Consider the following 70,092-nt stretch of genomic DNA (forward strand, 5'->3'; position numbering starts at 1 on the left):
CGTGTGTACGATCACAGGTCTTTTTTTCTGTGCAAGCTGACTGTTCTGGCTCTATAGGAAACACATTAGAGTAGAAGAGTGCTGCTTTCTCAAAAGCAGAGTGTTTTTCTTGTAAGGCGAGCTAAAGTTGAATTCTGTTTCATACACGGAGTTGAATCACATGCAGATTCTTGTCCTAGCAGCAAGAATTGGTTTCTGGTAAGGAGAGTCACTATTGCGCTTCCTTTGCCATACAAGGTGCAAATAGCACTCACGTCTGTTCCCAGCAAGGACAGTGTATTGAAGGGAAGAGAAGCTACTTTTCATGTCAGTTTCCTATGCAGAGTTGAAGTAGATATGGCCCGTGTGTAGGAAGTACAGTCTTTTTTTCTGAGCCAGCTGACTCATCTGGCTCTATAGGAAACACATTAGAGAAGAAGAGTGCTGCTTTCTCAAAAGCAGAGTGTGTTTCTTGTAAGGCGAGCTAGAGTTGAATTCCCTTTCATAAACGGAGTTGAATCACATGAATTTTCTGGTCCTAGCAGCAAGAGTTGTTTTCAGGTAAGGAGAGTCACAATTGTGCGCAATTGGCCATACACAGTGCAGATAGCACTCGCGTCTATTCCCAGCAAGTGCAGTGTATTGGACGCAAGAGAAGCTACTGTTCTTGTCAGTTTCCGAATCAGAGTTGAACTAGACATGTCTCTTTTGTGTAGGAAGCACAGTTCTTTTGTTCTGAGCAAGCTGACTGCTCTGGCTCTATAGGAAACACAGTAGAGTAGAAGAGTGCTGTTTTCTCAAAAGCAGAGTGTGTTTCTTGTAATGCGAACTAGAGTTTAATTCCCTTTCATAAACGGAGTTGAATCACATGCAGTTTCTGGTCCTAGCAGCAAGAGTTGTTTTCTGGTAAGGAGAGTCACTATTGTGCTTATCCAGTGCAAATAGAGCTAGAGTTGAATTCCCTTTCATAAACGGAGTTGAATCACATGCAGTTTCTGGTCCTAGCAGCAAGAGTTTTTTTCTGGTAAGGGGAGTCACTATTGTGCTCAGTTGGCCATACACAGTGCAAATAGCACTCGTGTCTGTTCCCAGCAAGTGCAGTGTATTGGACCCTAAGAAGCGACTGTTCTTATCATTTTCCTAATCAGAGTTGAACTAGATATGGCCCTTGTGTGTAGGAAGCACAGTTCTTTAGTTCTGAGCAAGCTGACTGTTCTGGATCTATAGGAAACACTGTAGAGTAGAAGAATTCTGCTTTCTCAAAAGCAGAGTGTGTTTCCTGTCAGGCAAGCTAGAGTTGAATTCTGTTTCATAAACGAAGTTGAATCACATGCAGATTCTGTTCCTAGCAGCAAGAGTTGTTTTTTGGTAAGGAGAGTCACTATTGTGCTCAAAAGGCCATACACAGTACAGATAGAACTCGCAACTGTTCCCAGCAAGTGCAGTGTATTGGACGCAAGGGAAGCTACTGTTCCTGTCAGTTTCCTAAGCAGAGTTGAACTACATATGGCCCGTGTGTGTAGGTTAGCACAGTTCGTTGGTTCTGAGCAAGCTGACTGTTCTGGCTCTATAGAAAACATAGTAGAGTAGAAGAGTGCTGCTTATTCAAAAGCAGAATGTGTTTCTTGTAAGGCGAGTTAGAGTTGAATTCCCTTTCATAAACGGAGTTGAATCATATGCAGTTTCTGGTCCTAGCAGCAAGTGTTGTTTTCTGGTAGGGAGAGTCACTATTGTGCTCAATTGACCATACACAGTGCATAGAGCACTCGCGTCTGTTCCCAGCAAGTGCAGTGTATTGGACGCAAGAGAAGCTACTGCTCTTGTAAGTTTTCTAAGCAGAGTTGAATGAGATATGGCCCATGTGTGTAGGAAGCACAGTTCTTTTGTTCTGAGCAAGCTGACTGTTCTGGCTCTATAAGAAACACAGTAGAGTAGAAGAGTGCTACTTTCTCAAAAGAAGAGTGTGTTTCTTTTATGGAGAGCTAGAGTTGAATTCCCTTTCATAAACGTAGTTGAATCTCATGGAGTTTCTGGTCTAACCAGCAAGAGTTGTTTTCTGGTAAGGAGAGTCACTATTGTGCTCAATTGGCCATACACAGTGCAAATAGCACTCACGTCTGTTTCCAGCAAGTGCAAGTATTGGACGCAATAGAAGCTACTGCTCTTGTCAGTTTCCTAAGTAGAGTTGAACTAGATATGGCCCTTGTGTGTAGAAAGTACAGTCTTTTGTTCTGAGCCAGCTGACTGTTCTGGTTGTATTGGAAATATATTAGAGTAGAAGACTGCTGCTTTCTCAAAAGCAGAGTGTGTTTCTTGTAAGGCGAGCTAGAGTTGAATTCTGTTTCATAAACGAAGTTGAATCACATGCAGATTCTGTTCCTAGCAGCAAGAGTTGTTTTTTGGTAAGGAGAGACACTATTGTGCTCAATTGGCCATACACATTGCAAATAGCCCTCGCGTCTTTTCCCAGCAAGTGCAGTGTATTGGACGCAAGAGAAGCTACTGTTCTTTTCAGTTTCCTAAGCACAGTTGAACTAGATATGGCCCGTGTGTGTAGGAAGCACAGTTCTTTGGTTCTGAGCAAGCTGACTGTTCTGGCTCTATAGAAAACACAGTAGAGTAGAAGAGTGCTGCTTTCTCAAAAGCAGAATGTGTTTCTTGTAAGGCGAGTTAGAGTTGAATTCCCTTTCATAAACGGAGTTGAATCATATGCAGTTTCTGGTCCTAGCAGCAAGTGTTGTTTTCTGGTAAGAGGACTCACTATTGTGCTCAATTGGCCATACACAGTGCAAAAAGGACTCGCGTCTGTTCCCAGCAAGTGCAGTGTATGGGACCCATAAGAAGCTACTGTTCTTGTCAGTTTCCTAATCATAGTTGAAATAGATAATGGCCCGTGTGTGTAGGAAGCACAGTTCTTTTGTTCTGAGCAAGCTGACTGTTCTGGCTCTATAGGAAACAGAGTAGAGTAGTTGTGTGCTGCTTTCTCAAAAGCAGAGTGTGTTTCTTGTAAGGCGAGCTAGAGTTGAATTCCCTTTCATAAACATAGTTGAATCGCATGCAGATTCTGGTCCTAGCAGCAAGAGTTGTTTTCTGGTAGGGAAAGTCACTATTGCGCTTCCTTTGCCATACACAGTGCAAATAGCACTCACGTCTGTTCCCAGCAAGGACAGTGTATTGGAGGGAAGAGAAGCTACTATTCTTGTCAGTTTCCTAAGCAGAGTTGAACTAGATGTTGTCCGGGTGTAGGAAGCACAGTTCTTTTGTTCTGAGCAAGCTCACTGCTCTGGCCCTTTAGGAAACCCAGTAGAGTAGAAGAGTGCTCCTTTCTCTAAAGCAGAGTGTGTTTCTTGTAAGGCAAGCTAGTGTTACATTCCCCTTCATAAGCGTAGTTGATTCACATGCAGTTTCTGATCCTAGTAGCAAGAGTTGTTTTCTGTTAAGGAGAGTCCCTACTGTGCTCCCATTGCCATACACAGTGAAAATAGCACTTGCATCTGTTCCCAGCAAGGACAGTGTTTTGGAGAGAAGAGTAGCTACTGTTCTTGTCAGTTTCCAAGCAGAGTTGAACTACAAATGTCCCATGTGTGTAGGAAGCACAGTTTTTTTGTTCTGAGCAAGCTCACTGTTCTGGCCATATAGGAAACCCAGTAGAGTATTAGAGTGCTCCTTTCTCAAAAGCAGAGTGTGTTTCTTGTAAGGTGAGCTAGTGTTGCTTTCCCCTTCATAAAAGCAGTTGAATCACATGCAGTTTCTGGTCCTAGCAGCAAGAGATGTTTTCTTTTAAGGAGATTAACTAGTGAGCTCCCATTGCCATACACAGTGCAAATAGCACTCGTGTCTGTTCACAGCAAGTTCACTGTATTGGACAGAAGAAAATCTACTGTTCTTGTCAGTTTCCTAAGCAGAGTTGAAATATATATGCCCATGTGCTGTGGGATGTTCTGTATGGCAAATGTGTTGGTAATTAGTCAATAAATAAATCTCTCTTTGGCCATTGGCTAGGCAGGAAGTGTATGCGGGAAAAGGAGGAGAATAAAGCTGGCAAGTGTAATCCTGAGTCACAGAGAGACTGCCCGCCGCCATGATGACAAACTGCATGTGACGATGCCGGTAAGACATGAGCCATGTGGCAAGGTATAGAATAATGGAAATGGATTAATTTAAGCTGTAAGAACAGTTAGCAAGAAGCCTGACACGGCCATACAGTTTGTAACCAATATAAGTCTCTGTGTTTACTTGGTCGGGTTTGAGCGGCTGTGGGACTGGCAGGTGAAAGAGATTTGTCCTGACTGTGGGACAGGAAAAAATTCTAGCTACACCTGTGTGTAGGAAGCACAGTTCTTTTGTTCTGAGCAAGCTCACTCTTCTGTACCTCTAGGAAACACAGTAGAGTAGAAGAGTACTTCTTTTTCAAAAACAGAGTGTGTTTCTGTAAGGTGAGCTAGTGTTGCTTTCCCATTCATAAACGGAGTTGAATCACATGCAGTTTTCGGACCTAGAAGCAAGAATTTTTTTCTGGTAAGGGGAGTCACTGGTGCGCTCGCATTGACATACACACTGCAAATAGCACTCACGTCTGTTCCCAGGAAGGACAGTGTATTGGAGGGAAGAGAAGCTACTTTTCATGTCAGTTTCCTATGCAGAGTTGAAGTAGATATGGCCCGTGTGTAGGAAGTACAGTCTTTTTTTCTGAGCCAGCTGACTCATCTGGCTCTATAGGAAACACATTAGAGAAGAAGAGTGCTGCTTTCTCAAAAGCAGAGTGTGTTTCTTGTAAGGCGAGCTAGAGTTGAATTCCCTTTCATAAACGGAGTTGAATCACATGAATTTTCTGGTCCTAGCAGCAAGAGTTGTTTTCAGGTAAGGAGAGTCACAATTGTGCGCAATTGGCCATACACAGTGCAGATAGCACTCGCGTCTATTCCCAGCAAGTGCAGTGTATTGGACGCAAGAGAAGCTACTGTTCTTGTCAGTTTCCGAATCAGAGTTGAACTAGATATGTCTCTTTTGTGTAGGAAGCACAGTTCTTTTGTTCTGAGCAAGCTGACTGCTCTGGCTCTATAGGAAACACAGTAGAGTAGAAGAGTGCTGTTTTCTCAAAAGCAGAGTGTGTTTCTTGTAATGCGAACTAGAGTTTAATTCCCTTTCATAAACGGAGTTGAATCACATGCAGTTTCTGGTCCTAGCAGCAAGAGTTGTTTTCTGGTAAGGAGAGTCACTATTGTGCTTATCCAGTGCAAATAGAGCTAGAGTTGAATTCCCTTTCATAAACGGAGTTGAATCACATGCAGTTTCTGGTCCTAGCATCAAGAGTTTTTTTCTGGTAAGGGGAGTCACTATTGTGCTCAGTTGGCCATACACAGTGCAAATAGCACTCGTGTCTGTTCCCAGCAAGTGCAGTGTATTGGACCCTAAGAAGCGACTGTTCTTTTCAGTTTCCTAATCAGAGTTGAACTAGATATGGCCCTTGTGTGTAGGAAGCACAGTTCTTTAGTTCTGAGCAAGCTGACTGTTCTGGATCTATAGGAAACACTGTAGAGTAGAAGACTTCTGCTTTCTCAAAAGCAGAGTGTGTTTCCTGTCAGGCGAGCTAGAGTTGAATTCTGTTTCATAAACGAAGTTGAATCACATGCAGATTCTGTTCCTAGCAGCAAGAGTTGTTTTTTGGTAAGGAGAGACACTATTGTGCTCAATTGGCCATACACATTGCAAATAGCCCTCGCGTCTTTTCCCAGCAAGTGCAGTGTATTGGACGCAAGAGAAGCTACTGTTCTTTTCAGTTTCCTAAGCACAGTTGAACTCGATATGGCCCGTGTGTGTAGGAAGCACAGTTCTTTGGTTCTGAGCAAGCTGACTGTTCAGGCTCTATAGGAAACACAGTAGAGTAGAAGAGTGCTGCTTTCTCAAAAGCAGAGTGTGTTTCCTGTAAGGCGAGTTAGAGTTGAATTCCCTTTCATAAAGGGTGTTGAATCTCATGCAGTTTCTGGTCCTAGCAGCAAGAGTTGTTTTTTGGTAAGGAGAGTCACTATTGGGCTCAAAAGGCCATACACAGTACAGATAGAACTCGCAACTGTTCCCAGCAAGTGCAGTGTATTGGACGCAAGGGAAGCTACTGTTCCTGTCAGTTTCCTAAGCAGAGTTGAACTACATATGGCCCGTGTGTGTAGGAAGCACAGTTCGTTGGTTCTGAGCAAGCTGACTGTTCTGGCTCTATAGAAAACATAGTAGAGTAGAAGAGTGCTGCTTATTCAAAAGGAGAATGTGTTTCTTGTAAGGCGAGTTAGAGTTGAATTTCCTTTCATAAACGGAGTTGAATCATATGCAGTTTCTGGTCCTAGCAGCAAGTGTTGTTTTCTGGTAGGGAGAGTCACTATTGTGCTCAATTGACCATACACAGTGCATAGAGCACTCGCGTCTGTTCCCAGCAAGTGCAGTGTATTGGACGCAAGAGAAGCTACTGCTCTTGTAAGTTTTCTAAGCAGAGTTGAATGAGATATGGCCCATGTGTGTAGGAAGCACAGTTCTTATGTTCTGAGCAAGCTGACTGTTCTGGCTCTATAAGAAACACAGTAGAGTAGAAGAGTGCTACTTTCTCAAAAGAAGAGTGTGTTTCTTTTATGGAGAGCTAGAGTTGAATTCCCTTTCATAAACGTAGTTGAATCACATGGAGTTTCTCGTCTAACCAGCAAGAGTTGTTTTCTGGTAAGGAGAGTCACTATTGTGCTCAATTGGCCATACACAGTGCAAATAGCACTCACGTCTGTTTCCAGCAAGTGCAAGTATTGGACGCAATAGAAGCTACTGCTCTTGTCAGTTTCCTAAGTAGAGTTGAACTAGATATGGCCCTTGTGTGTAGGAAGTACAGTCTTTTGTTCTGAGCCAGCTGACTGTTCTGGTTGTATTGGAAATATATTAGAGTAGAAGACTGCTGCTTTCTCAAAAGCAGAGTGTGTTTCTTGTAAGGCGAGCTAGAGTTGAATTCTGTTTCATAAACGAAGTTGAATCACATGCAGATTCTGTTCCTAGCAGCAAGAGTTGTTTTTTGGTAAGGAGAGACACGATTGTGCTCAATTGGCCATACACATTGCAAATAGCCCTCGCGTCTTTTCCCAGCAAGTGCAGTGTATTGGACGCAAGAGAAGCTACTATTCTTTTCAGTTTCCTAAGCACAGTTGAACTAGATATGGCCCGTGTGTGTAGGAAGCACAGTTTTTGGTTCTGAGCAAGCTGACTGTTCTGGCTCTATAGAAAACACAGTAGAGTAGAAGAGTGCTGCTTTCTCAAAAGCAGAATGTGTTTCTTGTAAGGCGAGTTAGAGTTGAATTCCCTTTCATAAACGGAGTTGAATCATATGCAGTTTCTGTTCCTAGCAGCAAGTGTTGTTTTCTGGTAAGAGGACTCACTATTGTGCTCAATTGGCCATACACAGTGCAAAAAGGACTCGCGTCTGTTCCCAGCAAGTGCAGTGTATGGGACCCATAAGAAGCTACTGTTCTTGTCAGTTTCCTAATCATAGTTGAAATAGATAATGGCCCGTGTGTGTAGGAAGCACAGTTCTTTGGTTCTGAGCAAGCTGACTGTTCAGGCTCTATAGGAAACACAGTAGAGTAGAAGAGTGCTGCTTTCTCAAAAGCAGAGTGTGTTTCTTTTATGGAGAGCTAGAGTTGAATTCCCTTTCATAAAGGGTGTTGAATCTCATGCAGTTTCTGGTCCTAGCAGCAAGAGTTGTTTTTTGGTAAGGAGAGTCACTATTGGGCTCAAAAGGCCATACACAGTACAGATAGAACTCGCAACTGTTCCCAGCAAGTGCAGTGTATTGGACGCAAGGGAAGCTACTGTTCCTGTCAGTTTCCTAAGCAGAGTTGAACTACATATGGCCCGTGTGTGTAGGAAGCACAGTTCTTTGGTTCTGAGCAAGCTGACTGTTCTGGCTCTATAGAAAACATAGTAGAGTAGAAGAGTGCTGCTTATTCAAAAGCAGAATGTGTTTCTTGTAAGGCGAGTTAGAGTTAAATTCCCTTTCATAAACGGAGTTGAATCATATGCAGTTTCTGGTCCTAGCAGCAAGTGTTGTTTTCTGGTAGGGAGAGTCACTATTGTGCTCAATTGACCATACACAGTGCATAGAGCACTCGCGTCTGTTCCCAGCAAGTGCAGTGTATTGGACGCAAGAGAAGCTACTGCTCTTGTAAGTTTTCTAAGCAGAGTTGAAAGAGATATGGCCCATGTGTGTAGGAAGCACAGTTCTTTTGTTCTGAGCAAGCTGACTGTTCTGGCTCTATAAGAAACACAGTAGAGTAGAAGAGTGCTACTTTCTCAAAAGAAGAGTGTGTTTCTTTTATGGAGAGCTAGAGTTGAATTCCCTTTCATAAACGTAGTTGAATCACATGGAGTTTCTGGTCTAAACAGCAAGAGTTGTTTTCTGGTAAGGAGAGTCACTATTGTGCTCATTGGCCATACACAGTGCAAATAGCACTCACGTCTGTTTCCAGCAAGTGCAAGTATTGGACGCAATAGAAGCTACTGCTCTTGTCAGTTTCCTAAGCAGAGTTGAACTAGATATGGCCCTTGTGTGTAGGAAGTACAGTCTTTTGTTCTGAGCCAGCTGACTGTTCTGGCTCTATAGGAAATATATTAGAGTAGAAGACTGCTGCTTTCTCAAAAGCAGAGTGTGTTTCTTGTAAGGCGAGCTAGAGGTGAATTCTGTTTCATAAACGAAGTTGAATCACATGCAGATTCTGTTCCTAGCAGCAAGAGTTGTTTTTTGGTAAGGAGAGACACTATTGTGCTCAATTGGCCATACACAGTGCAAAAAGGACTCGCGTCTGTTCCCAGCAAGTGCAGTGTATTGGACCCAGAAGAAGCTACTGTTCTTTTCAGTTTCCTAAGCACAGTTGAACTAGATATGGCCCGTGTGTGTAGGAAGCACAGTTCTTTATTTCTGAGCAAGCTGACTGTTCAGGCTCTATAGGAAACACAGTAGAGTAGAAGGGTGCTGCTTTCTCAAAAGCAGAGTGTGTTTCCTGTAAGGCGAGTTAGAGTTGAATTCCCTTTCATAAACGGAGTTGAATCATATGCAGTTTCTGGTCCTAGCAGCAAGTGTTGTTTTCTGGTAAGAGGACTCACTATTGTGCTCAATTGGCCATACCCAGTGCAAAAAGGACTCGCGTCTGTTCCCAGCAAGTGCAGTGTATGGGACCCATAAGAAGCTACTGTTCTTGTCAGTTTCCTAATCATAGTTGAAATAGATAATGGCCAGTGTGTGTAGGAAGCACAGTTCTTTTGTTCTGAGCAAGCTGACTGTTCTGGCTCTATAGGAAACAGAGTAGAGTAGTTGTGTGCTGCTTTCTCAAAAGCAGAGTGTGTTTCTTGTAAGGCGAGCTAGAGTTGAATTCCCTTTCATAAACATAGTTGAATCGCATGCAGATTCTGGTCCTAGCAGCAAGAGTTGTTTTCTGGTAGGGAAAGTCACTATTGTGCTCAATTGGCCATACACAGTGCAAAAAGGACTCGCGTCTGTTCCCAGCAAGTGCAGTGTATTGGATCCATAAGAAGCTACTGTTCTTTTCAGTTTCCTAAGCACAGTTGAACTAGATATGGCCCGTGTGTGTAGGAAGCACAGTTCTTTAGTTCTGAGCAAGCTGACTGTTCAGGCTCTATAGGAAACACAGTAGAGTAGAAGGGTGCTGCTTTCTCAAAAGCAGAGTGTGTTTCCTGTAAGGCGAGTTAGAGTTGAATTCCCTTTCATAAACGGAGTTGAATCATATGCAGTTTCTGGTCCTAGCAGCAAGTGTTGTTTTCTGGTAAGAGGACTCACTATTGTGCTCAATTGGCCATACCCAGTGCAAAAAGGACTCGCATCTGTTCCCAGCAAGTGCAGTGTATGGGACCCATAAGAAGCTACTGTTCTTGTCAGTTTCCTAATCATAGTTGAAATAGATAATGGCCAGTGTGTGTAGGAAGCACAGTTCTTTTGTTCTGAGCAAGCTGACTGTTCTGGCTCTATAGGAAACAGAGTAGAGTAGTTGTGTGCTGCTTTCTCAAAAGCAGAGTGTGTTTCTTGTAAGGCAAGCTAGAGTTGAATTCCCTTTCATAAACATAGTTGAATCGCATGCAGATTCTGGTCCTAGCAGCAAGAGTTGTTTTCTGGTAGGGAAAGTCACTATTGTGCTCAATTGGCCATACACAGTGCAAAAAGGACTCGCGTCTGTTCCCAGCAAGTGCAGTGTATTGGACCCATAAGAAGCTACTGTTCTTTTCAGTTATCCTAATCAGAGTTGAACTAGATATGGCCCGTGTGTTTAGGAAGCACAGTTCTTTATTTCTGAGCAAGCTGACTGTTCTGGATCTATAGGAAACACTGTAGAGTAGAAGACTTCTGCTTTCTCAAAAGCAGAGTGTGTTTCCTGTCAGGCGAGCTAGAGTTGAATTCTGTTTCATAACCGAAGTTGAATCACATGCAGATTCTGTTCCTAGCAGCAAGAGTTGTTTTTTGGTAAGGAGAGACACTATTGTGCTCAATTGGCCATACACATTGCAAATAGCCCTCGCGTCTTTGCCCAGCAAGTGCAGTGTATTGGACGCAAGAGAAGCTACTGTTCTTTTCAGTTTCCTAAGCACAGTTGAACTCGATATGGCCCGTGTGTGTAGGAAGCACAGTTCTTTGGTTCTGAGCAAGCTGACTGTTCAGGCTCTATAGGAAACACAGTAGAGTAGAAGAGTGCTGCTTTCTCAAAAGCAGAGTGTGTTTCCTGTAAGGCGAGTTAGAGTTGAATTCCCTTTCATAAAGGGTGTTGAATCTCATGCAGTTTCTGGTCCTAGCAGCAAGAGTTGTTTTTTGGTAAGGAGAGTCACTATTGGGCTCAAAAGGCCATACACAGTACAGATAGAACTCGCAACTGTTCCCAGCAAGTGCAGTGTATTGGACGCAAGGGAAGCTACTGTTCCTGTCAGTTTCCTAAGCAGAGTTGAACTACATATGGCCCGTGTGTGTAGGAAGCACAGTTCGTTGGTTCTGAGCAAGCTGACTGTTCTGGCTCTATAGAAAACATAGTAGAGTAGAAGAGTGCTGCTTATTCAAAAGGAGAATGTGTTTCTTGTAAGGCGAGTTAGAGTTGAATTTCCTTTCATAAACGGAGTTGAATCATATGCAGTTTCTGGTCCTAGCAGCAAGTGTTGTTTTCTGGTAGGGAGAGTCACTATTGTGCTCAATTGACCATACACAGTGCATAGAGCACTCGCGTCTGTTCCCAGCAAGTGCAGTGTATTGGCCGCAAGAGAAGCTACTGCTCTTGTAAGTTTTCTAAGCAGAGTTGAATGAGATATGGCCCATGTGTGTAGGAAGCACAGTTCTTATGTTCTGAGCAAGCTGACTGTTCTGGCTCTATAAGAAACACAGTAGAGTAGAAGAGTGCTACTTTCTCAAAAGAAGAGTGTGTTTCTTTTATGGGGAGCTAGAGTTGAATTCCCTTTCATAAACGTAGTTGAATCACATGGAGTTTCTCGTCTAACCAGCAAGAGTTGTTTTCTGGTAAGGAGAGTCACTATTGTGCTCAATTGGCCATACACAGTGCAAATAGCACTCACGTCTGTTTCCAGCAAGTGCAAGTATTGGACGCAATAGAAGCTACTGCTCTTGTCAGTTTCCTAAGTAGAGTTGAACTAGATATGGCCCTTGTGTGTAGGAAGTACAGTCTTTTGTTCTGAGCCAGCTGACTGTTCTGGTTGTATTGGAAATATATTAGAGTAGAAGACTGCTGCTTTCTCAAAAGCAGAGTGTGTTTCTTGTAAGGCGAGTTAGAGTTGAATTCCCTTTCATAAACGGAGTTGAATCATATGCAGTTTCTGGTCCTAGCAGCAAGTGTTGTTTTCTGGTAAGAGGACTCACTATTGTGCTCAATTGGCCATACACAGTGCAAAAAGGACTCGCGTCTGTTCCCAGCAAGTGCAGTGTATGGGACCCATAAGAAGCTACTGTTCTTGTCAGTTTCCTAATCATAGTTGAAATAGATAATGGCCCGTGTGTGTAGGAAGCACAGTTCTTTTGTTCTGAGCAAGCTGACTGTTCAGGCTCTATAGGAAACACAGTAGAGTAGAAGAGTGCTGCTTTCTCAAAAGCAGAGTGTGTTTCTTTTATCGAGAGCTAGAGTTGAATTCCCTTTCATAAAGGGTGTTGAATCTCATGCAGTTTCTGGTCCTAGCAGCAAGAGTTGTTTTTTGGTAAGGAGAGTCACTATTGGGCTCAAAAGGCCATACACAGTACAGATAGAACTCGCAACTGTTCCCAGCAAGTGCAGTGTATTGGACGCAAGGGAAGCTACTGTTCCTGTCAGTTTCCTAAGCAGAGTTGAACTACATATGGCCCGTGTGTGTAGGAAGCACAGTTCTTTGGTTCTGAGCAAGCTGACTGTTCTGGCTCTATAGAAAACATAGTAGAGTAGAAGAGTGCTGCTTATTCAAAAGCAGAATGTGTTTCTTGTAAGGCGAGTTAGAGTTAAATTCCCTTTCATAAACGGAGTTGAATCATATGCAGTTTCTGGTCCTAGCAGCAAGTGTTGTTTTCTGGTAGGGAGAGTCACTATTGTGCTCAATTGACCATACACAGTGCATAGAGCACTCGCGTCTGTTCCCAGCAAGTGCAGTGTATTGGACGCAAGAGAAGCTACTGCTCTTGTAAGTTTTCTAAGCAGAGTTGAAAGAGATATGGCCCATGTGTGTAGGAAGCACAGTTCTTTTGTTCTGAGCAAGCTGACTGTTCTGGCTCTATAAGAAACACAGTAGAGTAGAAGAGTGCTACTTTCTCAAAAGAAGAGTGTGTTTCTTTTATGGAGAGCTAGAGTTGAATTCCCTTTCATAAACGTAGTTGAATCACATGGAGTTTCTGGTCTAAACAGCAAGAGTTGTTTTCTGGTAAGGAGAGTCACTATTGTGCTCATTGGCCATACACAGTGCAAATAGCACTCACGTCTGTTTCCAGCAAGTGCAAGTATTGGACGCAATAGAAGCTACTGCTCTTGTCAGTTTCCTAAGCAGAGTTGAACTAGATATGGCCCTTGTGTGTAGGAAGTACAGTCTTTTGTTCTGAGCCAGCTGACTGTTCTGGCTCTATAGGAAATATATTAGAGTAGAAGACTGCTGCTTTCTCAAAAGCAGAGTGTGTTTCTTGTAAGGCGAGCTAGAGGTGAATTCTGTTTCATAAACGAAGTTGAATCACATGCAGATTCTGTTCCTAGCAGCAAGAGTTGTTTTTTGGTAAGGAGAGACACTATTGTGCTCAATTGGCCATACACAGTGCAAAAAGGACTCGCGTCTGTTCCCAGCAAGTGCAGTGTATTGGACCCATAAGAAGCTACTGTTCTTTTCAGTTTCCTAAGCACAGTTGAACTAGATATGGCCCGTGTGTGTAGGAAGCACAGTTCTTTATTTCTGAGCAAGCTGACTGTTCAGGCTCTATAGGAAACACAGTAGAGTAGAAGGGTGCTGCTTTCTCAAAAGCAGAGTGTGTTTCCTGTAAGGCGAGTTAGAGTTGAATTCCCTTTCATAAACGGAGTTGAATCATATGCAGTTTCTGGTCCTAGCAGCAAGTGTTGTTTTCTGGTAAGAGGACTCACTATTGTGCTCAATTGGCCATACCCAGTGCAAAAAGGACTCGCGTCTGTTCCCAGCAAGTGCAGTGTATGGGACCCATAAGAAGCTACTGTTCTTGTCAGTTTCCTAATCATAGTTGAAATAGATAATGGCCAGTGTGTGTAGGAAGCACAGTTCTTTTGTTCTGAGCAAGCTGACTGTTCTGGCTCTATAGGAAACAGAGTAGAGTAGTTGTGTGCTGCTTTCTCAAAAGCAGAGTGTGTTTCTTGTAAGGCGAGCTAGAGTTGAATTCCCTTTCATAAACATAGTTGAATCGCATGCAGATTCTGGTCCTAGCAGCAAGAGTTGTTTTCTGGTAGGGAAAGTCACTATTGTGCTCAATTGGCCATACACAGTGCAAAAAGGACTCGCGTCTGTTCCCAGCAAGTGCAGTGTATTGGATCCATAAGAAGCTACTGTTCTTTTCAGTTTCCTAAGCACAGTTGAACTAGATATGGCCCGTGTGTGTAGGAAGCACAGTTCTTTATTTCTGAGCAAGCTGACTGTTCAGGCTCTATAGGAAACACAGTAGAGTAGAAGGGTGCTGCTTTCTCAAAAGCAGAGTGTGTTTCCTGTAAGGCGAGTTAGAGTTGAATTCCCTTTCATAAACGGAGTTGAATCATATGCAGTTTCTGGTCCTAGCAGCAAGTGTTGTTTTCTGGTAAGAGGACTCACTATTGTGCTCAATTGGCCATACCCAGTGCAAAAAGGACTCGCATCTGTTCCCAGCAAGTGCAGTGTATGGGACCCATAAGAAGCTACTGTTCTTGTCAGTTTCCTAATCATAGTCGAAATAGATAATGGCCAGTGTGTGTAGGAAGCACAGTTCTTTTGTTCTGAGCAAGCTGACTGTTCTGGCTCTATAGGAAACAGAGTAGAGTAGTTGTGTGCTGCTTTCTCAAAAGCAGAGTGTGTTTCTTGTAAGGCAAGCTAGAGTTGAATTCCCTTTCATAAACATAGTTGAATCGCATGCAGATTCTGGTCCTAGCAGCAAGAGTTGTTTTCTGGTAGGGAAAGTCACTATTGTGCTCAATTGGCCATACACAGTGCAAAAAGGACTCGCGTCTGTTCCCAGCAAGTGCAGTGTATTGGACCCATAAGAAGCTACTGTTCTTTTCAGTTATCCTAATCAGAGTTGAACTAGATATGGCCCGTGTGTTTAGGAAGCACAGTTCTTTATTTCTGAGCAAGCTGACTGTTCTGGATCTATAGGAAACACTGTAGAGTAGAAGACTTCTGCTTTCTCAAAAGCAGAGTGTGTTTCCTGTCAGGCGAGCTAGAGTTGAATTCTGTTTCATAAACGAAGTTGAATCACATGCAGATTCTGTTCCTAGCAGCAAGAGTTGTTTTTTGGTAAGGAGAGACACTATTGTGCTCAATTGGCCATACACATTGCAAATAGCCCTCGCGTCTTTGCCCAGCAAGTGCAGTGTATTGGACGCAAGAGAAGCTACTGTTCTTTTCAGTTTCCTAAGCACAGTTGAACTCGATATGGCCCGTGTGTGTAGGAAGCACAGTTCTTTGGTTCTGAGCAAGCTGACTGTTCAGGCTCTATAGGAAACACAGTAGAGTAGAAGAGTGCTGCTTTCTCAAAAGCAGAGTGTGTTTCCTGTAAGGCGAGTTAGAGTTGAATTCCCTTTCATAAAGGGTGTTGAATCTCATGCAGTTTCTGGTCCTAGCAGCAAGAGTTGTTTTTTGGTAAGGAGAGTCACTATTGGGCTCAAAAGGCCATACACAGTACAGATAGAACTCGCAACTGTTCCCAGCAAGTGCAGTGTATTGGACGCAAGGGAAGCTACTGTTCCTGTCAGTTTCCTAAGCAGAGTTGAACTACATATGGCCCGTGTGTGTAGGAAGCACAGTTCGTTGGTTCTGAGCAAGCTGACTGTTCTGGCTCTATAGAAAACATAGTAGAGTAGAAGAGTGCTGCTTATTCAAAAGGAGAATGTGTTTCTTGTAAGGCGAGTTAGAGTTGAATTTCCTTTCATAAACGGAGTTGAATCATATGCAGTTTCTGGTCCTAGCAGCAAGTGTTGTTTTCTGGTAGGGAGAGTCACTATTGTGCTCAATTGACCATACACAGTGCATAGAGCACTCGCGTCTGTTCCCAGCAAGTGCAGTGTATTGGCCGCAAGAGAAGCTACTGCTCTTCTAAGTTTTCTAAGCAGAGTTGAATGAGATATGGCCCATGTGTGTAGGAAGCACAGTTCTTATGTTCTGAGCAAGCTGACTGTTCTGGCTCTATAAGAAACACAGTAGAGTAGAAGAGTGCTACTTTCTCAAAAGAAGAGTGTGTTTCTTTTATGGGGAGCTAGAGTTGAATTCCCTTTCATAAACGTAGTTGAATCACATGGAGTTTCTCGTCTAACCAGCAAGAGTTGTTTTCTGGTAAGGAGAGTCACTATTGTGCTCAATTGGCCATACACAGTGCAAATAGCACTCACGTCTGTTTCCAGCAAGTGCAAGTATTGGACGCAATAGAAGCTACTGCTCTTGTCAGTTTCCTAAGTAGAGTTGAACTAGATATGGCCCTTGTGTGTAGGAAGTACAGTCTTTTGTTCTGAGCCAGCTGACTGTTCTGGTTGTATTGGAAATATATTAGAGTAGAAGACTGCTGCTTTCTCAAAAGCAGAGTGTGTTTCTTGTAAGGCGAGTTAGAGTTGAATTCCCTTTCATAAACGGAGTTGAATCATATGCAGTTTCTGGTCCTAGCAGCAAGTGTTGTTTTCTGGTAAGAGGACTCACTATTGTGCTCAATTGGCCATACACAGTGCAAAAAGGACTCGCGTCTGTTCCCAGCAAGTGCAGTGTATGGGACCCATAAGAAGCTACTGTTCTTGTCAGTTTCCTAATCATAGTTGAAATAGATAATGGCCCGTGTGTGTAGGAAGCACAGTTCTTTTGTTCTGAGCAAGCTGACTGTTCAGGCTCTATAGGAAACACAGTAGAGTAGAAGAGTGCTGCTTTCTCAAAAGCAGAGTGTGTTTCTTTTATGGAGAGCTAGAGTTGAATTCCCTTTCATAAAGGGTGTTGAATCTCATGCAGTTTCTGGTCCTAGCAGCAAGAGTTGTTTTTTGGTAAGGAGAGTCACTATTGGGCTCAAAAGGCCATACACAGTACAGATAGAACTCGCAACTGTTCCCAGCAAGTGCAGTGTATTGGACGCAAGGGAAGCTACTGTTCCTGTCAGTTTCCTAAGCAGAGTTGAACTACATATGGCCCGTGTGTGTAGGAAGCACAGTTCTTTGGTTCTGAGCAAGCTGACTGTTCTGGCTCTATAGAAAACATAGTAGAGTAGAAGAGTGCTGCTTATTCAAAAGCAGAATGTGTTTCTTGTAAGGCGAGTTAGAGTTAAATTCCCTTTCATAAACGGAGTTGAATCATATGCAGTTTCTGGTCCTAGCAGCAAGTGTTGTTTTCTGGTAGGGAGAGTCACTATTGTGCTCAATTGACCATACACAGTGCATAGAGCACTCGCGTCTGTTCCCAGCAAGTGCAGTGTATTGGACGCAAGAGAAGCTACTGCTCTTGTAAGTTTTCTAAGCAGAGTTGAAAGAGATATGGCCCATGTGTGTAGGAAGCACAGTTCTTTTGTTCTGAGCAAGCTGACTGTTCTGGCTCTATAAGAAACACAGTAGAGTAGAAGAGTGCTACTTTCTCAAAAGAAGAGTGTGTTTCTTTTATGGAGAGCTAGAGTTGAATTCCCTTTCATAAACGTAGTTGAATCACATGGAGTTTCTGGTCTAAACAGCAAGAGTTGTTTTCTGGTAAGGAGAGTCACTATTGTGCTCATTGGCCATACACAGTGCAAATAGCACTCACGTCTGTTTCCAGCAAGTGCAAGTATTGGACGCAATAGAAGCTACTGCTCTTGTCAGTTTCCTAAGCAGAGTTGAACTAGATATGGCCCTTGTGTGTAGGAAGTACAGTCTTTTGTTCTGAGCCAGCTGACTGTTCTGGCTCTATAGGAAATATATTAGAGTAGAAGACTGCTGCTTTCTCAAAAGCAGAGTGTGTTTCTTGTAAGGCGAGCTAGAGGTGAATTCTGTTTCATAAACGAAGTTGAATCACATGCAGATTCTGTTCCTAGCAGCAAGAGTTGTTTTTTGGTAAGGAGAGACACTATTGTGCTCAATTGGCCATACACAGTGCAAAAAGGACTCGCGTCTGTTCCCAGCAAGTGCAGTGTATTGGACCCAGAAGAAGCTACTGTTCTTTTCAGTTTCCTAAGCACAGTTGAACTAGATATGGCCCGTGTGTGTAGGAAGCACAGTTCTTTATTTCTGAGCAAGCTGACTGTTCAGGCTCTATAGGAAACACAGTAGAGTAGAAGGGTGCTGCTTTCTCAAAAGCAGAGTGTGTTTCCTGTAAGGCGAGTTAGAGTTGAATTCCCTTTCATAAACGGAGTTGAATCATATGCAGTTTCTGGTCCTAGCAGCAAGTGTTGTTTTCTGGTAAGAGGACTCACTATTGTGCTCAATTGGCCATACCCAGTGCAAAAAGGACTCGCGTCTGTTCCCAGCAAGTGCAGTGTATGGGACCCATAAGAAGCTACTGTTCTTGTCAGTTTCCTAATCATAGTTGAAATAGATAATGGCCAGTGTGTGTAGGAAGCACAGTTCTTTTGTTCTGAGCAAGCTGACTGTTCTGGCTCTATAGGAAACAGAGTAGAGTAGTTGTGTGCTGCTTTCTCAAAAGCAGAGTGTGTTTCTTGTAAGGCGAGCTAGAGTTGAATTCCCTTTCATAAACATAGTTGAATCGCATGCAGATTCTGGTCCTAGCAGCAAGAGTTGTTTTCTGGTAGGGAAAGTCACTATTGTGCTCAATTGGCCATACACAGTGCAAAAAGGACTCGCGTCTGTTCCCAGCAAGTGCAGTGTATTGGATCCATAAGAAGCTACTGTTCTTTTCAGTTTCCTAAGCACAGTTGAACTAGATATGGCCCGTGTGTGTAGGAAGCACAGTTCTTTATTTCTGAGCAAGCTGACTGTTCAGGCTCTATAGGAAACACAGTAGAGTAGAAGGGTGCTGCTTTCTCAAAAGCAGAGTGTGTTTCCTGTAAGGCGAGTTAGAGTTGAATTCCCTTTCATAAACGGAGTTGAATCATATGCAGTTTCTGGTCCTAGCAGCAAGTGTTGTTTTCTGGTAAGAGGACTCACTATTGTGCTCAATTGGCCATACCCAGTGCAAAAAGGACTCGCGTCTGTTCCCAGCAAGTGCAGTGTATGGGACCCATAAGAAGCTACTGTTCTTGTCAGTTTCCTAATCATAGTTGAAATAGATAATGGCCAGTGTGTGTAGGAAGCACAGTTCTTTTGTTCTGAGCAAGCTGACTGTTCTGGCTCTATAGGAAACAGAGTAGAGTAGTTGTGTGCTGCTTTCTCAAAAGCAGAGTGTGTTTCTTGTAAGGCAAGCTAGAGTTGAATTCCCTTTCATAAACATAGTTGAATCGCATGCAGATTCTGGTCCTAGCAGCAAGAGTTGTTTTCTGGTAGGGAAAGTCACTATTGTGCTCAATTGGCCATACACAGTGCAAAAAGGACTCGCGTCTGTTCCCAGCAAGTGCAGTGTATTGGACCCATAAGAAGCTACTGTTCTTTTCAGTTATCCTAATCAGAGTTGAACTAGATATGGCCCGTGTGTTTAGGAAGCACAGTTCTTTATTTCTGAGCAAGCTGACTGTTCTGGATCTATAGGAAACACTGTAGAGTAGAAGACTTCTGCTTTCTCAAAAGCAGAGTGTGTTTCCTGTCAGGCGAGCTAGAGTTGAATTCTGTTTCATAAACGAAGTTGAATCACATGCAGATTCTGTTCCTAGCAGCAAGAGTTGTTTTTTGGTAAGGAGAGACACTATTGTGCTCAATTGGCCATACACATTGCAAATAGCCCTCGCGTCTTTGCCCAGCAAGTGCAGTGTATTGGACGCAAGAGAAGCTACTGTTCTTTTCAGTTTCCTAAGCACAGTTGAACTCGATATGGCCCGTGTGTGTAGGAAGCACAGTTCTTTGGTTCTGAGCAAGCTGACTGTTCAGGCTCTATAGGAAACACAGTAGAGTAGAAGAGTGCTGCTTTCTCAAAAGCAGAGTGTGTTTCCTGTAAGGCGAGTTAGAGTTGAATTCCCTTTCATAAAGGGTGTTGAATCTCATGCAGTTTCTGGTCCTAGCAGCAAGAGTTGTTTTTTGGTAAGGAGAGTCACTATTGGGCTCAAAAGGCCATACACAGTACAGATAGAACTCGCAACTGTTCCCAGCAAGTGCAGTGTATTGGACGCAAGGGAAGCTACTGTTCCTGTCAGTTTCCTAAGCAGAGTTGAACTACATATGGCCCGTGTGTGTAGGAAGCACAGTTCGTTGGTTCTGAGCAAGCTGACTGTTCTGGCTCTATAGAAAACATAGTAGAGTAGAAGAGTGCTGCTTATTCAAAAGGAGAATGTGTTTCTTGTAAGGCGAGTTAGAGTTGAATTTCCTTTCATAAACGGAGTTGAATCATATGCAGTTTCTGGTCCTAGCAGCAAGTGTTGTTTTCTGGTAGGGAGAGTCACTATTGTGCTCAATTGACCATACACAGTGCATAGAGCACTCGCGTCTGTTCCCAGCAAGTGCAGTGTATTGGCCGCAAGAGAAGCTACTGCTCTTGTAAGTTTTCTAAGCAGAGTTGAATGAGATATGGCCCATGTGTGTAGGAAGCACAGTTCTTATGTTCTGAGCAAGCTGACTGTTCTGGCTCTATAAGAAACACAGTAGAGTAGAAGAGTGCTACTTTCTCAAAAGAAGAGTGTGTTTCTTTTATGGAGAGCTAGAGTTGAATTCCCTTTCATAAACGTAGTTGAATCACATGGAGTTTCTCGTCTAACCAGCAAGAGTTGTTTTCTGGTAAGGAGAGTCACTATTGTGCTCAATTGGCCATACACAGTGCAAATAGCACTCACGTCTGTTTCCAGCAAGTGCAAGTATTGGACGCAATAGAAGCTACTGCTCTTGTCAGTTTCCTAAGTAGAGTTGAACTAGATATGGCCCTTGTGTGTAGGAAGTACAGTCTTTTGTTCTGAGCCAGCTGACTGTTCTGGTTGTATTGGAAATATATTAGAGTAGAAGACTGCTGCTTTCTCAAAAGCAGAGTGTGTTTCTTGTAAGGCGAGCTAGAGTTGAATTCTGTTTCATAAACGAAGTTGAATCACATGCAGATTCTGTTCCTAGCAGCAAGAGTTGTTTTTTGGTAAGGAGAGACACTATTGTGCTCAATTGGCCATACACATTGCAAATAGCCCTCGCGTCTTTTCCCAGCAAGTGCAGTGTATTGGACGCAAGAGAAGCTACTATTCTTTTCAGTTTCCTAAGCACAGTTGAACTAGATATGGCCCGTGTGTGTAGGAAGCACAGTTTTTGGTTCTGAGCAAGCTGACTGTTCTGGCTCTATAGAAAACACAGTAGAGTAGAAGAGTGCTGCTTTCTCAAAAGCAGAATGTGTTTCTTGTAAGGCGAGTTAGAGTTGAATTCCCTTTCATAAACGGAGTTGAATCATATGCAGTTTCTGGTCCTAGCAGCAAGTGTTGTTTTCTGGTAAGAGGACTCACTATTGTGCTCAATTGGCCATACACAGTGCAAAAAGGACTCGCGTCTGTTCCCAGCAAGTGCAGTGTATGGGACCCATAAGAAGCTACTGTTCTTGTCAGTTTCCTAATCATAGTTGAAATAGATAATGGCCCGTGTGTGTAGGAAGCACAGTTCTTTTGTTCTGAGCAAGCTGACTGTTCAGGCTCTATAGGAAACACAGTAGAGTAGAAGAGTGCTGCTTTCTCAAAAGCAGAGTGTGTTTCTTTTATGGAGAGCTAGAGTTGAATTCCCTTTCATAAAGGGTGTTGAATCTCATGCAGTTTCTGGTCCTAGCAGCAAGAGTTGTTTTTTGGTAAGGAGAGTCACTATTGGGCTCAAAAGGCCATACACAGTACAGATAGAACTCGCAACTGTTCCCAGCAAGTGCAGTGTATTGGACGCAAGGGAAGCTACTGTTCCTGTCAGTTTCCTAAGCAGAGTTGAACTACATATGGCCCGTGTGTGTAGGAAGCACAGTTCTTTGGTTCTGAGCAAGCTGACTGTTCTGGCTCTATAGAAAACATAGTAGAGTAGAAGAGTGCTGCTTATTCAAAAGCAGAATGTGTTTCTTGTAAGGCGAGTTAGAGTTAAATTCCCTTTCATAAACGGAGTTGAATCATATGCAGTTTCTGGTCCTAGCAGCAAGTGTTGTTTTCTGGTAGGGAGAGTCACTATTGTGCTCAATTGACCATACACAGTGCATAGAGCACTCGCGTCTGTTCCCAGCAAGTGCAGTGTATTGGACGCAAGAGAAGCTACTGCTCTTGTAAGTTTTCTAAGCAGAGTTGAAAGAGATATGGCCCATGTGTGTAGGAAGCACAGTTCTTTTGTTCTGAGCAAGCTGACTGTTCTGGCTCTATAAGAAACACAGTAGAGTAGAAGAGTGCTACTTTCTCAAAAGAAGAGTGTGTTTCTTTTATGGAGAGCTAGAGTTGAATTCCCTTTCATAAACGTAGTTGAATCACATGGAGTTTCTGGTCTAAACAGCAAGAGTTGTTTTCTGGTAAGGAGAGTCACTATTGTGCTCATTGGCCATACACAGTGCAAATAGCACTCACGTCTGTTTCCAGCAAGTGCAAGTATTGGACGCAATAGAAGCTACTGCTCTTGTCAGTTTCCTAAGCAGAGTTGAACTAGATATGGCCCTTGTGTGTAGGAAGTACAGTCTTTTGTTCTGAGCCAGCTGACTGTTCTGGCTCTATAGGAAATATATTAGAGTAGAAGACTGCTGCTTTCTCAAAAGCAGAGTGTGTTTCTTGTAAGGCGAGCTAGAGGTGAATTCTGTTTCATAAACGAAGTTGAATCACATGCAGATTCTGTTCCTAGCAGCAAGAGTTGTTTTTTGGTAAGGAGAGACACTATTGTGCTCAATTGGCCATACACATTGCAAATAGCCCTCGCGTCTTTTCCCAGCAAGTGCAGTGTATTGGACGCAAGAGAAGCTACTGTTCTTTTCAGTTTCCTAAGCACAGTTGAACTAGATATGGCCCGTGTGTGTAGGAGGCACAGTTCTTTGGTTCTGAGCAAGCTGACTGTTCTGGCTCTATAGAAAACACAGTAGAGTAGAAGAGTGCTGCTTTCTCAAAAGCAGAATGTGTTTCTTGTAAGGCGAGTTAGAGTTGAATTCCCTTTCATAAACGGAGTTGAATCATATGCAGTTTCTGGTCCTAGCAGCAAGTGTTGTTTTCTGGTAAGAGGACTCACTATTGTGCTCAATTGGCTATACACAGTGCAAAAAGGACTCGCGTCTGTTCCCAGCAAGTGCAGTGTATGGGACCCATAAGAAGCTACTGTTCTTGTCAGTTTCCTAATCATAGTTGAAATAGATAATGGCCCGTGTGTGTAGAAAGCACAGTTCTTTTGTTCTGAGCAAGCTGACTGTTCTGGCTCTATAGGAAACACAGTAGAGTAGTTGTGTGCTGCTTTCTCAAAAGCAGAGTGTGTTTCTTGTAAGGCGAGCTAGAGTTGAATTCCCTTTCATAAACATAGTTGAATCGCATGCAGATTCTGGTCCTAGCAGCAAGAGTTGTTTTCTGGTAGGGAAAGTCACTATTGTGCTCAATTGGCCATACACAGTGCAAAAAGGACTCGCGTCTGTTCCCAGCAAGTGCAGTGTATTGGACCCATAAGAAGCTACTGTTCTTTTCAGTTTCCTAAGCACAGTTGAACTAGATATGGCCCGTGTGTGTAGGAAGCACAGTTCTTTATTTCTGAGCAAGCTGACTGTTCAGGCTCTATAGGAAACACAGTAGAGTAGAAGGGTGCTGCTTTCTCAAAAGCAGAGTGTGTTTCCTGTAAGGCGAGTTAGAGTTGAATTCCCTTTCATAAACGGAGTTGAATCATATGCAGTTTCTGGTCCTAGCAGCAAGTGTTGTTTTCTGGTAAGAGGACTCACTATTGTGCTCAATTGGCCATACCCAGTGCAAAAAGGACTCGCGTCTGTTCCCAGCAAGTGCAGTGTATGGGACCCATAAGAAGCTACTGTTCTTGTCAGTTTCCTAATCATAGTTGAAATAGATAATGGCCAGTGTGTGTAGGAAGCACAGTTCTTTTGTTCTGAGCAAGCTGACTGTTCTGGCTCTATAGGAAACAGAGTAGAGTAGTTGTGTGCTGCTTTCTCAAAAGCAGAGTGTGTTTCTTGTAAGGCGAGCTAGAGTTGAATTCCCTTTCATAAACATAGTTGAATCGCATGCAGATTCTGGTCCTAGCAGCAAGAGTTGTTTTCTGGTAGGGAAAGTCACTATTGTGCTCAATTGGCCATACACAGTGCAAAAAGGACTCGCGTCTGTTCCCAGCAAGTGCAGTGTATTGGACCCATAAGAAGCTACTGTTCTTTTCAGTTATCCTAATCAGAGTTGAACTAGATATGGCCTGTGTGTGTAGGAAGCACAGTTCTTTATTTCTGAGCAAGCTGACTGTTCTGGATCTATAGGAAACACTGTAGTGTAGAAGACTTCTGCTTTCTCAAAAGCAGAGTGTGTTTCCTGTCAGGCGAGCTAGAGTTGAATTCTGTTTCATAAACGAAGTTGAATCACATGCAGATTCTGTTCCTAGCAGCAAGAGTTGTTTTTTGGTAAGGAGAGACACTATTGTGCTCAGTTGGCCATACACATTGCAAATAGCCCTCGCGTCTTTGCCCAGCAAGTGCAGTGTATTGGACGCAAGAGAAGCTACTGTTCTTTTCAGTTTCCTAAGCACAGTTGAACTCGATATGGCCCGTGTGTGTAGGAAGCACAGTTCTTTGGTTCTGAGCAAGCTGACTGTTCAGGCTCTATAGGAAACACAGTAGAGTAGAAGAGTGCTGCTTTCTCAAAAGCAGAGTGTGTTTCCTGTAAGGCGAGTTAGAGTTGAATTCCCTTTCATAAAGGGTGTTGAATCTCATGCAGTTTCTGGTCCTAGCAGCAAGAGTTGTTTTTTGGTAAGGAGAGTCACTATTGGGCTCAAAAGGCCATACACAGTACAGATAGAACTCGCAACTGTTCCCAGCAAGTGCAGTGTATTGGACGCAAGGGAAGCTACTGTTCCTGTCAGTTTCCTAAGCAGAGTTGAACTACATATGGCCCGTGTGTGTAGGAAGCACAGTTCGTTGGTTCTGAGCAAGCTGACTGTTCTGGCTCTATAGAAAACATAGTAGAGTAGAAGAGTGCTGCTTATTCAAAAGGAGAATGTGTTTCTTGTAAGGCGAGTTAGAGTTGAATTTCCTTTCATAAACGGAGTTGAATCATATGCAGTTTCTGGTCCTAGCAGCAAGTGTTGTTTTCTGGTAGGGAGAGTCACTATTGTGCTCAATTGACCATACACAGTGCATAGAGCACTCGCGTCTGTTCCCAGCAAGTGCAGTGTATTGGACGCAAGAGAAGCTACTGCTCTTGTAAGTTTTCTAAGCAGAGTTGAATGAGATATGGCCCATGTGTGTAGGAAGCACAGTTCTTATGTTCTGAGCAAGCTGACTGTTCTGGCTCTATAAGAAACACAGTAGAGTAGAAGAGTGCTACTTTCTCAAAAGAAGAGTGTGTTTCTTTTATGGAGAGCTAGAGTTGAATTCCCTTTCATAAACGTAGTTGAATCACATGGAGTTTCTCGTCTAACCAGCAAGAGTTGTTTTCTGGTAAGGAGAGTCACTATTGTGCTCAATTGGCCATACACAGTGCAAATAGCACTCACGTCTGTTTCCAGCAAGTGCAAGTATTGGACGCAATAGAAGCTACTGCTCTTGTCAGTTTCCTAAGCAGAGTTGAACTAGATATGGCCCTTGTGTGTAGGAAGTACAGTCTTTTGTTCTGAGCCAGCTGACTGTTCTGGCTCTATAGGAAATATATTAGAGTAGAAGACTGCTGCTTTCTCAAAAGCAGAGTGTGTTTCTTGTAAGGCGAGCTAGAGTTGAATTCCCTTTCATAAACATAGTTGAATCGCATGCAGATTCTGGTCCTAGCAGCAAGAGTTGTTTTCTGGTAGGGAAAGTCACTATTGTGCTCAATTGGCCATACACAGTGCAAAAAGGACTCGCGTCTGTTCCCAGCAAGTGCAGTGTATTGGACCCATAAGAAGCTACTGTTCTTTTCAGTTTCCTAAGCACAGTTGAACTAGATATGGCCCGTGTGTGTAGGAAGCACAGTTCTTTATTTCTGAGCAAGCTGACTGTTCAGGCTCTATAGGAAACACAGTAGAGTAGAAGGGTGCTGCTTTCTCAAAAGCAGAGTGTGTTTCCTGTAAGGCGAGTTAGAGTTGAATTCCCTTTCATAAACGGAGTTGAATCATATGCAGTTTCTGGTCCTAGCAGAAAGAGTTGTTTTCTGGTAAGGAGAGTCACTCTTATGCTCAATTGCCCATACACAGTGCAAATAGGACTCGCGTCTGTTCCTAGCAAGTGCAGTGTATTGGACGCAAGAGAAGCTACTGTTCTTGTCATTTTCCTAAGCATTGTTGAACTAGATATGGCCCGTGTGTGTACGATCACAGGTCTTTTTTTCTGTGCAAGCTGACTGTTCTGGCTCTATAGGAAACACATTAGAGTAGAAGAGTGCTGCTTTCTCAAAAGCAGAGTGTGTTTCTTGTAAGGCGAGCTAAAGTTGAATTCTGTTTCATACACGGAGTTGAATCACATGCAGATTCTTGTCCTAGCAGCAAGAATTGGTTTCTGGTAAGGAGAGTCACTATTGCGCTTCCTTTGCCATACACAGTGCAAATAGCACTCACGTCTGTTCCCAGCAAGGACAGTGTATTGGAGGGAAGAGAAGCTACTATTCTTGTCAGTTTCCTAAGCAGAGTTGAACTAGATGTTGCCCGGGTGTAGGAAGCACAGTTCTTTTGTTCTGAGCAAGCTCACTGCTCTGGCCCTTTAGGAAACCCAGTAGAGTAGAAGAGTGCTCCTTTCTCTAAAGCAGAGTGTGTTTCTTGTAAGGCAAGCTAGTGTTACATTCCCCTTCATAAGCGTAGTTGATTCACATGCAGTTTCTGGTCCTAGTAGCAAGAGTTGTTTTCTGTTAAGGAGAGTCCCTACTGTGCTCCCATTGCCATACACAGTGAAAATAGCACTTGCATCTGTACCCAGCAAGGACAGTGTTTTGGAGAGAAGAGTAGCTACTGTTCTTGTCAGTTTCCAAGCAGAGTTGAACTACAAATGTCCCATGTGTGTAGGAAGCACAGTTTTTTTGTTCTGAGCAAGCTCACTGTTCTGGCCATATAGGAAACCCAGTAGAGTATTAGAGTGCTCCTTTCTCAAAAGCAGAGTGTGTTTCTTGTAAGGTGAGCTAGTGTTGCTTTCCCCTTCATAAAAGCAGTTGAATCACATGCAGTTTCTGGTCCTAGCAGCAAGAGATGTTTTCTTTTAAGGAGATTAACTAGTGAGCTCCCATTGCCATACACAGTGCAAATAGCACTCGTGTCTGTTCACAGCAAGTTCACTGTATTGGACAGAAGAAAATCTACTGTTCTTGTCAGTTTCCTAAGCAGAGTTGAAATATATATGCCCATGTGCTGTGGGATGTTCTGTATGGCAAATGTGTTGGTAATTAGTCAATAAATAAATCTCTCTTTGGCCATTGGCTAGGCAGGAAGTGTATGCGGGAAAAGGAGGAGAATAAAGCTGGCAAGTGTAATCCTGAGTCACAGAGAGACTGCCCGCCGCCATGATGACAAACTGCATGTGACGATGCCGGTAAGACATGAGCCATGTGGCAAGGTATAGAATAATGGAAATGGATTAATTTAAGCTGTAAGAACAGTTAGCAAGAAGCCTGACACGGCCATACAGTTTGTAACCAATATAAGTCTCTGTGTTTACTTGGTCGGGTTTGAGCGGCTGTGGGACTGGCAGGTGAAAGAGATTTGTCCTGACTGTGGGACAGGAAAAAATTCTAGCTACACCTGTGTGTAGGAAGCACAGTTCTTTTGTTCTGAGCAAGCTCACTCTTCTGTACCTCTAGGAAACACAGTAGAGTAGAAGAGTACTTCTTTTTCAAAAACAGAGTGTGTTTCTGTAAGGTGAGCTAGTGTTGCTTTCCCATTCATAAACGGAGTTGAATCACATGCAGTTTTCGGACCTAGAAGCAAGAATTTTTTTCTGGTAAGGGGAGTCACTGGTGCGCTCGCATTGACATACACACTGCAAATAGCACTCACGTCTGTTCCCAGGAAGGACAGTGTATTGGAGGGAAGAGAAGCTACTTTTCATGTCAGTTTCCTATGCAGAGTTGAAGTAGATATGGCCCGTGTGTAAGAAGTACAGTCTCTTTTTCTGAGCCAGCTGACTCATCTGGCTCTATAGGAAACACATTAGAGAAGAAGAGTGCTGCTTTCTCAAAAGCAGAGTGTGTTTCTTGTAAGGCGAGCTAGAGTTGAATTCCCTTTCATAAACGGAGTTGAATCACATGAATTTTCTGGTCCTAGCAGCAAGAGTTGTTTTCAGGTAAGGAGAGTCACAATTGTGCGCAATTGGCCATACACAGTGCAGATAGCACTCGCGTCTATTCCCAGCAAGTGCAGTGTATTGGACGCAAGAGAAGCTACTGTTCTTGTCAGTTTCCGAATCAGAGTTGAACTAGATATGTCTCTTTTGTGTAGGAAGCACAGTTCTTTTGTTCTGAGCAAGCTGACTGCTCTGGCTCTATAGGAAACACAGTAGAGTAGAAGAGTGCTGTTTTCTCAAAAGCAGAGTGTGTTTCTTGTAATGCGAACTAGAGTTTAATTCCCTTTCATAAACGGAGTTGAATCACATGCAGTTTCTGGTCCTAGCAGCAAGAGTTGTTTTCTGGTAAGGAGAGTCACTATTGTGCTTATCCAGTGCAAATAGAGCTAGAGTTGAATTCCCTTTCATAAACGGAGTTGAATCACATGCAGTTTCTGGTCCTAGCATCAAGAGTTTTTTTCTGGTAAGGGGAGTCACTATTGTGCTCAGTTGGCCATACACAGTGCAAATAGCACTCGTGTCTGTTCCCAGCAAGTGCAGTGTATTGGACCCTAAGAAGCGACTGTTCTTTTCAGTTTCCTAATCAGAGTTGAACTAGATATGGCCCTTGTGTGTAGGAAGCAGAGTTCTTTAGTTCTGAGCAAGCTGACTGTTCTGGATCTATAGGAAACACTGTAGAGTAGAAGACTTCTGCTTTCTCAAAAGCAGAGTGTGTTTCCTGTCAGGTGAGCTAGAGTTGAATTCTGTTTCATAAACGAAGTTGAATCACATGCAGATTCTGTTCCTAGCAGCAAGAGTTGTTTTTTGGTAAGGAGAGACACTATTGTGCTCAATTGGCCATACACATTGCAAATAGCCCTCGCGTCTTTTCCCAGCAAGTGCAGTGTATTGGACGCAAGAGAAGCTACTGTTCTTTTCAGTTTCCTAAGCACAGTTGAACTCGATATGGCCCGTGTGTGTAGGAAGCACAGTTCTTTGGTTCTGAGCAAGCTGACTGTTCAGGCTCTATAGGAAACACAGTAGAGTAGAAGAGTGCTGCTTTCTCAAAAGCAGAGTGTGTTTCCTGTAAGGCGAGTTAGACTTGAATACCCTTTCATAAAGGGTGTTGAATCTCATGCAGTTTCTGGTCCTAGCAGCAAGAGTTGTTTTCTGGTAGGAGAGTCACTATTGTGCTCAATTGACCATACACAGTGCATAGAGCACTCGCGTCTGTTCCCAGCAAGTGCAGTGTATTGGACGCAAGAGAAGCTACTGCTCTTGTAAGTTTTCTAAGCAGAGTTGAATGAGATATGGCCCATGTGTGTAGGAAGCACAGTTCTTATGTTCTGAGCAAGCTGACTGTTCTGGCTCTATAAGAAACACAGTAGAGTAGAAGAGTGCTACTTTCTCAAAAGAAGAATGTGTTTCTTTTATGGAGAGCTAGAGTTGAATTCCCTTTCATAAACGTAGTTGAATCACATGGAGTTTCTCGTCTAACCAGCAAGAGTTGTTTTCTGGTAAGGAGAGTCACTATTGTGCTCAATTGGCCATACACAGTGCAAATAGCACTCACGTCTGTTTCCAGCAAGTGCAAGTATTGGACGCAATAGAAGCTACTGCTCTTGTCAGTTTCCTAAGTAGAGTTGAACTAGATATGGCCCTTGTGTGTAGGAAGTACAGTCTTTTGTTCTGAGCCAGCTGACTGTTCTGGCTCTATTGGAAATATATTAGAGTAGAAGACTGCTGCTTTCTCAAAAGCAGAGTGTGTTTCTTGTAAGGCGAGCTAGAGTTGAATTCTGTTTCATAAACGAAGTTGAATCACATGCAGATTCTGTTCCTAGCAGCAAGAGTTGTTTTTTGGTAAGGAGAGACACTATTGTGCTCAATTGGCCATACACATTGCAAATAGCCCTCGCGTCTTTTCCCAGCAAGTGCAGTGTATTGGACGCAAGAGAAGCTACTGTTCTTTTCAGTTTCCTAAGCACAGTTGAACTAGATATGGCCCGTGTGTGTAGGAAGCACAGTTTTTGGTTCTGAGCAAGCTGACTGTTCTGGCTCTATAGAAAACACAGTAGAGTAGAAGAGTGCTGCTTTCTCAAAAGCAGAATGTGTTTCTTGTAAGGCGAGTTAGAGTTGAATTCCCTTTCATAAACGGAGTTGAATCATATGCAGTTTCTGGTCCTAGCAGCAAGTGTTGTTTTCTGGTAAGAGGACTCACTATTGTGCTCAATTGGCCATACACAGTGCAAAAAGGACTCGCGTCTGTTCCCAGCAAGTGCAGTGTATGGGACCCATAAGAAGCTACTGTTCTTGTCAGTTTCCTAATCATAGTTGAAATAGATAATGGCCCGTGTGTGTAGGAAGCACAGTTCTTTTGTTCTGAGCAAGCTGACTGTTCAGGCTCTATAGGAAACACAGTAGAGTAGAAGAGTGCTGCTTTCTCAAAAGCAGAGTGTGTTTCTTTTATGGAGAGCTAGAGTTGAATTCCCTTTCATAAAGGGTGTTGAATCTCATGCAGTTTCTGGTCCTAGCAGCAAGAGTTGTTTTTTGGTAAGGAGAGTCACTATTGGGCTCAAAAGGCCATACACAGTACAGATAGAACTCGCAACTGTTCCCAGCAAGTGCAGTGTATTGGACGCAAGGGAAGCTACTGTTCCTGTCAGTTTCCTAAGCAGAGTTGAACTACATATGGCCCGTGTGTGTAGGAAGCACAGTTCTTTGGTTCTGAGCAAGCTGACTGTTCTGGCTCTATAGAAAACATAGTAGAGTAGAAGAGTGCTGCTTATTCAAAAGCAGAATGTGTTTCTTGTAAGGCGAGTTAGAGTTAAATTCCCTTTCATAAACGGAGTTGAATCATATGCAGTTTCTGGTCCTAGCAGCAAGTGTTGTTTTCTGGTAGGGAGAGTCACTATTGTGCTCAATTGACCATACACAGTGCATAGAGCACTCGCGTCTGTTCCCAGCAAGTGCAGTGTATTGGACGCAAGAGAAGCTACTGCTCTTGTAAGTTTTCTAAGCAGAGTTGAAAGAGATATGGCCCATGTGTGTAGGAAGCACAGTTCTTTTGTTCTGAGCAAGCTGACTGTTCTGGCTCTATAAGAAACACAGTAGAGTAGAAGAGTGCTACTTTCTCAAAAGAAGAGTGTGTTTCTTTTATGGAGAGCTAGAGTTGAATTCCCTTTCATAAACGTAGTTGAATCACATGGAGTTTCTGGTCTAAACAGCAAGAGTTGTTTTCTGGTAAGGAGAGTCACTATTGTGCTCATTGGCCATACACAGTGCAAATAGCACTCACGTCTGTTTCCAGCAAGTGCAAGTATTGGACGCAATAGAAGCTACTGCTCTTGTCAGTTTCCTAAGCAGAGTTGAACTAGATATGGCCCTTGTGTGTAGGAAGTACAGTCTTTTGTTCTGAGCCAGCTGACTGTTCTGGCTCTATAGGAAATATATTAGAGTAGAAGACTGCTGCTTTCTCAAAAGCAGAGTGTGTTTCTTGTAAGGCGAGCTAGAGGTGAATTCTGTTTCATAAACGAAGTTGAATCACATGCAGATTCTGTTCCTAGCAGCAAGAGTTGTTTTTTGGTAAGGAGAGACACTATTGTGCTCAATTGGCCATACACATTGCAAATAGCCCTCGCGTCTTTTCCCAGCAAGTGCAGTGTATTGGACGCAAGAGAAGCTACTGTTCTTTTCAGTTTCCTAAGCACAGTTGAACTAGATATGGCCCGTGTGTGTAGGAGGCACAGTTCTTTGGTTCTGAGCAAGCTGACTGTTCTGGCTCTATAGAAAACACAGTAGAGTAGAAGAGTGCTGCTTTCTCAAAAGCAGAATGTGTTTCTTGTAAGGCGAGTTAGAGTTGAATTCCCTTTCATAAACGGAGTTGAATCATATGCAGTTTCTGGTCCTAGCAGCAAGTGTTGTTTTCTGGTAAGAGGACTCACTATTGTGCTCAATTGGCCATACACAGTGCAAAAAGGACTCGCGTCTGTTCCCAGCAAGTGCAGTGTATGGGACCCATAAGAAGCTACTGTTCTTGTCAGTTTCCTAATCATAGTTGAAATAGATAATGGCCCGTGTGTGTAGAAAGCACAGTTCTTTTGTTCTGAGCAAGCTGACTGTTCTGGCTCTATAGGAAACACAGTAGAGTAGTTGTGTGCTGCTTTCTCAAAAGCAGAGTGTGTTTCTTGTAAGGCGAGCTAGAGTTGAATTCCCTTTCATAAACATAGTTGAATCGCATGCAGATTCTGGTCCTAGCAGCAAGAGTTGTTTTCTGGTAGGGAAAGTCACTATTGTGCTCAATTGGCCATACACAGTGCAAAAAGGACTCGCGTCTGTTCCCAGCAAGTGCAGTGTATTGGACCCATAAGAAGCTACTGTTCTTTTCAGTTTCCTAAGCACAGTTGAACTAGATATGGCCCGTGTGTGTAGGAAGCACAGTTCTTTATTTCTGAGCAAGCTGACTGTTCAGGCTCTATAGGAAACACAGTAGAGTAGAAGGGTGCTGCTTTCTCAAAAGCAGAGTGTGTTTCCTGTAAGGCGAGTTAGAGTTGAATTCCCTTTCATAAACGGAGTTGAATCATATGCAGTTTCTGGTCCTAGCAGCAAGTGTTGTTTTCTGGTAAGAGGACTCACTATTGTGCTCAATTGGCCATACCCAGTGCAAAAAGGACTCGCGTCTGTTCCCAGCAAGTGCAGTGTATGGGACCCATAAGAAGCTACTGTTCTTGTCAGTTTCCTAATCATAGTTGAAATAGATAATGGCCAGTGTGTGTAGGAAGCACAGTTCTTTTGTTCTGAGCAAGCTGACTGTTCTGGCTCTATAGGAAACAGAGTAGAGTAGTTGTGTGCTGCTTTCTCAAAAGCAGAGTGTGTTTCTTGTAAGGCGAGCTAGAGTTGAATTCCCTTTCATAAACATAGTTGAATCGCATGCAGATTCTGGTCCTAGCAGCAAGAGTTGTTTTCTGGTAGGGAAAGTCACTATTGTGCTCAATTGGCCATACACAGTGCAAAAAGGACTCGCGTCTGTTCCCAGCAAGTGCAGTGTATTGGACCCATAAGAAGCTACTGTTCTTTTCAGTTATCCTAATCAGAGTTGAACTAGATATGGCCTGTGTGTGTAGGAAGCACAGTTCTTTATTTCTGAGCAAGCTGACTGTTCTGGATCTATAGGAAACACTGTAGTGTAGAAGACTTCTGCTTTCTCAAAAGCAGAGTGTGTTTCCTGTCAGGCGAGCTAGAGTTGAATTCTGTTTCATAAACGAAGTTGAATCACATGCAGATTCTGTTCCTAGCAGCAAGAGTTGTTTTTTGGTAAGGAGAGACACTATTGTGCTCAGTTGGCCATACACATTGCAAATAGCCCTCGCGTCTTTGCCCAGCAAGTGCAGTGTATTGGACGCAAGAGAAGCTACTGTTCTTTTCAGTTTCCTAAGCACAGTTGAACTCGATATGGCCCGTGTGTGTAGGAAGCACAGTTCTTTGGTTCTGAGCAAGCTGACTGTTCAGGCTCTATAGGAAACACAGTAGAGTAGAAGAGTGCTGCTTTCTCAAAAGCAGAGTGTGTTTCCTGTAAGGCGAGTTAGAGTTGAATTCCCTTTCATAAAGGGTGTTGAATCTCATGCAGTTTCTGGTCCTAGCAGCAAGAGTTGTTTTTTGGTAAGGAGAGTCACTATTGGGCTCAAAAGGCCATACACAGTACAGATAGAACTCGCAACTGTTCCCAGCAAGTGCAGTGTATTGGACGCAAGGGAAGCTACTGTTCCTGTCAGTTTCCTAAGCAGAGTTGAACTACATATGGCCCGTGTGTGTAGGAAGCACAGTTCGTTGGTTCTGAGCAAGCTGACTGTTCTGGCTCTATAGAAAACATAGTAGAGTAGAAGAGTGCTGCTTATTCAAAAGGAGAATGTGTTTCTTGTAAGGCGAGTTAGAGTTGAATTTCCTTTCATAAACGGAGTTGAATCATATGCAGTTTCTGGTCCTAGCAGCAAGTGTTGTTTTCTGGTAGGGAGAGTCACTATTGTGCTCAATTGACCATACACAGTGCATAGAGCACTCGCGTCTGTTCCCAGCAAGTGCAGTGTATTGGACGCAAGAGAAGCTACTGCTCTTGTAAGTTTTCTAAGCAGAGTTGAATGAGATATGGCCCATGTGTGTAGGAAGCACAGTTCTTATGTTCTGAGCAAGCTGACTGTTCTGGCTCTATAAGAAACACAGTAGAGTAGAAGAGTGCTACTTTCTCAAAAGAAGAGTGTGTTTCTTTTATGGAGAGCTAGAGTTGAATTCCCTTTCATAAACGTAGTTGAATCACATGGAGTTTCTCGTCTAACCAGCAAGAGTTGTTTTCTGGTAAGGAGAGTCACTATTGTGCTCAATTGGCCATACACAGTGCAAATAGCACTCACGTCTGTTTCCAGCAAGTGCAAGTATTGGACGCAATAGAAGCTACTGCTCTTGTCAGTTTCCTAAGCAGAGTTGAACTAGATATGGCCCTTGTGTGTAGGAAGTACAGTCTTTTGTTCTGAGCCAGCTGACTGTTCTGGCTCTATAGGAAATATATTAGAGTAGAAGACTGCTGCTTTCTCAAAAGCAGAGTGTGTTTCTTGTAAGGCGAGCTAGAGTTGAATTCCCTTTCATAAACATAGTTGAATCGCATGCAGATTCTGGTCCTAGCAGCAAGAGTTGTTTTCTGGTAGGGAAAGTCACTATTGTGCTCAATTGGCCATACACAGTGCAAAAAGGACTCGCGTCTGTTCCCAGCAAGTGCAGTGTATTGGACCCATAAGAAGCTACTGTTCTTTTCAGTTTCCTAAGCACAGTTGAACTAGATATGGCCCGTGTGTGTAGGAAGCACAGTTCTTTATTTCTGAGCAAGCTGACTGTTCAGGCTCTATAGGAAACACAGTAGAGTAGAAGGGTGCTGCTTTCTCAAAAGCAGAGTGTGTTTCCTGTAAGGCGAGTTAGAGTTGAATTCCCTTTCATAAACGGAGTTGAATCATATGCAGTTTCTGGTCCTAGCAGAAAGAGTTGTTTTCTGGTAAGGAGAGTCACTCTTATGCTCAATTGCCCATACACAGTGCAAATAGGACTCGCGTCTGTTCCTAGCAAGTGCAGTGTATTGGACGCAAGAGAAGCTACTGTTCTTGTCATTTTCCTAAGCATTGTTGAACTAGATATGGCCCGTGTGTGTACGATCACAGGTCTTTTTTTCTGTGCAAGCTGACTGTTCTGGCTCTATAGGAAACACATTAGAGTAGAAGAGTGCTGCTTTCTCAAAAGCAGAGTGTGTTTCTTGTAAGGCGAGCTAAAGTTGAATTCTGTTTCATACACGGAGTTGAATCACATGCAGATTCTTGTCCTAGCAGCAAGAATTGGTTTCTGGTAAGGAGAGTCACTATTGCGCTTCCTTTGCCATACACAGTGCAAATAGCACTCACGTCTGTTCCCAGCAAGGACAGTGTATTGGAGGGAAGAGAAGCTACTATTCTTGTCAGTTTCCTAAGCAGAGTTGAACTAGATGTTGCCCGGGTGTAGGAAGCACAGTTCTTTTGTTCTGAGCAAGCTCACTGCTCTGGCCCTTTAGGAAACCCAGTAGAGTAGAAGAGTGCTCCTTTCTCTAAAGCAGAGTGTGTTTCTTGTAAGGCAAGCTAGTGTTACATTCCCCTTCATAAGCGTAGTTGATTCACATGCAGTTTCTGGTCCTAGTAGCAAGAGTTGTTTTCTGTTAAGGAGAGTCCCTACTGTGCTCCCATTGCCATACACAGTGAAAATAGCACTTGCATCTGTACCCAGCAAGGACAGTGTTTTGGAGAGAAGAGTAGCTACTGTTCTTGTCAGTTTCCAAGCAGAGTTGAACTACAAATGTCCCATGTGTGTAGGAAGCACAGTTTTTTTGTTCTGAGCAAGCTCACTGTTCTGGCCATATAGGAAACCCAGTAGAGTATTAGAGTGCTCCTTTCTCAAAAGCAGAGTGTGTTTCTTGTAAGGTGAGCTAGTGTTGCTTTCCCCTTCATAAAAGCAGTTGAATCACATGCAGTTTCTGGTCCTAGCAGCAAGAGATGTTTTCTTTTAAGGAGATTAACTAGTGAGCTCCCATTGCCATACACAGTGCAAATAGCACTCGTGTCTGTTCACAGCAAGTTCACTGTATTGGACAGAAGAAAATCTACTGTTCTTGTCAGTTTCCTAAGCAGAGTTGAAATATATATGCCCATGTGCTGTGGGATGTTCTGTATGGCAAATGTGTTGGTAATTAGTCAATAAATAAATCTCTCTTTGGCCATTGGCTAGGCAGGAAGTGTATGCGGGAAAAGGAGGAGAATAAAGCTGGCAAGTGTAATCCTGAGTCACAGAGAGACTGCCCGCCGCCATGATGACAAACTGCATGTGACGATGCCGGTAAGACATGAGCCATGTGGCAAGGTATAGAATAATGGAAATGGATTAATTTAAGCTGTAAGAACAGTTAGCAAGAAGCCTGACACGGCCATACAGTTTGTAACCAATATAAGTCTCTGTGTTTACTTGGTCGGGTTTGAGCGGCTGTGGGACTGGCAGGTGAAAGAGATTTGTCCTGACTGTGGGACAGGAAAAAATTCTAGCTACACCTGTGTGTAGGAAGCACAGTTCTTTTGTTCTGAGCAAGCTCACTCTTCTGTACCTCTAGGAAACACAGTAGAGTAGAAGAGTACTTCTTTTTCAAAAACAGAGTGTGTTTCTGTAAGGTGAGCTAGTGTTGCTTTCCCATTCATAAACGGAGTTGAATCACATGCAGTTTTCGGACCTAGAAGCAAGAATTTTTTTCTGGTAAGGGGAGTCACTGGTGCGCTCGCATTGACATACACACTGCAAATAGCACTCACGTCTGTTCCCAGGAAGGACAGTGTATTGGAGGGAAGAGAAGCTACTTTTCATGTCAGTTTCCTATGCAGAGTTGAAGTAGATATGGCCCGTGTGTAAGAAGTACAGTCTCTTTTTCTGAGCCAGCTGACTCATCTGGCTCTATAGGAAACACATTAGAGAAGAAGAGTGCTGCTTTCTCAAAAGCAGAGTGTGTTTCTTGTAAGGCGAGCTAGAGTTGAATTCCCTTTCATAAACGGAGTTGAATCACATGAATTTTCTGGTCCTAGCAGCAAGAGTTGTTTTCAGGTAAGGAGAGTCACAATTGTGCGCAATTGGCCATACACAGTGCAGATAGCACTCGCGTCTATTCCCAGCAAGTGCAGTGTATTGGACGCAAGAGAAGCTACTGTTCTTGTCAGTTTCCGAATCAGAGTTGAACTAGATATGTCTCTTTTGTGTAGGAAGCACAGTTCTTTTGTTCTGAGCAAGCTGACTGCTCTGGCTCTATAGGAAACACAGTAGAGTAGAAGAGTGCTGTTTTCTCAAAAGCAGAGTGTGTTTCTTGTAATGCGAACTAGAGTTTAATTCCCTTTCATAAACGGAGTTGAATCACATGCAGTTTCTGGTCCTAGCAGCAAGAGTTGTTTTCTGGTAAGGAGAGTCACTATTGTGCTTATCCAGTGCAAATAGAGCTAGAGTTGAATTCCCTTTCATAAACGGAGTTGAATCACATGCAGTTTCTGGTCCTAGCATCAAGAGTTTTTTTCTGGTAAGGGGAGTCACTATTGTGCTCAGTTGGCCATACACAGTGCAAATAGCACTCGTGTCTGTTCCCAGCAAGTGCAGTGTATTGGACCCTAAGAAGCGACTGTTCTTTTCAGTTTCCTAATCAGAGTTGAACTAGATATGGCCCTTGTGTGTAGGAAGCAGAGTTCTTTAGTTCTGAGCAAGCTGACTGTTCTGGATCTATAGGAAACACTGTAGAGTAGAAGACTTCTGCTTTCTCAAAAGCAGAGTGTGTTTCCTGTCAGGTGAGCTAGAGTTGAATTCTGTTTCATAAACGAAGTTGAATCACATGCAGATTCTGTTCCTAGCAGCAAGAGTTGTTTTTTGGTAAGGAGAGACACTATTGTGCTCAATTGGCCATACACATTGCAAATAGCCCTCGCGTCTTTTCCCAGCAAGTGCAGTGTATTGGACGCAAGAGAAGCTACTGTTCTTTTCAGTTTCCTAAGCACAGTTGAACTCGATATGGCCCGTGTGTGTAGGAAGCACAGTTCTTTGGTTCTGAGCAAGCTGACTGTTCAGGCTCTATAGGAAACACAGTAGAGTAGAAGAGTGCTGCTTTCTCAAAAGCAGAGTGTGTTTCCTGTAAGGCGAGTTAGACTTGAATACCCTTTCATAAAGGGTGTTGAATCTCATGCAGTTTCTGGTCCTAGCAGCAAGAGTTGTTTTCTGGTAGGAGAGTCACTATTGTGCTCAATTGACCATACACAGTGCATAGAGCACTCGCGTCTGTTCCCAGCAAGTGCAGTGTATTGGACGCAAGAGAAGCTACTGCTCTTGTAAGTTTTCTAAGCAGAGTTGAATGAGATATGGCCCATGTGTGTAGGAAGCACAGTTCTTATGTTCTGAGCAAGCTGACTGTTCTGGCTCTATAAGAAACACAGTAGAGTAGAAGAGTGCTACTTTCTCAAAAGAAGAATGTGTTTCTTTTATGGAGAGCTAGAGTTGAATTCCCTTTCATAAACGTAGTTGAATCACATGGAGTTTCTCGTCTAACCAGCAAGAGTTGTTTTCTGGTAAGGAGAGTCACTATTGTGCTCAATTGGCCATACACAGTGCAAATAGCACTCACGTCTGTTTCCAGCAAGTGCAAGTATTGGACGCAATAGAAGCTACTGCTCTTGTCAGTTTCCTAAGTAGAGTTGAACTAGATATGGCCCTTGTGTGTAGGAAGTACAGTCTTTTGTTCTGAGCCAGCTGACTGTTCTGGCTCTATTGGAAATATATTAGAGTAGAAGACTGCTGCTTTCTCAAAAGCAGAGTGTGTTTCTTGTAAGGCGAGCTAGAGTTGAATTCTGTTTCATAAACGAAGTTGAATCACATGCAGATTCTGTTCCTAGCAGCAAGAGTTGTTTTTTGGTAAGGAGAGACACTATTGTGCTCAATTGGCCATACACATTGCAAATAGCCCTCGCGTCTTTTCCCAGCAAGTGCAGTGTATTGCACGCAAGAGAAGCTACTGTTCTTTTCAGTTTCCTAAGCACAGTTGAACTAGATATGGCCCGTGTGTGTAGGAAGCACAGTTCTTTGGTTCTGAGCAAGCTGACTGTTCTGGCTCTATAGAAAACACAGTAGAGTAGAAGAGTGCTGCTTTCTCAAAAGCAGAGTGTGTTTCTTGTAAGGCGAGTTAGAGTTGAATTCCCTTTCATAAACGGAGTTGAATCATATGCAGTTTCTGGTCCTAGCAGCAAGTGTTGTTTTCTGGTAAGAGGACTCACTATTGTGCTCAATTGGCCATACACAGTGCAAAAAGGACTCGCGTCTGTTCCCAGCAAGTGCAGTGTATGGGACCCATAAGAAGCTACTGTTCTTGTCAGTTTCCTAATCATAGTTGAAATAGATAATGGCCCGTGTGTGTAGGAAGCACAGTTCTTTTGTTCTGAGCAAGCTGACTGTTCTGGCTCTATAGGAAACAGAGTAGAGTAGTTGTGTGCTGCTTTCTCAAAAGCAGAGTGTGTTTCTTGTAAGGCGAGCTAGAGTTGAATTCCCTTTCATAAACATATTGAATCGCATGCAGATTCTGGTCCTAGCAGCAAGAGTTGTTTTCTGGTAAGGAGAGTCACTATTGCGCTTCCTTTGCCATACACAGTGCAAATAGCACTCACGTCTGTTCCCAGCAAGGACAGTGTATTGGAGGGAAGAGAAGCTACTTTTCATGTCAGTTTCCTATGCAGAGTTGAAGTAGATATGGCCCGTGTGTAGGAAGTACAGTCTTTTTTTCTGAGCCAGCTGACTCATCTGGCTCTATAGGAAACACATTAGAGAAGAAGAGTGCTGCTTTCTCAAAAGCAGAGTGTGTTTCTTGTAAGGCGAGCTAGAGTTGAATTCTGTTTCATAAACGGAGTTGAATCACATGAATTTTCTGGTCCTAGCAGCAAGAGTTGTTTTCAGGTAAGGAGAGTCACAATTGTGCGCAATTGGCCATACACAGTGCAGATAGCACTCGCGTCTATTCCCAGCAAGTGCAGTGTATTGGACGCAAGAGAAGCTACTGTTCTTGTCAGTTTCCGAATCAGAGTTGAACTAGATATGTCTCTTTTGTGTAGGAAGCACAGTTCTTTTGTTCTGAGCAAGCTGACTGCTCTGGCTCTATAGGAAACACAGTAGAGTAGAAGAGTGCTGTTTTCTCAAAAGCAGAGTGTGTTTCTTGTAATGCGAACTAGAGTTTAATTCCCTTTCATAAACGGAGTTGAATCACATGCAGTTTCTGGTCCTAGCAGCAAGAGTTGTTTTCTGGTAAGGAGAGTCACTATTGTGCTTATCCAGTGCAAATAGAGCTAGAGTTGAATTCCCTTTCATAAACGGAGTTGAATCACATGCAGTTTCTGGTCCTAGCAGCAAGAGTTTTTTTCTGGTAAGGGGAGTCACTATTGTGCTCAGTTGGCCATACACAGTGCAAATAGCACTCGTGTCTGTTCCCAGCAAGTGCAGTGTATTGGACCCTAAGAAGCGACTGTTCTTATCAGTTTCCTAATCAGAGTTGAACTAGATATGGCCCTTGTGTGTAGGAAGCACAGTTCTTTAGTTCTGAGGAAGCTGACTGTTCTGGATCTATAGGAAACACTGTAGAGTAGAAGAATTCTGCTTTCTCAAAAGCAGAGTGTGTTTCCTGTCAGGCAAGCTAGAGTTGAATTCTGTTTCATAAACGAAGTTGAATCACATGCAGATTCTGTTCCTAGCAGCAAGAGTTGTTTTTTGGTAAGGAGAGACACTATTGTGCTCAATTGGCCATACACATTGCAAATAGCCCTCGCGTCTTTTCCCAGCAAGTGCAGTGTATTGGACACAAGAGAAGCTACTGTTCTTTTCAGTTTCCTAAGCACATTTGAACTAGATATGGCCCGTGTGTGTAGGAAGCACAGTTCTTTGGTTCTGAGCAAGCTGACTGTTCAGGCTCTATAGGAAACACAGTAGAGTAGAAGAGTGCTGCTTTCTCAAAAGCAGAGTGTGTTTCCTGTAAGGCGATCTAGAGTTGAATTCCCTTTCATAAAGGGTGTTGAATCTCATGCAGTTTCTGGTCCTAGCAGCAAGAGTTGTTTTTTGGTAAGGAGAGTCACTATTGTGCTCAAAAGGCCATACACAGTACAGATAGAACTCGCAACTGTTCCCAGCAAGTGCAGTGTATTGGACGCAAGGGAAGCTACTGTTCCTGTCAGTTTCCTAAGCAGAGTTGAACTACATATGGCCCGTGTGTGTAGGAAGCACAGTTCGTTGGTTCTGAGCAAGCTGACTGTTCTGGCTCTATAGAAAACATAGTAGAGTAGAAGAGTACTGCTTATTCAAAAGCAGAATGTGTTTCTTGTAAGGCGAGTTAGAGTTGAATTCCCTTTCATAAACGGAGTTGAATCATATGCAGTTTCTGGTCCTAGCAGCAAGTGTTGTTTTCTGGTAGGGAGAGTCACTATTGTGCTCAATTGACCATACACAGTGCATAGAGCACTCGCGTCTGTTCCCAGCAAGTGCAGTGTATTGGACGCAAGAGAAGCTACTGCTCTTGTAAGTTTTCTAAGCAGAGTTGAATGAGATATGGCCCATGTGTGTAGGAAGCACAGTTCTTTTGTTCTGAGCAAGCTGACTGTTCTGGCTCTATAAGAAACACAGTAGAGTAGAAGAGTGCTACTTTCTCAAAAGAAGAGTGTGTTTCTTTTATGGAGAGCTAGAGTTGAATTCCCTTTCATAAACGTAGTTGAATCTCATGGAGTTTCTGGTCTAACCAGCAAGAGTTGTTTTCTGGTAAGGAGAGTCACTATTGTGCTCAATTGGCCATACACAGTGCAAATAGCACTCACGTCTGTTTCCAGCAAGTGCAAGTATTGGACGCAATAGAAGCTACTGCTCTTGTCAGGTTCCTAAGTAGAGTTGAACTAGATATGGCCCTTGTGTGTAGGAAGTACAGTCTTTTGTTCTGAGCCAGCTGACTGTTCTGGTTGTATTGGAAATATATTAGAGTAGAAGACTGCTGCTTTCTCAAAAGCAGAGTGTGTTTCTTGTAAGGCGAGCTAGAGTTGAATTCTGTTTCATAAACGAAGTTGAATCACATGCAGATTCTGTTCCTAGCAGCAAGAGTTGTTTTTTGGTAAGGAGAGACACTATTGTGCTCAATTGGCCATACACATTGCAAATAGCCCTCGCGTCTTTTCCCAGCAAGTGCAGTGTATTGGACGCAAGAGAAGCTACTGTTCTTTTCAGTTTCCTAAGCACAGTTGAACTCGATATGGCCCGTGTGTGTAGGAAGCACAGTTCTTTGGTTCTGAGCAAGCTGACTGTTCAGGCTCTATAGGAAACACAGTAGAGTAGAAGAGTGCTGCTTTCTCAAAAGCAGAGTGTGTTTCCTGTAAGGCGAGTTAGAGTTGAATTCCCTTTCATAAAGGGTGTTGAATCTCATGCAGTTTCTGGTCCTAGCAGCAAGAGTTGTTTTTTGGTAAGGAGAGTCACTATTGTGCTCAAAAGGCCATACACAATACAGATAGAACTCGCAACTGTTCCCAGCAAGTGCAGTGTATTGGACGCAAGGGAAGCTACTGTTCCTGTCAGTTTCCTAAGCAGAGTTGAACTACATATGGCCCGTGTGTGTAGGAAGCACAGTTCGTTGGTTCTGAGCAAGCTGACTGTTCTGGCTCTATAGAAAACATAGTAGAGTAGAAGAGTGCTGCTTTTTCAAAAGGAGAATGTGTTTCTTGTAAGGCGAGTTAGAGTTGAATTTCCTTTCATAAACGGAGTTGAATCATATGCAGTTTCTGGTCCTAGCAGGAAGTGTTGTTTTCTGGTAGGAGAGTCACTATTGTGCTCAATTGACCATACACAGTGCATAGAGCACTCGCGTCTGTTCCCAGCAAGTGCAGTGTATTGGACGCAAGAGAAGCTACTGCTCTTGTAAGTTTTCTAAGCAGAGTTGAATGAGATATGGCCCATGTGTGTAGGAAGCACAGTTCTTATGTTCTGAGCAAGCTGACTGTTCTGGCTCTATAAGAAACACAGTAGAGTAGAAGAGTGCTACTTTCTCAAAAGAAGAATGTGTTTCTTTTATGGAGAGCTAGAGTTGAATTCCCTTTCATAAACGTAGTTGAATCACATGGAGTTTCTCGTCTAACCAGCAAGAGTTGTTTTCTGGTAAGGAGAGTCACTATTGTGCTCAATTGGCCATACACAGTGCAAATAGCACTCACGTCTGTTTCCAGCAAGTGCAAGTATTGGACGCAATAGAAGCTACTGCTCTTGTCAGTTTCCTAAGTAGAGTTGAACTAGATATGGCCCTTGTGTGTAGGAAGTACAGTCTTTTGTTCTGAGCCAGCTGACTGTTCTGGTTGTATTGGAAATATATTAGAGTAGAAGACTGCTGCTTTCTCAAAAGCAGAGTGTGTTTCTTGTAAGGCGAGCTAGAATTGAATTCTGTTTCATAAACGAAGTTGAATCACATGCAGATTCTGTTCCTAGCAACAAGAGTTGTTTTTTGGTAAGGAGAGACACTATTGTGCTCAATTGGCCATACACATTGCAAATAGCCCTCGCGTCTTTTCCCAGCAAGTGCAGTGTATTGGACGCAAGAGAAGCTACTGTTCTTTTCAGTTTCCTAAGCACAGTTGAACTAGATATGGCCCGTGTGTGTAGGAAGCACAGTTCTTTGGTTCTGAGCAAGCTGACTGTTCTGGCTCTATAGAAAACACAGTAGAGTAGAAGAGTGCTGCTTTCTCAAAAGCAGAGTGTGTTTCTTGTAAGGCGAGTTAGAGTTGAATTCCCTTTCATAAACGGAGTTGAATCATATGCAGTTTCTGGTCCTAGCAGCAAGTGTTGTTTTCTGGTAAGAGGACTCACTATTGTGCTCAATTGGCCATACACAGTGCAAAAAGGACTCGCGTCTGTTCCCAGCAAGTGCAGTGTATGGGACCCATAAGAAGCTACTGTTCTTGTCAGTTTCCTAATCATAGTTGAAATAGATAATGGCCCGTGTGTGTAGGAAGCACAGTTCTTTTGTTCTGAGCAAGCTGACTGTTCTGGCTCTATAGGAAACAGAGTAGAGTAGTTGTGTGCTGCTTTCTCAAAAGCAGAGTGTGTTTCTTGTAAGGCGAGCTAGAGTTGAATTCCCTTTCATAAACATATTGAATCGCATGCAGATTCTGGTCCTAGCAGCAAGAGTTGTTTTCTGGTAAGGAGAGTCACTATTGCGCTTCCTTTGCCATACACAGTGCAAATAGCACTCACGTCTGTTCCCAGCAAGGACAGTGTATTGGAGGGAAGAGAAGCTACTTTTCATGTCAGTTTCCTATGCAGAGTTGAAGTAGATATGGCCCGTGTGTAGGAAGTACAGTCTTTTTTTCTGAGCCAGCTGACTCATCTGGCTCTATAGGAAACACATTAGAGAAGAAGAGTGCTGCTTTCTCAAAAGCAGAGTGTGTTTCTTGTAAGGCGAGCTAGAGTTGAATTCCCTTTCATAAACGGAGTTGAATCACATGAATTTTCTGGTCCTAGCAGCAAGAGTTGTTTTCAGGTAAGGAGAGTCACAATTGTGCGCAATTGGCCATACACAGTGCAGATAGCACTCGCGTCTATTCCCAGCAAGTGCAGTGTATTGGACGCAAGAGAAGCTACTGTTCTTGTCAGTTTCCGAATCAGAGTTGAACTAGATATGTCTCTTTTGTGTAGGAAGCACAGTTCTTTTGTTCTGAGCAAGCTGACTGCTCTGGCTCTATAGGAAACACAGTAGAGTAGAAGAGTGCTGTTTTCTCAAAAGCAGAGTGTGTTTCTTGTAATGCGAACTAGAGTTTAATTCCCTTTCATAAACGGAGTTGAATCACATGCAGTTTCTGGTCCTAGCAGCAAGAGTTGTTTTCTGGTAAGGAGAGTCACTATTGTGCTTATCCAGTGCAAATAGAGCTAGAGTTGAATTCCCTTTCATAAACGGAGTTGAATCACATGCAGTTTCTGGTCCTAGCAGCAAGAGTTTTTTTCTGGTAAGGGGAGTCACTATTGTGCTCAGTTGGCCATACACAGTGCAAATAGCACTCGTGTCTGTTCCCAGCAAGTGCAGTGTATTGGACCCTAAGAAGCGACTGTTCTTATCAGTTTCCTAATCAGAGTTGAACTAGATATGGCCCTTGTGTGTAGGAAGCACAGTTCTTTAGTTCTGAGGAAGCTGACTGTTCTGGATCTATAGGAAACACTGTAGAGTAGAAGAATTCTGCTTTCTCAAAAGCAGAGTGTGTTTCCTGTCAGGCAAGCTAGAGTTGAATTCTGTTTCATAAACGAAGTTGAATCACATGCAGATTCTGTTCCTAGCAGCAAGAGTTGTTTTTTGGTAAGGAGAGACACTATTGTGCTCAATTGGCCATACACATTGCAAATAGCCCTCGCGTCTTTTCCCAGCAAGTGCAGTGTATTGGACACAAGAGAAGCTACTGTTCTTTTCAGTTTCCTAAGCACATTTGAACTAGATATGGCCCGTGTGTGTAGGAAGCACAGTTCTTTGGTTCTGAGCAAGCTGACTGTTCAGGCTCTATAGGAAACACAGTAGAGTAGAAGAGTGCTGCTTTCTCAAAAGCAGAGTGTGTTTCCTGTAAGGCGATCTAGAGTTGAATTCCCTTTCATAAAGGGTGTTGAATCTCATGCAGTTTCTGGTCCTAGCAGCAAGAGTTGTTTTTTGGTAAGGAGAGTCACTATTGTGCTCAAAAGGCCATACACAGTACAGATAGAACTCGCAACTGTTCCCAGCAAGTGCAGTGTATTGGACGCAAGGGAAGCTACTGTTCCTGTCAGTTTCCTAAGCAGAGTTGAACTACATATGGCCCGTGTGTGTAGGAAGCACAGTTCGTTGGTTCTGAGCAAGCTGACTGTTCTGGCTCTATAGAAAACATAGTAGAGTAGAAGAGTGCTGCTTATTCAAAAGCAGAATGTGTTTCTTATAAGGCGAGTTAGAGTTGAATTCCCTTTCATAAACGGAGTTGAATCATATGCAGTTTCTGGTCCTAGCAGCAAGTGTTGTTTTCTGGTAGGGAGAGTCACTATTGTGCTCAATTGACCATACACAGTGCATAGAGCACTCGCGTCTGTTCCCAGCAAGTGCAGTGTATTGGACGCAAGAGAAGCTACTGCTCTTGTAAGTTTTCTAAGCAGAGTTGAATGAGATATGGCCCATGTGTGTAGGAAGCACAGTTCTTTTGTTCTGAGCAAGCTGACTGTTCTGGCTCTATAAGAAACACAGTAGAGTAGAAGAGTGCTACTTTCTCAAAAGAAGAGTGTGTTTCTTTTATGGAGAGCTAGAGTTGAATTCCCTTTCATAAACGTAGTTGAATCTCATGGAGGTTCTGGTCTAACCAGCAAGAGTTGTTTTCTGGTAAGGAGAGTCACTATTGTGCTCAATTGGCCATACACAGTGCAAATAGCACTCACGTCTGTTTCCAGCAAGTGCAAGTATTGGACGCAATAGAAGCTACTGCTCTTGTCAGTTTCCTAAGTAGAGTTGAACTAGATATGGCCCTTGTGTGTAGGAAGTACAGTCTTTTGTTCTGAGCCAGCTGACTGTTCTGGTTGTATTGGAAATATATTAGAGTAGAAGACTGCTGCTTTCTCAAAAGCAGAGTGTGTTTCTTGTAAGGCGAGCTAGAATTGAATTCTGTTTCATAAACGAAGTTGAATCACATGCAGATTCTGTTCCTAGCAACAAGAGTTGTTTTTTGGTAAGGAGAGACACTATTGTGCTCAATTGGCCATACACATTGCAAATAGCCCTCGCGTCTTTTCCCAGCAAGTGCAGTGTATTGGACGCAAGAGAAGCTACTGTTCTTTTCAGTTTCCTAAGCACAGTTGAACTAGATATGGCCCGTGTGTGTAGGAAGCACAGTTCTTTGGTTCTGAGCAAGCTGACTGTTCTGGCTCTATAGAAAACACAGTAGAGTAGAAGAGTGCTGCTTTCTCAAAAGCAGAGTGTGTTTCTTGTAAGGCGAGTTAGAGTTGAATTCCCTTTCATAAACGGAGTTGAATCATATGCAGTTTCTGGTCCTAGCAGCAAGTGTTGTTTTCTGGTAAGAGGACTCACTATTGTGCTCAATTGGCCATACACAGTGCAAAAAGGACTCGCGTCTGTTCCCAGCAAGTGCAGTGTATGGGACCCATAAGAAGCTACTGTTCTTGTCAGTTTCCTAATCATAGTTGAAATAGATAATGGCCCGTGTGTGTAGGAAGCACAGTTCTTTTGTTCTGAGCAAGCTGACTGTTCTGGCTCTATAGGAAACAGAGTAGAGTAGTTGTGTGCTGCTTTCTCAAAAGCAGAGTGTGTTTCTTGTAAGGCGAGCTAGAGTTGAATTCCCTTTCATAAACATATTGAATCGCATGCAGATTCTGGTCCTAGCAGCAAGAGTTGTTTTCTGGTAAGGAGAGTCACTATTGCGCTTCCTTTGCCATACACAGTGCAAATAGCACTCACGTCTGTTCCCAGCAAGGACAGTGTATTGGAGGGAAGAGAAGCTACTTTTCATGTCAGTTTCCTATGCAGAGTTGAAGTAGATATGGCCCGTGTGTAGGAAGTACAGTCTTTTTTTCTGAGCCAGCTGACTCATCTGGCTCTATAGGAAACACATTAGAGAAGAAGAGTGCTGCTTTCTCAAAAGCAGAGTGTGTTTCTTGTAAGGCGAGCTAGAGTTGAATTCCCTTTCATAAACGGAGTTGAATCACATGAATTTTCTGGTCCTAGCAGCAAGAGTTGTTTTCAGGTAAGGAGAGTCACAATTGTGCGCAATTGGCCATACACAGTGCAGATAGCACTCGCGTCTATTCCCAGCAAGTGCAGTGTATTGGACGCAAGAGAAGCTACTGTTCTTGTCAGTTTCCGAATCAGAGTTGAACTAGATATGTCTCTTTTGTGTAGGAAGCACAGTTCTTTTGTTCTGAGCAAGCTGACTGCTCTGGCTCTATAGGAAACACAGTAGAGTAGAAGAGTGCTGTTTTCTCAAAAGCAGAGTGTGTTTCTTGTAATGCGAACTAGAGTTTAATTCCCTTTCATAAACGGAGTTGAATCACATGCAGTTTCTGGTCCTAGCAGCAAGAGTTGTTTTCTGGTAAGGAGAGTCACTATTGTGCTTATCCAGTGCAAATAGAGCTAGAGTTGAATTCCCTTTCATAAACGGAGTTGAATCACATGCAGTTTCTGGTCCTAGCAGCAAGAGTTTTTTTCTGGTAAGGGGAGTCACTATTGTGCTCAGTTGGCCATACACAGTGCAAATAGCACTCGTGTCTGTTCCCAGCAAGTGCAGTGTATTGGACCCTAAGAAGCGACTGTTCTTATCAGTTTCCTAATCAGAGTTGAACTAGATATGGCCCTTGTGTGTAGGAAGCACAGTTCTTTAGTTCTGAGGAAGCTGACTGTTCTGGATCTATAGGAAACACTGTAGAGTAGAAGAATTCTGCTTTCTCAAAAGCAGAGTGTGTTTCCTGTCAGGCAAGCTAGAGTTGAATTCTGTTTCATAAACGAAGTTGAATCACATGCAGATTCTGTTCCTAGCAGCAAGAGTTGTTTTTTGGTAAGGAGAGACACTATTGTGCTCAATTGGCCATACACATTGCAAATAGCCCTCGCGTCTTTTCCCAGCAAGTGCAGTGTATTGGACACAAGAGAAGCTACTGTTCTTTTCAGTTTCCTAAGCACATTTGAACTAGATATGGCCCGTGTGTGTAGGAAGCACAGTTCTTTGGTTCTGAGCAAGCTGACTGTTCAGGCTCTATAGGAAACACAGTAGAGTAGAAGAGTGCTGCTTTCTCAAAAGCAGAGTGTGTTTCCTGTAAGGCGATCTAGAGTTGAATTCCCTTTCATAAAGGGTGTTGAATCTCATGCAGTTTCTGGTCCTAGCAGCAAGAGTTGTTTTTTGGTAAGGAGAGTCACTATTGTGCTCAAAAGGCCATACACAGTACAGATAGAACTCGCAACTGTTCCCAGCAAGTGCAGTGTATTGGACGCAAGGGAAGCTACTGTTCCTGTCAGTTTCCTAAGCAGAGTTGAACTACATATGGCCCGTGTGTGTAGGAAGCACAGTTCGTTGGTTCTGAGCAAGCTGACTGTTCTGGCTCTATAGAAAACATAGTAGAGTAGAAGAGTGCTGCTTATTCAAAAGCAGAATGTGTTTCTTGTAAGGCGAGTTAGAGTTGAATTCCCTTTCATAAACGGAGTTGAATCATATGCAGTTTCTGGTCCTAGCAGCAAGTGTTGTTTTCTGGTAGGGAGAGTCACTATTGTGCTCAATTGACCATACACAGTGCATAGAGCACTCGCGTCTGTTCCCAGCAAGTGCAGTGTATTGGACGCAAGAGAAGCTACTGCTCTTGTAAGTTTTCTAAGCAGAGTTGAATGAGATATGGCCCATGTGTGTAGGAAGCACAGTTCTTTTGTTCTGAGCAAGCTGACTGTTCTGGCTCTATAAGAAACACAGTAGAGTAGAAGAGTGCTACTTTCTCAAAAGAAGAGTGTGTTTCTTTTATGGAGAGCTAGAGTTGAATTCCCTTTCATAAACGTAGTTGAATCTCATGGAGTTTCTGGTCTAACCAGCAAGAGTTGTTTTCTGGTAAGGAGAGTCACTATTGTGCTCAATTGGCCATACACAGTGCAAATAGCACTCACGTCTGTTTCCAGCAAGTGCAAGTATTGGACGCAATAGAAGCTACTGCTCTTGTCAGTTTCCTAAGTAGAGTTGAACTAGATATGGCCCTTGTGTGTAGGAAGTACAGTCTTTTGTTCTGAGCCAGCTGACTGTTCTGGCTCTATTGGAAATATATTAGAGTAGAAGACTGCTGCTTTCTCAAAAGCAGAGTGTGTTTCTTGTAAGGCGAGCTAGAGTTGAATTCTGTTTCATAAACGAAGTTGAATCACATGCAGATTCTGTTCCTAGCAGCAAGAGTTGTTTTCTGGTAAGGAGAGACACTATTGTGCTCAATTGGCCATACACATTGCAAATAACCCTCGCGTCTTTTCCCAGCAAGTGCAGTGTATTGGACGCAAGAGAAGCTACTGTTCTTGTCAGTTTCCGAATCAGAGTTGAACTAGATATGTCTCTTTTGTGTAGGAAGCACAGTTCTTTTGTTCTGAGCAAGCTGACTGCTCTGGCTCTATAGGAAACACAGTAGAGTAGAAGAGTGCTGTTTTCTCAAAAGCAGAGTGTGTTTCTTGTAATGCGAACTAGAGTTTAATTCCCTTTCATAAACGGAGTTGAATCACATGCAGTTTCTGGTCCTAGCAGCAAGAGTTGTTTTCTGGTAAGGAGAGTCACTATTGTGCTTATCCAGTGCAAATAGAGCTAGAGTTGAATTCCCTTTCATAAACGGAGTTGAATCACATGCAGTTTCTGGTCCTAGCAGCAAGAGTTTTTTTCTGGTAAGGGGAGTCACTATTGTGCTCAGTTGGCCATACACAGTGCAAATAGCACTCGTGTCTGTTCCCAGCAAGTGCAGTGTATTGGACCCTAAGAAGCGACTGTTCTTATCAGTTTCCTAATCAGAGTTGAACTAGATATGGCCCTTGTGTGTAGGAAGCACAGTTCTTTAGTTCTGAGGAAGCTGACTGTTCTGGATCTATAGGAAACACTGTAGAGTAGAAGAATTCTGCTTTCTCAAAAGCAGAGTGTGTTTCCTGTCAGGCAAGCTAGAGTTGAATTCTGTTTCATAAACGAAGTTGAATCACATGCAGATTCTGTTCCTAGCAGCAAGAGTTGTTTTTTGGTAAGGAGAGACACTATTGTGCTCAATTGGCCATACACATTGCAAATAGCCCTCGCGTCTTTTCCCAGCAAGTGCAGTGTATTGGACACAAGAGAAGCTACTGTTCTTTTCAGTTTCCTAAGCACATTTGAACTAGATATGGCCCGTGTGTGTAGGAAGCACAGTTCTTTGGTTCTGAGCAAGCTGACTGTTCAGGCTCTATAGGAAACACAGTAGAGTAGAAGAGTGCTGCTTTCTCAAAAGCAGAGTGTGTTTCCTGTAAGGCGATCTAGAGTTGAATTCCCTTTCATAAAGGGTGTTGAATCTCATGCAGTTTCTGGTCCTAGCAGCAAGAGTTGTTTTTTGGTAAGGAGAGTCACTATTGTGCTCAAAAGGCCATACACAGTACAGATAGAACTCGCAACTGTTCCCAGCAAGTGCAGTGTATTGGACGCAAGGGAAGCTACTGTTCCTGTCAGTTTCCTAAGCAGAGTTGAACTACATATGGCCCGTGTGTGTAGGAAGCACAGTTCGTTGGTTCTGAGCAAGCTGACTGTTCTGGCTCTATAGAAAACATAGTAGAGTAGAAGAGTGCTGCTTATTCAAAAGCAGAATGTGTTTCTTGTAAGGCGAGTTAGAGTTGAATTCCCTTTCATAAACGGAGTTGAATCATATGCAGTTTCTGGTCCTAGCAGCAAGTGTTGTTTTCTGGTAGGGAGAGTCACTATTGTGCTCAATTGACCATACACAGTGCATAGAGCACTCGCGTCTGTTCCCAGCAAGTGCAGTGTATTGGACGCAAGAGAAGCTACTGCTCTTGTAAGTTTTCTAAGCAGAGTTGAATGAGATATGGCCCATGTGTGTAGGAAGCACAGTTCTTTTGTTCTGAGCAAGCTGACTGTTCTGGCTCTATAAGAAACACAGTAGAGTAGAAGAGTGCTACTTTCTCAAAAGAAGAGTGTGTTTCTTTTATGGAGAGCTAGAGTTGAATTCCCTTTCATAAACGTAGTTGAATCTCATGGAGTTTCTGGTCTAACCAGCAAGAGTTGTTTTCTGGTAAGGAGAGTCACTATTGTGCTCAATTGGCCATACACAGTGCAAATAGCACTCACGTCTGTTTCCAGCAAGTGCAAGTATTGGACGCAATAGAAGCTACTGCTCTTGTCAGGTTCCTAAGTAGAGTTGAACTAGATATGGCCCTTGTGTGTAGGAAGTACAGTCTTTTGTTCTGAGCCAGCAGACTGTTCTGGTTGTATTGGAAATATATTAGAGTAGAAGACTGCTGCTTTCTCAAAAGCAGAGTGTGTTTCTTGTAAGGCGAGCTAGAGTTGAATTCTGTTTCATAAACGAAGTTGAATCACATGCAGATTCTGTTCCTAGCAGCAAGAGTTGTTTTTTGGTAAGGAGAGACACTATTGTGCTCAATTGGCCATACACATTGCAAATAGCCCTCGCGTCTTTTCCCAGCAAGTGCAGTGTATTGGACGCAAGAGAAGCTACTGTTCTTTTCAGTTTCCTAAGCACAGTTGAACTCGATATGGCCCGTGTGTGTAGGAAGCACAGTTCTTTGGTTCTGAGCAAGCTGACTGTTCAGGCTCTATAGGAAACACAGTAGAGTAGAAGAGTGCTGCTTTCTCAAAAGCAGAGTGTGTTTCCTGTAAGGCGAGTTAGAGTTGAATTCCCTTTCATAAAGGGTGTTGAATCTCATGCAGTTTCTGGTCCTAGCAGCAAGAGTTGTTTTTTGGTAAGGAGAGTCACTATTGTGCTCAAAAGGCCATACACAATACAGATAGAACTCGCAACTGTTCCCAGCAAGTGCAGTGTATTGGACGCAAGGGAAGCTACTGTTCCTGTCAGTTTCCTAAGCAGAGTTGAACTACATATGGCCCGTGTGTGTAGGAAGCACAGTTCGTTGGTTCTGAGCAAGCTGACTGTTCTGGCTCTATAGAAAACATAGTAGAGTAGAAGAGTGCTGCTTTTTCAAAAGGAGAATGTGTTTCTTGTAAGGCGAGTTAGAGTTGAATTTCCTTTCATAAACGGAGTTGAATCATATGCAGTTTCTGGTCCTAGCAGGAAGTGTTGTTTTCTGGTAGGAGAGTCACTATTGTGCTCAATTGACCATACACAGTGCATAGAGCACTCGCGTCTGTTCCCAGCAAGTGCAGTGTATTGGACGCAAGAGAAGCTACTGCTCTTGTAAGTTTTCTAAGCAGAGTTGAATGAGATATGGCCCATGTGTGTAGGAAGCACAGTTCTTATGTTCTGAGCAAGCTGACTGTTCTGGCTCTATAAGAAACACAGTAGAGTAGAAGAGTGCTACTTTCTCAAAAGAAGAATGTGTTTCTTTTATGGAGAGCTAGAGTTGAATTCCCTTTCATAAACGTAGTTGAATCACATGGAGTTTCTCGTCTAACCAGCAAGAGTTGTTTTCTGGTAAGGAGAGTCACTATTGTGCTCAATTGGCCATACACAGTGCAAATAGCACTCACGTCTGTTTCCAGCAAGTGCAAGTATTGGACGCAATAGAAGCTACTGCTCTTGTCAGTTTCCTAAGTAGAGTTGAACTAGATATGGCCCTTGTGTGTAGGAAGTACAGTCTTTTGTTCTGAGCCAGCTGACTGTTCTGGTTGTATCGGAAATATATTAGAGTAGAAGACTGCTGCTTTCTCAAAAGCAGAGTGTGTTTCTTGTAAGGCGAGCTAGAATTGAATTCTGTTTCATAAACGAAGTTGAATCACATGCAGATTCTGTTCCTAGCAACAAGAGTTGTTTTTTGGTAAGGAGAGACACTATTGTGCTCAATTGGCCATACACATTGCAAATAGCCCTCGCGTCTTTTCCCAGCAAGTGCAGTGTATTGGACGCAAGAGAAGCTACTGTTCTTTTCAGTTTCCTAAGCACAGTTGAACTAGATATGGCCCGTGTGTGTAGGAAGCACAGTTCTTTGGTTCTGAGCAAGCTGACTGTTCTGGCTCTATAGAAAACACAGTAGAGTAGAAGAGTGCTGCTTTCTCAAAAGCAGAGTGTGTTTCTTGTAAGGCGAGTTAGAGTTGAATTCCCTTTCATAAACGGAGTTGAATCATATGCAGTTTCTGGTCCTAGCAGCAAGTGTTGTTTTCTGGTAAGAGGACTCACTATTGTGCTCAATTGGCCATACACAGTGCAAAAAGGACTCGCGTCTGTTCCCAGCAAGTGCAGTGTATGGGACCCATAAGAAGCTACTGTTCTTGTCAGTTTCCTAATCATAGTTGAAATAGATAATGGCCCGTGTGTGTAGGAAGCACAGTTCTTTTGTTCTGAGCAAGCTGACTGTTCTGGCTCTATAGGAAACAGAGTAGAGTAGTTGTGTGCTGCTTTCTCAAAAGCAGAGTGTGTTTCTTGTAAGGCGAGCTAGAGTTGAATTCCCTTTCATAAACATATTGAATCGCATGCAGATTCTGGTCCTAGCAGCAAGAGTTGTTTTCTGGTAAGGAGAGTCACTATTGCGCTTCCTTTGCCATACACAGTGCAAATAGCACTCACGTCTGTTCCCAGCAAGGACAGTGTATTGGAGGGAAGAGAAGCTACTTTTCATGTCAGTTTCCTATGCAGAGTTGAAGTAGATATGGCCCGTGTGTAGGAAGTACAGTCTTTTTTTCTGAGCCAGCTGACTCATCTGGCTCTATAGGAAACACATTAGAGAAGAAGAGTGCTGCTTTCTCAAAAGCGGAGTGTGTTTCTTGTAAGGCGAGCTAGAGTTGAATTCCCTTTCATAAACGGAGTTGAATCACATGAATTTTCTGGTCCTAGCAGCAAGAGTTGTTTTCAGGTAAGGAGAGTCACAATTGTGCGCAATTGGCCATACACAGTGCAGATAGCACTCGCGTCTATTCCCAGCAAGTGCAGTGTATTGGACGCAAGAGAAGCTACTGTTCTTGTCAGTTTCCGAATCAGAGTTGAACTAGATATGTCTCTTTTGTGTAGGAAGCACAGTTCTTTTGTTCTGAGCAAGCTGACTGCTCTGGCTCTATAGGAAACACAGTAGAGTAGAAGAGTGCTGTTTCCTCAAAAGCAGAGTGTGTTTCTTGTAATGCGAACTAGAGTTTAATTCCCTTTCATAAACGGAGTTGAATCACATGCAGTTTCTGGTCCTAGCAGCAAGAGTTGTTTTCTGGTAAGGAGAGTCACTATTGTGCTTATCCAGTGCAAATAGAGCTAGAGTTGAATTCCCTTTCATAAACGGAGTTGAATCACATGCAGTTTCTGGTCCTAGCAGCAAGAGTTTTTTTCTGGTAAGGGGAGTCACTATTGTGCTCAGTTGGCCATACACAGTGCAAATAGCACTCGTGTCTGTTCCCAGCAAGTGCAGTGTATTGGACCCTAAGAAGCGACTGTTCTTATCAGTTTCCTAATCAGAGTTGAACTAGATATGGCCCTTGTGTGTAGGAAGCACAGTTCTTTAGTTCTGAGCAAGCTGACTGTTCTGGATTTTTGGAAACACTGTAGAGTAGAAGAATTCTGCTTTCTCAAAAGCAGAGTGTGTTTCCTGTCAGGCAAGCTAGAGTTGAATTCTGTTTCATAAACGAAGTTGAATCACATGCAGATTCTGTTCCTAGCAGCAAGAGTTGTTTTTTGGTAAGGAGAGACACTATTGTGCTCAATTGGCCATACACATTGCAAATAGCCCTCGCGTCTTTTCCCAGCAAGTGCAGTGTATTGGACACAAGAGAAGCTACTGTTCTTTTCAGTTTCCTAAGCACATTTGAACTAGATATGGCCCGTGCGTGTAGGAAGCACAGTTCTTTGGTTCTGAGCAAGCTGACTGTTCAGGCTCTATAGGAAACACAGTAGAGTAGAAGAGTGCTGCTTTCTCAAAAGTAGAGTGTGTTTCCTGTAAGGCGATCTAGAGTTGAATTCCCTTTCATAAAGGGTGTTGAATCTCATGCAGTTTCTGGTCCTAGCAGCAAGAGTTGTTTTTTGGTAAGGAGAGTCACTATTGTGCTCAAAAGGCCATACACAGTACAGATAGAACTCGCAACTGTTCCCAGCAAGTGCAGTGTATTGGACGCAAGGGAAGCTACTGTTCCTGTCAGTTTCCTAAGCAGAGTTGAACTACATATGGCCCGTGTGTGTAGGAAGCACAGTTCGTTGGTTCTGAGCAAGCTGACTGTTCTGGCTCTATAGAAAACATAGTAGAGTAGAAGAGTGCTGCTTATTCAAAAGCAGAATGTGTTTCTTGTAAGGCGAGTTAGAGTTGAATTCCCTTTCATAAACGGAGTTGAATCATATGCAGTTTCTGGTCCTAGCAGCAAGTGTTGTTTTCTGGTAGGGAGAGTCACTATTGTGCTCAATTGACCATACACAGTGCATAGAGCACTCGCGTCTGTTCCCAGCAAGTGCAGTGTATTGGACGCAAGAGAAGCTACTGCTCTTGTAAGTTTTCTAAGCAGAGTTGAATGAGATATGGCCCATGTGTGTAGGAAGCACAGTTCTTTTGTTCTGAGCAAGCTGACTGTTCTGGCTCTATAAGAAACACAGTAGAGTAGAAGAGTGCTACTTTCTCAAAAGAAGAGTGTGTTTCTTTTATGGAGAGCTAGAGTTGAATTCCCTTTCATAAACGTAGTTGAATCTCATGGAGTTTCTGGTCTAACCAGCAAGAGTTGTTTTCTGGTAAGGAGAGTCACTATTGTGCTCAATTGGCCATACACAGTGCAAATAGCACTCACGTCTGTTTCCAGCAAGTGCAAGTATTGGACGCAATAGAAGCTACTGCTCTTGTCAGTTTCCTAAGTAGAGTTGAACTAGATATGGCCCTTGTGTGTAGGAAGTACAGTCTTTTGTTCTGAGCCAGCTGACTGTTCTGGCTGTATTGGAAATATATTAGAGTAGAAGACTGCTGATTTCTCAAAAGCAGAGTGTGTTTCTTGTAAGGCGAGTTAGAGTTGAATTCCCTTTCATAAACGGAGTTGAATCATATGCAGTTTCTGGTCCTAGCAGCAAGTGTTGTTTTCTGGTAAGAGGACTCACTATTGTGCTCAATTGGCCATACACAGTGCAAAAAGGACTCGCGTCTGTTCCCAGCAAGTGCAGTGTATGGGACCCATAAGAAGCTACTGTTCTTGTCAGTTTCCTAATCATAGTTGAAATAGATAATGGCCCGTGTGTGTAGGAAGCACAGTTCTTTTGTTCTGAGCAAGCTGACTGTTCTGGCTCTATAGGAAACAGAGTAGAGTAGTTGTGTGCTGCTTTCTCAAAAGCAGAGTGTGTTTCTTGTAAGGCGAGCTAGAGTTAAATTCCCTTTCATAAACATAGTTGAATCGCATGCAGATTCTGGTCCTAGCAGCAAGAGTTGTTTTCTGGTAGGGAAAGTCACTATTGTGCTCAATTGGCCATACCCAGTGCAAATAGCACTCGTATCTGTTCCCAGCAAGTGCAGTGTATTGGACGGAAGAGAAATTACTGTTCTTGTCAGTTTCCTAAGCAGAGTTGAACTAGTTATGGCCTTTGTGTGTATGAAGCACAGATCTTTGGTTCTGAACAAGCTGACTGTTCTGGCTCTATACAGTAGGGTAGAAGAGTGCTGCTTTCTCAAAAGCAGAGTGTGTTTCCTTTCAGGTGAGCTAGAGTTCAATTCTGTTTCATAAAAGGAGTTGAATCACATGAAGATTCTGGTTCTAGCAGCAAGAGTTGTTTTTTGGTAAGGAGAGACAACACAGTAGAGTAGAAGTGTGCTGCTTTCTCAAAAGCAGAGTGTGTTTCTTGTAAGGCGAGTTAGAGTTGAATTCCCTTTCATAAACGGAGTTGAATCATATGCAGTTTCTGGTCCTAGCAGAAAGAGTTGTTTTCTGGTAAGGAGAGTCACTCTTATGCTCAATTGCCCATACACAGTGCAAATAGGACTCGCGTCTGTTCCTAGCAAGTGCAGTGTATTGGACGCAAGAGAAGCTACTGTTCTTGTCATTTTCTTAAGCATTGTTGAACTAGATATGGCCCGTGTGTGTACGATCACAGGTCTTTTTTTCTGTGCAAGCTGACTGTTCTGGCTCTATAGGAAACACATTAGAGTAGAAGAGTGCTGCTTTCTCAAAAGCAGAGTGTTTTTCTTGTAAGGCGAGCTAAAGTTGAATTCTGTTTCATACACGGAGTTGAATCACATGCAGATTCTTGTCCTAGCAGCAAGAGTTGTTTTCTGGTAAGGAGAGTCACTATTGTGCTCAATTGGCCATACACAGTGCAAAAAGGACTCGCGTCTGTTCCCAGCAAGTGCAGTGTATTGGACCCAGAAGAAGCTACTTTTCTTGTCAGTTTCCTAATCATAGTTGAAATAGATAATGGCCCGTGTGTGTAGGAAGCACAGTTCTTTTGTTCTGAGCAAGCTGACTGTTCTGGCTCTATAGGAAACAGAGTAGAGTAGTTGTGTGCTGCTTTCTCAAAAGCAGAGTGTGTTTCTTGTAAGGCGAGCTAGAGTTGAATTCCCTTCCATAAACAGAGTTGAATCACATGCAGTTTCTGGTCCTAGCAGCAAGAGTCGTTTTCTGTTAAGGACAGTGAATATTGTGCTGATTTGGCCATACACAGTGCAGATAGCACTCGCGTCTGTACCCAGCAAGTGCAGTGTATTGGACCCAAGAGAAGTTACTGTTCTTGTCAGTTTCCTAAGCAGAGTTGAACTAGATTTGGCCTTTGTGTGTAGGAAGCTGACTCTTCTGGCTCTATAGGAAATACAATACAGGAGAAGACTGCTGCTTTCTCAAAAGCAGAGTGTGTTTCTTGTAAGGCGAGCTAGAGTTGAATTCTGTTTCATAAACGAAGTTGAATCACATGCAGAATCTGTTCCTAGCATCAAGAGTTGTTTTTTGGTAAGGAGAGACATTATTGTGCTCAATTGGCCATACACATTGCAAATAGCCCTCGCGTCTTTTCCCAGCAAGTGCAGTGTATTGGACGCAAGAGAAGCTACTGTTCTTTTCAGTTTCCTAAGCACAGTTGAACTAGATATGGCCCGTGTGTGTAGGAAGCACAGTTCTTTTTTTCTGAGCAAGCTGACTGTTCAGGCTCTATAGGAAACACAGTAGAGTAGAAGAGGGCTGCTTTCTCAAAAGCAGAGTGTGTTTCCTGTAAGGCGAGTTAGAGTTGAATTCCCTTTCATAAACGGAGTTGAATCATATGCAGTTTCTGGTCCTAGCAGAAAGAGTTGTTTTCTGGTAAGGAGAGTCACTCTTATGCTCAATTGCCCATACACAGTGCAAATAGGACTCGCGTCTGTTCCTAGCAAGTGCAGTGTATTGGACGCAAGAGAAGCTACTGTTCTTGTCATTTTCCTAAGCATTGTTGAACTAGATATGGCCCGTGTGTGTACGATCACAGGTCTTTTTTTCTGTGCAAGCTGACTGTTCTGGCTCTATAGGAAACACATTAGAGTAGAAGAGTGCTGCTTTCTCAAAAGCAGAGTGTTTTTCTTGTAAGGCGAGCTAAAGTTGAATTCTGTTTCATACACGGAGTTGAATCACTTGCAGATTCTTGTCCTAGCAGCAAGAATTGGTTTCTGGTAAGGAGAGTCACTTTTGCGCTTCCTTTGCCATACACAGTGCAAATAGCACTCACGTCTGTTCCCAGCAAGGACAGTGTATTGGAGGGAAGAGAAGCTACTATTCTTGTCAGTTTCCTAAGCAGAGTTGAACTAGATGTTGCCCGGGTGTAGGAAGCACAGTTCTTTTGTTCTGAGCAAGCTCACTGCTCTGGCCCTTTAGGAAACCCAGTAGAGTAGAAGAGTGCTCCTTTCTCTAAAGCAGAGTGTGTTTCTTGTAAGGCAAGCTAGTGTTACATTCCCCTTCATAAGCGTAGTTGATTCACATGCAGTTTCTGGTCCTAGTAGCAAGAGTTGTTTTCTGTTAAGGAGAGTCCCTACTGTGCTCCCATTGCCATACACTGTGAAAATAGCACTTGCATCTGTTCCCAGCAAGGACAGTGTTTTGGAGAGAAGAGTAGCTACTGTTCTTGTCAGTTTCCAAGCAGAGTTGAACTACAAATGTCCCATGTGTGTAGGAAGCACAGTTTTTTTGTTCTGAGCAAGCTCACTGTTCTGGCCATATAGGAAACCCAGTAGAGTATTAGAGTGCTCCTTTCTCAAAAGCAGAGTGTGTTTCTTGTAAGGTGAGCTAGTGTTGCTTTCCCCTTCATAAAAGCAGTTGAATCACATGCAGTTTCTGGTCCTAGCAGCAAGAGATGTTTTCTTTTAAGGAGATTAACTAGTGAGCTCCCATTGCCATACACAGTGCAAATAGCACTCGTGTCTGTTCACAGCAAGTTCACTGTATTGGACAGAAGAAAATCTACTGTTCTTGTCAGTTTCCTAAGCAGAGTTGAAATATATATGCCCATGTGCTGTGGGATGTTCTGTATGGCAAATGTGTTGGTAATTAGTCAATAAATAAATCTCTCTTTGGCCATTGGCTAGGCAGGAAGTGTATGCGGGAAAAGGAGGAGAATAAAGCTGGCAAGTGTAAGCCTGAGTCACAGAGAGACTGCCCGCCACCATGATGACAAACTGCATGTGACGATGCCGGTAAGACATGAGCCATGTGGCAAGGTATAGAATAATGGAAATGGATTAATTTAAGCTGTAAGAACAGTTAGCAAGAAGCCTGACACGGCCATACAGTTTGTAACCAATATAAGTCTCTGTGTTTACTTGGTCGGGTTCGAGCGGCTGTGGGACTGGCAGGTGAAAGAGATTTGTCCTGACTGTGGGACAGGAAAAAATTCTAGCTACACCTGTGTGTAGGAAGCACAGTTCTTTTGTTCTGAGCAAGCTCACTCTTCTGTACCTCTAGGAAACACAGTAGAGTAGAAGAGTACTTCTTTTTCAAAAACAGAGTGTGTTTCTTGTAAGGTGAGCTAGTGTTGCTTTCCCATTCATAAACGGAGTTGAATCACATGCAGTTTTCGGACCTAGAAGCAAGAAATTTTTTCTGGTAAGGGGAGTCACTGGTGCGCTCGCATTGACATACACACTGCAAATAGCACTCACGTCTGTTCCCAGGAAGGACAGTGTATTGGCGGGAAGAGAAGCTACTTTTCATGTCAGTTTCCTATGCAGAGTTGAAGTAGATATGGCCCGTGTGTAGGAAGTACAGTCTTTTTTTCTGAACCAGCTGACTCATCTGGCTCTATAGGAAACACATTAGAGAAGAAGAGTGCTGCTTTCTCAAAAGCAGAGTGTGTTTCTTGTAAGGCGAGCTAGAGTTGAATTCCCTTTCATAAACGGAGTTGAATCACATGAATTTTCTGGTCCTAGCAGCAAGAGTTGTTTTCAGGTAAGGAGAGTCACAATTGTGCGCAATTGGCCATACACAGTGCAGATAGCACTCGCGTCTATTCCCAGCAAGTGCAGTGTATTGGACGCAAGAGAAGCTACTGTTCTTGTCAGTTTCCGAATCAGAGTTGAACTAGATATGTCTCTTTTGTGTAGGAAGCACAGTTCTTTTGTTCTGAGCAAGCTGACTGCTCTGGCTCTATAGGAAACACAGTAGAGTAGAAGAGTGCTGTTTTCTCAAAAGCAGAGTGTGTTTCCTGTAATGCGAACTAGAGTTTAATTCCCTTTCATAAACGGAGTTGAATCACATGCAGTTTCTGGTCCTAAGAGCAAGAGTTGTTTTCTGGAAAGGAGAGTCACTATTGTGCTTATCCAGTGCAAATAGAGCTAGAGTTGAATTCCCTTTCATAAACGGAGTTGAATCACATGCAGTTTCTGGTCCTAGCAGCAAGAGTTTTTTTCTGGTAAGGGGAGTCACTATTGTGCTCAGTTGGCCATACACAGTGCAAATAGCACTCGTGTCTGTTCCCAGCAAGTGCAGTGTATTGGACCCTAAGAAGCGACTGTTCTTTTCAGTTTCCTAATCAGAGTTGAACTAGATATGGCCCTTGTGTGTAGGAAGCACAGTTCTTTAGTTCTGAGCAAGCTGACTGTTCTGGATCTATAGGAAACACTGTAGAGTAGAAGACTTCTGCTTTCTCAAAAGCAGAGTGTGTTTCCTGTCAGGCGAGCTAGAGTTGAATTCTGGTTCATAAACGAAGTTGAATCACATGCAGATTCTGTTCCTAGCAGCAAGAGTTGTTTTTTGGTAAGGAGAGACACTATTGTGCTCAATTGGCCATACACATTGCAAATAGCCCTCGCGTCTTTTCCCAGCAAGTGCAGTGTATTGGACGCAAGAGAAGCTACTGTTCTTTTCAGTTTCCTAAGCACAGTTGAACTCGATATGGCCCGTGTGTGTAGGAAGCACAGTTCTTTGGTTCTGAGCAAGCTGACTGTTCAGGCTCTATAGGAAACACAGTAGAGTAGAAGAGTGCTGCTTTCTCAAAAGCAGAGTGTGTTTCCTGTAAGGCGAGTTAGAGTTGAATTCCCTTTCATAAAGGGTGTTGAATCTCATGCAGTTTCTGGTCCTAGCAGCAAGAGTTGTTTTTTGGTAAGGAGAGTCACTATTGTGCTCAAAAGGCCATACACAGTACAGATAGAACTCGCAACTGTTCCCAGCAAGTGCAGTGTATTGGACGCAAGGGAAGCTACTGTTCCTGTCAGTTTCCTAAGCAGAGTTGAACTACATATGGCCCGTGTGTGTAGGAAGCACAGTTCGTTGGTTCTGAGCAAGCTGACTGTTCTGGCTCTATAGAAAACATAGTAGAGTAGAAGAGAGCTGCTTATTCAAAAGGAGAATGTGTTTCTTGTAAGGCGAGTTAGAGTTGAATTTCCTTTCATAAACGGAGTTGAATCATATGCAGTTTCTGGTCCTAGCAGCAAGTGTTGTTTTCTGGTTGGGAGAGTCACTATTGTGCTCAATTGACCATACACAGTGCATAGAGCACTCGCGTCTGTTCCCAGCAAGTGCAGTGTATTGGACGCAAGAGAAGCTACTGCTATTGTAAGTTTTCTAAGCAGAGTTGAATGAGATATGGCCCATGTGTGTAGGAAGCACAGTTCTTATGTTCTGAGCAAGCTGACTGTTCTGGCACTATAAGAAACACAGTAGAGTAGAAGAGTGCTGCTTTCTCAAAAGCAGAATGTGTTTCTTGTAAGGCGAGTTAGAGTTGAATTCCCTTTCATAAACGGAGTTGAATCATATGCAGTTTCTGGTCCTAGCAGCAAGTGTTGTTTTCTGGTAAGAGGACTCACTATTGTGCTCAATTGGCCATACACAGTGCAAAAAGGACTCGCGTCTGTTCCCAGCAAGTGCAGTGTATGGGACCCATAAGAAGCTACTGTTCTTGTCAGTTTCCTAATCATAGTTGAAATAGATAATGGCCCGTGTGTGTAGGAAGCACAGTTCTTTTGTTCTGAGCAAGCTGACTGTTCTGGCTCTATAGGAAACAGAGTAGAGTAGTTGTGTGCTGCTTTCTCAAAAGCAGAGTGTGTTTCTTGTAAGGCGAGCTAGAGTTAAATTCCCTTTCATAAACATAGTTGAATCGCATGCAGATTCTGGTCCTAGCAGCAAGAGTTGTTTTCTGGTAGGGAAAGTCACTATTGTGCTCAATTGGCCATACCCAGTGCAAATAGCACTCGTATCTGTTCCCAGCAAGTGCAGTGTATTGGACGGAAGAGAAATTACTGTTCTTGTCAGTTTCCTAAGCAGAGTTGAACTAGTTATGGCCTTTGTGTGTATGAAGCACAGATCTTTGGTTCTGAACAAGCTGACTGTTCTGGCTCTATACAGTAGGGTAGAAGAGTGCTGCTTTCTCAAAAGCAGAGTGTGTTTCCTTTCAGGCGAGCTAGAGTTCAATTCTGTTTCATAAAAGGAGTTGAATCACATGAAGATTCTGGTTCTAGCAGCAAGAGTTGTTTTTTGGTAAGGAGAGACAACACAGTAGAGTAGAAGTGTGCTGCTTTCTCAAAAGCAGAGTGTGTTTCTTGTAAGGCGAGTTAGAGTTGAATTCCCTTTCATAAACGGAGTTGAATCATATGCAGTTTCTGGTCCTAGCAGAAAGAGTTGTTTTCTGGTAAGGAGAGTCACTCTTATGCTCAATTGCCCATACACAGTGCAAATAGGACTCGCTTCTGTTCCTAGCAAGTGCAGTGTATTGGACGCAAGAGAAGCTACTGTTCTTGTCATTTTCTTAAGCATTGTTGAACTAGATATGGCCCGTGTGTGTACGATCACAGGTCTTTTTTTCTGTGCAAGCTGACTGTTCTGGCTCTATAGGAACCACATTAGAGTAGAAGAGTGCTGCTTTCTCAAAAGCAGAGTGTGTTTCCTGTAAGGCGAGTTAGAGTTGAATTCCCTTTCATAAACGGAGTTGAATCATATGCAGTTTCTGGTCCTAGCAGAAAGAGTTGTTTTCTGGTAAGGAGAGTCACTCTTATGCTCAATTGCCCATACACAGTGCAAATAGGACTCGCGTCTGTTCCTAGCAAGTGCAGTGTATTGGACCCATAAGAAGCTACTGTTCTTGTCAGTTTCCTAATCATAGTTGAACTAGATATGGCCCGTTTGTGTACGATCACAGGTCTTTTTTTCTGTGCTAGCTGACTGTTCTGGCTCTATAGGAAACACATTAGAGTAGAAGAGTGCTGCTTTCTCAAAAGCAGAGTGTTTTTCTTGTAAGGCGAGCTAAAGTTGAATTCTGTTTCATACACGGAGTTGAATCACATGCAGATTCTTGTACTAGCAGCAAGAATTGGTTTCTGGTAAGGAGAGTCACTATTGCGCTTCCTTTGCCATACACAGTGCAAATAGCACTCACGTCTGTTCCCAGCAAGGACAGTGTATTGGAGGGAAGAGAAGCTACTATTCTTGTCAGTTTCCTAAGCAGAGTTGAACTAGATGTTGCCCGGGTGTAGGAAGCACAGTTCTTTTGTTCTGAGCAAGCTCACTGCTCTGGCCCTTTAGGAAACCCAGTAGAGTAGAAGAGTGCTCCTTTCTCTAAAGCAGAGTGTGTTTCTTGTAAGGCAAGCTAGTGTTACATTCCCCTTCATAAGCGTAGTTGATTCACATGCAGTTTCTGGTCCTAGTAGCAAGAGTTGTTTTCTGTTAAGGAGAGTCCCTACTGTGCTCCCATTGCCATACACAGTGAAAATAGCACTTGCATCTGTTCCCAGCAAGCTACTGTTCTTGTCAGTTTCCAAGCAGAGTTGAACTACAAATGTCCCATGTGTGTAGGAAGCACAGTTTTTTTGTTCTGAGCAAGCTCACTGTTCTGGCCATATAGGAAACCCAGTAGAGTATTAGAGTGCTCCTTTCTCAAAAGCAGAGTGTGTTTCTTGTAAGGTGAGCTAGTGTTGCTTTCCCCTTCATAAAAGCAGTTGAATCACATGCAGTTTCTGGTCCTAGCAGCAAGAGATGTTTTCTTTTAAGGAGATTAACTAGTGAGCTCCCATTGCCATACACAGTGCAAATAGCACTCGTGTCTGTTCACAGCAAGTTCACTGTATTGGACAGAAGAAAATCTACTGTTCTTGTCAGTTTCCTAAGCAGAGTTGAAATATATATGCCCATGTGCTGTGGGATGTTCTGTATGGCAAATGTGTTGGTAATTAGTCAATAAATAAATCTCTCTTTGGCCATTGGCTAGGCAGGAAGTGTATGCGGGAAAAGGAGGAGAATAAAGCTGGCAAGTGTAAGCCTGAGTCACAGAGAGACTGCCCGCCGCCATGATGACAAACTGCATGTGACGATGCCGGTAAGACATGAGCCATGTGGCAAGGTATAGAATAATGGAAATGGATTAATTTAAGCTGTAAGAACAGTTAGCAAGAAGCCTGACACGGCCATACAGTTTGTAACCAATATAAGTCTCTGTGTTTACTTGGTCGGGTTTGAGCGGCTGTGGGACCGGCAGGTGAAAGAGTTTTGTCCTGACTGTGGGACAGGAAAAAATTCTAGCTACACCTGTGTGTAGGAAGCACAGTTCTTTTGTTCTGAGCAAGCTCACTCTTCTGTACCTCTAGGAAACACAGTAGAGTAGAAGAGTACTTCTTTTTCAAAAACAGAGTGTGTTTCTTGTAAGGTGAGCTAGTGTTGCTTTCCCATTCATAAACGGAGTTGAATCACATGCAGTTTTCGGACCTAGAAGCAAGAATTTTTTTCTGGTAAGGGTAGTCACTGGTGCGCTCGCATTGACATACACACTGCAAATAGCACTCACGTCTGTTCCCAGGAAGGACAGTGTATTGGAGGGAAGAGAAGCTACTTTTCATGTCAGTTTCCTATGCAGAGTTGAAGTAGATATGGCCCGTGTGTAGGAAGTACAGTCTTTTTTTCTGAACCAGCTGACTCATCTGGCTCTATAGGAAACACATTAGAGAAGAAGAGTGCTGCTTTCTCAAAAGCAGAGTGTGTTTCTTGTAAGGCGAGCTAGAGTTGAATTCCCTTTCATAAACGGAGTTGAATCACATGAATTTTCTGCTCCTAGCAGCAAGAGTTGTTTTCAGGTAAGGAGAGTCACAATTGTGTGCAATTGGCCATACACAGTGCAGATAGCACTCGCGTCTATTCCCAGCAAGTGCAGTGTATTGGACGCAAGAGAAGCTACTGTTCTTGTCAGTTTCCGAATCAGAGTTGAACTAGATATGTCTCTTTTGTGTAGGAAGCACAGTTCTTTTGTTCTGAGCAAGCTGACTGCTCTGGCTCTATAGGAAACACAGTAGAGTAGAAGAGTGCTGTTTTCTCAAAAGCAGAGTGTGTTTCTTGTATTGCGAACTAGAGTTTAATTCCCTTTCATAAACGGAGTTGAATCACATGCAGTTTCTGGTCCTAGCAGCAAGAGTTGTTTTCTGGTAAGGAGAGTCACTATTGTGCTTATCCAGTGCAAATAGAGCTAGAGTTGAATTCCCTTTCATAAACGGAGTTGAATCACATGCAGTTTCTGGTCCTAGTAGCAAGAGTTTTTTTCTGGTAAGGGGAGTCACTATTGTGCTCAGTTGGCCATACACAGTGCAAATAGCACTCGTGTCTGTTCCCAGCAAGTGCAGTGTATTGGACCCTAAGAAGCGACTGTTCTTTTCAGTTTCCTAATCAGAGTTGAACTAGATATGGCCCTTGTGTGTAGGAAGCACAGTTCTTTGGTTCTGAGCAAGCTGACTGTTCAGGCTCTATAGGAAACACAGTAGAGTAGAAGAGTGCTGCTTTCTCAAAAGCAGTGTGTGTTTCCTGTAAGGCGAGTTAGAGTTGAATTCCCTTTCATAAAGGGTGTTGAATCTCATGCAGTTTCTGGTCCTTCCAGCAAGAGTTGTTTTTTGGTAAGGAGACTCACTATTGTGCTCAAAAGGCCATACACAGTACAGATAGAACTCGCAACTGTTCCCAGCAAGTGCAGTGTATTGGACGCAAGGGAAGCTACTGTTCCTGTCAGTTTCCTAAGCAGAGTTGAACTACATATGGCCCGTGTGTGTAGGAAACACAGTTCGTTGGTTCTGAGCAAGCTGACTGTTCTGGCTCTATAGAAAACATAGTAGAGTAGATGAGTGCTGCTTATTCAAAAGCAGAATGTGTTTCTTGTAAGGCGAGTTAGAGTTGAATTCCCTTTCATAAACGGAGTTGAATCATATGCAGTTTCTGGTCCTAGCAGCAAGTGTTGTTTTCTGGTAGGGAGAGTCACTATTGTGCTCAATTGACCATACACAGTGCATAGAGCACTCGCATCTGTTCCCAGCAAGTGCAGTGTATTGGACGCAAGAGAAGCTACTGCTCTTGTAAGTTTTCTAAGCAGAGTTGAATGAGATATGGCCCATGTGTGTAGGAAGCACAGTTCTTATGTTCTGAGCAAGCTGACTGTTCTGGCTCTATAAGAAACACAGTAGAGTAGAAGAGTGCTACTTTCTCAAAAGAAGAGTGTGTTTCTTTTATGGAGAGCTAGAGTTGAATTCCCTTTCATAAACGTAGTTGAATCACATGGAGTTTCTCGTCTAACCAGCAAGAGTTGTTTTCTGGTAAGGAGAGTCACTATTGTGCTCAATTGGCCATACACAGTGCAAATAGCACTCACGTCTGTTTCCAGCAAGTGCAAGTTTTGGACGCAATAGAAGCTACTGCTCTTGTCAGTTTCCTAAGTAGAGTTGAACTAGATATGGCCCTTGTGTGTAGGAAGTACAGTCTTTTGTTCTGAGCCAGCTGACTGTTCTGGCTCTATTGGAAATATATTAGAGTAGAAGACTGCTGCTTTCTCAAAAGCAGAGTGTGTTTCTTGTAAGGCGAGCTAGAGTTGAATTCTGTTTCATAAACGAAGTTGAATCACATGCAGATTCTGTTCCTAGCAGCAAGAGTTGTTTTTTGGTAAGGAGAGACACTATTGTGCTCAATTGGCCATACACATTGCAAATAGCCCTCGCGTCTTTTCCCAGCAAGTGCAGTGTATTGGACGCAAGAGAAGCTACTGTTCTTTTCAGTTTCATAAGCACAGTTGAACTAGATATGGCCCGTGTGTGTAGGAAGCACAGTTCTTTGGTTCTGAGCAAGCTGACTGTTCTGGCTCTATAGAAAACACAGTAGAGTAGAAGAGTGCTGCTTTCTCAAAAGCAGAATGTGTGTCTTTTAAGGCGAGTTAGAGTTGAATTCCCTTTCATAAACGGAGTTGAATCATATGCAGTTTCTGGTCCTAGCAGCAAGTGTTGTTTTCTGGTAAGAGGACTCACTATTGTGCTCAATTGGCCATACACAGTGCAAAAAGGACTCGCGTCTGTTCCCAGCAAGTGCAGTGTATGGGACCCATAAGAAGCTACTGTTCTTGTCAGTTTCCTAATCATAGTTGAAATAGATAATGGCCCGTGTGTGTAGGAAGCACAGTTCTTTTGTTCTGAGCAAGCTGACTGTTCTGGCTCTATAGGAAACAGAGTAGAGTAGAAGAGTGCTGCTTTCTCAAAAGCAGAGTGTGTTTCCTGTAAGGCGAGTTAGAGTTGAATTCCCTTTCATAAACGGAGTTGAATCATATGCAGTTTCTGGTCCTAGCAGAAAGAGTTGTTTTCTGGTAAGGAGAGTCACTCTTATGCTCAATTGCCCATACACAGTGCAAATAGGACTCGCGTCTGTTCCTAGCAAGTGCAGTGTATTGGACGCAAGAGAAGCTACTGTTCTTGTCATTTTCCTAAGCATTGTTGAACTAGATATGGCCCATTTGTGTACGATCACAGGTCTTTTTTTCTGTGCTAGCTGACTGTTCTGGCTCTATAGGAAACACATTAGAGTAGAAGAGTGCTGCTTTCTCAAAAGCAGAGTGTTTTTCTTGTAAGGCGAGCTAAAGTTGAATTCTGTTTCATACACGGAGTTGAATCACATGCAGATTCTTGTCCTAGCAGCAAGAATTGGTTTCTGGTAAGGAGAGTCACTATTGCGCTTCCTTTGCCATACACAGTGCAAATAGCACTCACGTCTGTTCCCAGCAAGGACAGTGTATTGGAGGGAAGAGAAGCTACTATTCTTGTCAGTTTCCTAAGCAGAGTTGAACTAGATGTTGCCCGGGTGTAGGAAGCACAGTTCTTTTGTTCTGAGCAAGCTCACTGCTCTGGCCCTTTAGGAAACCCAGTAGAGTAGAAGAGTGCTCCTTTCTCTAAAGCAGAGTGTGTTTCTTGTAAGGCAAGCTAGTGTTACATTCCCCTTCATAAGCGTAGTTGATTCACATGCAGTTTTCTGGTCCTAGTAGCAAAGAGTTGTTTTCTGTTAAGGAGAGTCCCTACTGTGCTCCCATTGCCATACACAGTGAAAATAGCACTTGCATCTGTTCCCAGCAAGGACAGTGTTTTGGAGAGAAGAGTAGCTACTGGTTCTTGTCAGTTTCCAAGCAGAGTTGAACTACAAATGTCCCATGTGTGTAGGAAGCACAGTTTTTTTGTTCTGAGCAAGCTCACTGTTCTGGCCATATAGGAAACCCAGTAGAGTATTAGAGTGCTCCTTTCTCAAAAGCAGAGTGTGTTTCTTGTAAGGTGAGCTAGTGTTGCTTTCCCCTTCATAAAAGCAGTTGAATCACATGCAGTTTTCTGGTCCTAGCAGCAAGAGATGTTTTCTTTTAAGGAGATTAACTAGTGAGCTCCCATTGCCATACACAGTGCAAATAGCACTCGTGTCCTGTTCACAGCAAGTTCACTGTATTGGACAGAAGAAAATCTACTGTTCTTGTCAGTTTCCTAAGCAGAGTTGAAATATATATGCCCATGTGCTGTGGGATGTTCTGTATGGCAAATGTGTTGGTAATTAGTCAATAAATAAATCTCTCTTTGGCCATTGGCTAGGCAGGAAGTGTATGCGGGAA

General features: G+C 43.1%; 1 long non-coding RNA gene across 1 annotated transcript; it reads left to right on the forward strand.

Annotated features, from left to right (window-relative positions):
* Window positions 1-27,251: 27,251 nt before the first annotated feature.
* On the forward strand, window positions 27,252-60,405 carry LOC128111424 (uncharacterized). The gene is made up of 3 exons (XR_008218650.1): window positions 27,252-27,354; window positions 36,370-36,477; window positions 60,317-60,405. It is a non-coding gene; the product is annotated as an uncharacterized LOC128111424 (long non-coding RNA).
* Window positions 60,406-70,092: the final 9,687 nt, after the last annotated feature.

This window comes from Peromyscus californicus, unplaced genomic scaffold (assembly GCF_007827085.1).
Source record: "Peromyscus californicus insignis strain IS unplaced genomic scaffold, ASM782708v3 Scaffold_160__1_contigs__length_80793, whole genome shotgun sequence".
Taxonomy (NCBI): Eukaryota; Metazoa; Chordata; class Mammalia; order Rodentia; family Cricetidae; genus Peromyscus; species Peromyscus californicus.